The sequence below is a fragment of the Nicotiana tomentosiformis genome, chromosome 6 (assembly GCF_000390325.3).
Source record: "Nicotiana tomentosiformis chromosome 6, ASM39032v3, whole genome shotgun sequence".
Classification (NCBI taxonomy): Eukaryota; Viridiplantae; Streptophyta; class Magnoliopsida; order Solanales; family Solanaceae; genus Nicotiana; species Nicotiana tomentosiformis.
This window is the reverse complement of record NC_090817.1, coordinates 140,589,278-140,661,366: the sequence shown is the minus strand read 5'-3', so window position 1 is coordinate 140,661,366 and position 72,089 is coordinate 140,589,278. Positions and strand designations below refer to the sequence as shown.

The 72,089-nt window shown below is 40.1% G+C and overlaps 2 protein-coding genes across 5 annotated transcripts; both read right to left on the bottom strand.

Annotated features, from left to right (window-relative positions):
- Nucleotides 1-22,034: 22,034 nt before the first annotated feature.
- LOC117278562 (RNA-directed DNA methylation 4-like) lies at nucleotides 22,035-34,103 on the bottom strand. The gene is made up of 3 exons (XM_070177908.1): nucleotides 23,625-34,103; nucleotides 23,396-23,514; nucleotides 22,035-22,528 (listed from the first exon to the last, which is right to left on the bottom strand). Exons 1-3 carry the CDS (start codon nucleotides 23,693-23,695, stop codon nucleotides 22,275-22,277), a joined length of 444 nt encoding a protein of 147 aa, XP_070034009.1. The 5' UTR covers nucleotides 23,696-34,103; the 3' UTR covers nucleotides 22,035-22,274.
- A 931-nt stretch (nucleotides 34,104-35,034) lies between these two features.
- Nucleotides 35,035-67,727, bottom strand: LOC104091359 (uncharacterized). Of its 4 annotated transcripts, none has more exons than XM_070177909.1 (5): nucleotides 66,571-67,727; nucleotides 65,457-65,716; nucleotides 61,506-61,597; nucleotides 61,323-61,423; nucleotides 35,035-47,529 (listed from the first exon to the last, which is right to left on the bottom strand). In XM_070177909.1, the coding sequence occupies exon 5, from the start codon at nucleotides 39,145-39,147 to the stop codon at nucleotides 38,779-38,781; it is 369 nt and encodes a 122-aa protein (XP_070034010.1). In that variant the 5' UTR covers nucleotides 39,148-47,529; nucleotides 61,323-61,423; nucleotides 61,506-61,597; nucleotides 65,457-65,716; nucleotides 66,571-67,727; the 3' UTR covers nucleotides 35,035-38,778. The 4 variants fall into 4 exon arrangements, 1 of the variants encoding a protein (XP_070034010.1); XR_011408909.1 differs by lacking the exon at nucleotides 35,035-47,529 and adding an exon at nucleotides 48,447-49,086 and having other exon boundaries at nucleotides 66,648-67,727; XR_001968291.3 differs by lacking the exon at nucleotides 35,035-47,529 and adding an exon at nucleotides 48,447-49,086 and having other exon boundaries at nucleotides 66,571-67,726.
- Between the last annotated feature and the right edge of the window lie 4,362 nt (nucleotides 67,728-72,089).

Sequence of the window (72,089 nt, the reverse complement as noted above, 5' to 3'; positions counted from 1 at the left end):
ATATCCGCACCTATTTGAGACTCCGAGTATGATTCTAAACCCGTTCGAGGACGAACATTTGTTTAAGAGGGGGAGAATGTAACGACCCGGCCGGTTGTTTTGAATATTATAATCCCGTTCCCTCATTTACTTCTCAATTTATGCCTTACAATTGATTTATGAATTATCAGGTTAGTTGGTTCAGTTCCTGAAGGAATTCAGAGTGAAATGAAATACTTAGTCTCATAATTAAAAATTTTAAGTTAGAAAAGTTGATCGGATGTGGATTTATGTGTAAACGACCTCGGATTTGAATTTTGATAATTCTAATAGCTCCGTATGGTGATTTTGGATTTAGGAGCATGTTCAGAAAATTATTTGGAGGTCCGTAGTGGAATTTGTCTTGAAATGCCGTAAGTTGAATTTTTGGAAAGTTTGACCGGGGGTTGACTTTTTGATATCGGGGTCGGAATTTGATTCTAAAAATTGGAATACCTCCCTTATGTCATTTATGAATTGTGTGCAAAATATGAGGTCAATCAGACGTGATTTGATAGGTTACAACGTCGTTTGTAAAAATTGAGAGTTTCAAAGTTCATTAGGCTTGAATATTTGTGGGATTCATGTTTTTAGTGTTGTTGGATGTGATTTGAAGACTCGACTAAGTTCATATGATGTTTTAGGACTTGTTGGTATATTTAGTTGAGGTCCTGGGGACCTCGGGTGAGTTTTGGATGGTTAACGGATCAAATTCGGACTTAAAACCACTCCTAGAATTTTTGCTTCTGGCATTTTCGCACCTGCGGAGGTTTGATCGCAGGTGCGAAGCCGCACATGCGTACCAGCCATCGCAGAAGCGAGCTTTCCGCAAAAGCGGAGCTAGCCTCGCAAATGCGAGCCCGCAGAAGCGGCTCCAGTGGATGCTTGGCAAAACCGCAGAAGCGGTTGAATTCTCGCACCTGCGAGACTGCAGAAGCGGCTAAGTGAGCCGCAGGTGCGGAACCCCGGGACCGTATACATTTCGAAGGGTTTCCGAGTTTTACCATTTTTGGACCTTCAAGCACGGTTTTTGGGGCGATTTTGAGAGAGAATTCGAGGGAAACTTGAGGTAAGTCCCTTGGATCATTCTACTCCATAATATTGAATTATCGTCGAATAATATGACTAGATTACATGTTTTTGAGGTATAAATCGGGGGTTTGAACTTAGGGATTTGGAAATAAGATTCGATAATTTGGAAGTCGAGTTGATGTAGGATTTTGATAAAATTGGTATGGTTAGACTCGTGGTTGAATGGGATTCCGGATTTTATAACTTTTCTCGGGTTCCGAGACGTGGGCCCCACAGGCGATTTTTGAGTTAAATTTCGGATTTTGATGGAAAATTAATATTTTCTTATGGAATTAATTCCAATAAATTTTATTGACTGAATCGAATTATTTGTGGCTATATTCGAGGCGTTTGGAGGCTAATTCACGCGGAAAAGACATTGTAGAATAAAGAATTACACGGCTTGAGGTAAGTAACAGTTATAAATCTGGTCTTGAGGGTATGAAACCTCAAACTTTGTATCATGTGATTATTTTGGAGGTGACGCACATGCTTAATGATGGGTGTGTGGGCGTGCACAGAGGGAACTATGACTTGGTCTGTCCCGTGGAAACTGTAAAGTTGAATAACTTGTTGTTAGCTATGTGCTCTCTATGTGTTGTGAAAATTTGACTGTAAGTCATGTTAGAAACCATGTTTAGGCTATATGTTGGTATTGTTGGGACCCACAGAGGTCGTGTACATGTTGAACTATCTGCTTAATTGTTGTTTTGTACTCAGTCACAGTTTACTTGATTATTTTATGCCAAGCTCTATTGTTCATTATTGATGCATCATATCATTGTTGTTTGGTCTGATTTCATGATTGTTGAGAGCCCGAGAGTCTAGAGAGTTTTATGACTGAGCGAGGCCGAGGGCCTTATTGTGAGATATTATACTATAGCACGTGAGTTATCCGTGTAGCACGTGAGTTATCCGTGCGGATCCAGATATTATACTATAGCACGTGAGTTGTCCGTGTGGATCCAGATATTTATACTATAGCACGTGAGTTGTCTGTGCGGATTATAGCGTTTTGGCTGTAGGAGCCCATCCGGAGTTTGTACACCCCCAGTGAGCGCGGGTACCCATTGAGTGTGAGTGTTGAGGGCTGGAGCCTAGTGAGTGATTGTTGTCGTAAGAGGTTGTACTTGATTTTCATTTGTTGTTGTACTTAGTTGCTATCTGTCATTATTGTGAAATTTTCTGAAAGATTTTATATCCGGAATACATGAACTTGAACTGTATAGAATTGATTTGACTTAAAATGATGGATTTGAAAGCACGTCTATTCTTTGCTGGAATTACTGAAAATGAACTATAACTGTGTAGCTCGTCACTATCTTCAGTTCTTTATTTATTATTGTTACTTGCTGAGTTGGTTGTACTCATACTACACCCTGCACTTCGTGTGCAGATCCAGGTGTTCTCGGACATAGCGGGTGTTGATTCTTTCGCACAGTTAAGTTTTCGGAGATTTTGAGATAGTTGTCGTGTTTTGCAGACCTTGTCTCTCCTTCCCTGTCTCCTTGTTCATTGTATTTGGTCTCAGACTATCATAAACCGTATTTTCCAGACTTGTAATCATATTAGATGCTCATGTACTTAGTGACACCAGGTTTTGGGGAGTATTCGTATCAGTATTTATGGGATTTTGTATTGTATTTAAATATTATGTTTTTCTAACTTAAAGGAAATCGGGAGTTATTGATGTTATCGGCTTGCCTAATGTTGAGATAGGCGTCATCACGACAGGTCAGATTTTGGATCGTGATAAGTTGGTATCAGAGCCTAGGTTGCATAGGTCTCACGAGTCATGAGCAGGTTGAGTAGAGTCTTGTGGATCGGTATGAAGACGTCTGTACTTATCTTTGAGAGGCTGCATAACACTTAGGAAAACTTCACTTTTTTGTATTCTATCGTGCGGATTTGTTGGTTCCGAAAACTAAATTTCTGTTATTCTATTCTCTCACAGATGGTGAAGACACATACCACTAGTTAGGGCCGCGAGAGGTCGGGGTTGTGGTAGAGGCCGGGGATGAGGTAGAGGTCGAGGTATAGCTCGTGCAGCAGTTGGAGCAGCACCTGTAGTACCACCAGTTGCTCCAGCTCGGGAGCAGATTACGGATAGAATTGAGCCGGTGGGACCAGCTCAGGCACCAGCTACACCTATTGTGATTCCAGGTCTTCAGGAGGCTCTGGCCCATATATTGACAGTTTGTACTGGTCTTGCTCAGGTGGTTTCGGCTCAGGCTCATACCCTTGTTGCCCGTACTCCAGACCAGGTAGTACAGGGACTTCAGATACCGGGGGCACTACCAGCCCAGCCGGCTGCAACTGCTCAAGCCCCGGTAGTTCTTGTTATGGCAGATGATGAGCAGAGGAGACTTGAGAGATTTGAGAGGCTTCGACCTCCACCATTTAGCGGTACTGAGTCAGAGGATGCTTAGGGTTTTCTGGATAGGTGTCAATGGATGCTTCAGACAACGGGTATTCTGGAAACCAGTGGGGTCTCGTTCACTACTTTTCGGTTTTCTAGGGCTACCTTCAGATGGTGGGAGGCTTATGAGAGGAGCAGGCCAATTGGTGCAGTACCAGTTACATGGCAGGAGTTCTCCGTTCTCTTTTTGGAGAAATTTGTGTCGCAGAGAGGAACTGCACAGACAATTTGAGCAGTTACGTCAAGATGGTATGTCTGTGATGTAATACGAGATGAGATTTTCTGAGTTGGCTCATCACGCAGTCTGGTTGGTTCCCACTGATAGGGAGAGGATTAGGAGGTTTATTGATGGCCTCACATATCAGCTGCGGTTACTTATGACAACGGAGAGGGTATCTGGTGCTACTTTTGATGAGGTAGTTGACATTGCTCGGCAGATAGAGATGGTTCGTAGCCAGGAACGTGAAGAGAGGGAGACTAAGAGGCCTCGTGGTCTAGATGATTACAGCGGTGTTCCTTCAGGGGGTCAGTTTTACCACGGTAGGGGTCGTTCTTACAGACACGCTCAGACGGGCCGTCCAGCTTATCGTGGTGCATCAGCTAGCCACAGTTCTTACAGTGCTCACTCAGGCCAGTCTTCATTCAATGCACTACCAGCGCAGAGTTCTCATCATGCCTCATCTGCTCAGGCTTCTACAGGTAATTCCTCGGGTTATCAGGAGCGGCAGTTCCGTCAGAGGAGGGGTTGTTTCGAGTGCGGAGAATTTGGTCATTTCAAGAGAGATTGTCCTAGGCTGTTGAGTGGGGCTCCACAGTAGAGTCCTCGACTGACGGCACCAGCACCAGCACCAGCACCAGCAGTTCCACCACCCGCCCAGACATGTTTTTGAGGTATAAATCGGGGGTTTGAACTTAGGGATTTGGAAATAAGATTCGATAATTTGGAAGTCGAGTTGATGTAGGATTTTGATAAAATTGGTATGGTTAGACTCGTGGTTGAATGGGATTCCGGATTTTATAACTTTTGTCGGGTTCCGAGACGTGGGCCCCACAGGCGATTTTTGAGGTAAATTTCGGATTTTGATGGAAAATTAATATTTTCTTATGGAATTAATTCCAATAAATTTTATTGACTGAATCGAATTATTTGTGGCTATATTCGAGGCGTTTGGAGGCTAATTCACGCGGAAAAGACATTGTAGAATAAAGAATTACACGGCTTGAGGTAAGTAACAGTTATAAATCTGGTCTTGAGGGTATGAAACCTCAAACTTTGTATCATGTGATTATTTTGGAGGTGACGCACATGCTTAATGATGGGTGTGTGGGCGTGCACAGAGGGAACTATGACTTGGTCTGTCCCGTGGAAACTGTAAAGTTGAATAACTTGTTGTTAGCTATGTGCTCTCTATGTATTGTGGAAATTTGACTGTAAGTCATGTTAGAAACCATGTTTAGGCTATATGTTGGTATTGTTGGGACCCACAGAGGTCGTGTACATGTTGAACTATCTGCTTAATTGTTGTTTTGTACTCAGTCACAGTTTACTTGATTATTTTATGCCAAGCTCTATTGTTCATTATTGATGCATCATATCATTGTTGTTTGGTCTGATTTCATGATTGTTGAGAGCCCGAGAGTCTAGAGAGTTTTATGACTGAGCGAGGCCGAGGGCCTTATTGTGAGATATTATACTATAGCACGTGAGTTATCCGTGTAGCACGTGAGTTATCCGTGCGGATCCAGATATTATACTATAGCACGTGAGTTATCCGTGTGGATCCAGATATTTATACTATAGCACGTGAGTTATCTGTGCGGATTATAGCGTTTTGGCTGTAGGAGCCCATCCGGAGTCTGTACACCCCAGTGAGCGCGGGTACCCATTGAGTGTGAGTGTTGAGGGCTGGAGCCTAGTGATTGATTGTTGTCGTAAGAGGTTGTACTTGCTTTTCATTTGTTGTTGCACTTAGTTGCTATCTGTCATTATTGTGAAATTTTCTGAAAGATTTTATATCCGGAATACATGAACTTGAACTGTATAGAATTGATTTGACTTAAAATGATGGATTTGAAAGCACGTATATTCTTTGCTGGAATTACTGAAAATGAACTATAACTGTGTAGCTCGTCACTATCTTCATTCTTTATTTATTATTGTTACTTGCTGAGTTGGTTGTACTCATACTACACCCTGCACTTCGTGTGCAGATCCAGGTATTCTCGGACATAGCGGGTGTTGATTCTTTCGCACAGTTAATTTTTCGGAGATTTTGAGATAGTTGTCGTGTTTTGCAGACCTTGTCTCTCCTTCCCTGTCTCCTTGTTCATTGTATTTGGTCTCAGACTATCATAAACCGTATTTTCCAGACTTGTAATTATATTAGATGCTCATGTACTTAGTGACACCAGGTTTTGGGGAGTATTCGTATCAGTATTTATGGGATTTTGTATTGTATTTAAATATTATGTTTTTCTAACTTAAAGGAAATCGGGAGTTATTGATGTTATCGGCTTGCCTAATATTGAGATAGGCGTCATCACGATAGGTCAGATTTTGGATCGTGATAAGTTGGTATCAAAGCCTAGGTTGCATAGGTCTCACGAGTCATGAGCAGGTTGAGTAGAGTCTTGTGGATCGGTACGAAGACGTCTGTACTTATCTTCGAGAGGCTGCATAACACTTAGGAAAACTTCACTTTTTGTTATTCTATCGTGCGGATTTGTTGGTTCCGAAAACTAAATTTCTGTTATTCTATTCTCTCACAGATGGTGAGGACACATACCACTAGTTAGGTCCGCGAGAGGTCAGGGTTGTGGTAGAGGCCGGGGACGAGGTAGAGGACGAGGTATAGCTCGTGCAGCAGTTGGAGCAGCACCTGTAGTACCACCAGTTGCTCCAGCTCGGGAGCAGATTACGGATAGAGTTGAGCCGGTGGGACCAGCTCAGGCACCAGCTACACCTATTGTGATTCCAGGTCTTCAGGAGGCTCTGGCCCATATATCGACAGTTTGTACTGGTCTTGCTCAGGTGGTTTCGGCTCAGGTCGCACCTGCCACTTCTCAGGACGGGGGAGGTACTCATACCCTTGTTGCCCGTACTCCAGACCAGGTAGTACAAGGACTTCAGATACCGGGGGCACTACCAGCCCAGCCGGCTGCAACTGCTCAGGCCCCGGTAGTTCTTGTTATGGCAGATGATGAGCAGAGGAGACTTGAGAGATTTGAGAGGTTTCGACCTCCACCATTTAGCGGTACTGAGTCAGAGGATGCTTAGGGTTTTCTGGATAGGTGTCAACGGATGCTTCAGACAACGGGTATTCTGGAAACCAGTGGGGTCTCGTTCACTACTTTTCGGTTTTCTAGGGCTGCCTTCAGATGGTGGGAGGCTTATGAGAGGAGCAGGCCAATTGGTGCAGTACCAGTTACATGGCAGGAGTTCTCCGTTCTCTTTTTGGAGAAATTTGTGTAGCAGAGAGGAACTGCGCAGACAATTTGAGCAGTTACGTCAAGATGGTATATCTGTGATGCAATACGAGATGAGATTTTCTGAGTTGGCTCATCACGCAGTCTGGTTGGTTCCCACTGATAGGGAGAGGATTAGGAGGTTTATTGATGGCCTCACATATCAGCTGCGGTTACTTATGACAACGGAGAGGGTATCTGGTGCTACTTTTGATGAGGTAGTTGACATTGCTCGGCAGATAGAGATGGTTCGTAGCCAGGAACGTGAAGAGAGGGAGACTAAGAGGCCTCGTGGTCTAGGTGATTACAGCGGTGTTCCTTCAGGGGGTCAGTTTTACCACGGTAGGGGTCGTTCTTACATACACGCTCAGACGGGCTGTCCAGCTCATCGTGGTGCATCAGCTAGCCACAGTTCTTACAGTGCTCACTCAGGCCAGTCTTCATTCAATGCACTATCAGCGCAGAGTTCTCATCATGCCTCATCTGCTCAGGCTTCTACAGGTAATTCCTCGGGTTATCAGGAGCAGCAGTTCCGTCAGAGGAGGGGTTGTTTCGAGTGCGGAGAATTTGGTCATTTCAAGAGAGATTGTCCTAGGCTGTTGAGTGGGGCTCCACAGTAGAGTCCTCGACTGACGGCACCAGCACCAGCACCAGCACCAGCAGTTCCACCACCCGCCCAGACATGTTTTTGAGGTATAAATCGGGGGTTTGACCAAGAGGGGAGGCCGATCAGGTGGCGGTCAGGCCCGATTCTATGCTTTTCCTGCCAGGCCAGATGATGTTGCCTCAGATGCAGTGATTACATGTATTGTTTCAGTTTGCCATAGTGAGACTTCTATATTATTTGACCCTGGTTCCTCTTATTCATATGTATCATCATATTTTGCTCATTATCTGGATATGCCCTGTGAGTCCTTAGTTTCACCTGTTTGTATATCTATACCGGTGGGCGATATTATTACTGTAGACCGTATGTATCGGTCGTGTGTGGTAACTATTGGGGAACTGGAGACTAAAGTTGATCTCTTATTACTCGGTATGGTTGATTTTGATGCAATCCTAGGTATGGATTGGTTGTCTATATCTCATGCTATTCTGGAATGTCACGCAAAAATCGTGATGTTGACGATGTTGTGGTTGCCAAAGGTTGAATGCAAAAGTTCTCTAACTTTTGTTCCTAGCATGGTAATTTCCTATTTGAAGGCTCAACGTATGGTTGGAAAGGGATATTTGTCATATTTGGCCTTTGTGAGAGATGTTGATGCAGATACTCCTATTATTGATTCACTATCGGTCGTGCGAGACTTTCCGGATGTATTTTCTGTAGACCTGCCGGGTATGCCACTCGACAGGGATATTGATTTTGGTATTGACTTGGTGCAGGGCACTCAGCCCATTTCTATTACTCTGTATCGTATGGCACCAGCTGAGTTAAAATAATTAAAAGTGCAACTTCAGGAACTCCTTAAAAAGGGGTTTATTAGGCCTAGTGTGTCACCTTGGGGTGCACCGGTTCTGTTTGTGAAAAAGAAAGATGGTACTATGCGGATGTGCATCGATTATAGGCAGTTGAAAAAGTTACAATCAAGAATAAATTTTCCTTGTCGCGTATTGATGACTTATTTGACCAGCGGAGCGGGGGCGTCCTCCAAAATTTATTTGACATCTAGGTATCACCAGTTGAAAATTCAGGATTCGGATATTCTAAAGACGACATTCAGAATTCGTCATGGCCACTATGAATTTTTTGTGATGCCTTTTGGGCTAACCAATGCCCCGGCAGCATTTATGCATTTGATAAATAGTGTATTCCAGCCATATCTTGATTTATTTGTCGTAGTATTTATTGATGATATCCTGGTGTACTCACGTAGCCAGGAGGAGCATGCACAACACTTGGGTATTGTATTACAGAGGCTGAGAGAGGAGAGACTTTATGCCAAATTCTCTAAGTGTGAGTTCTGGCTTAATTCGATGGCATTCTTGGGATATATAGTGTCCAGTGAAGGAATTAAGGATTATGATATCACCATTCTCTATCATCCCGGAAAGGCCAATGTAGTGGCCGATGCCTTGAGTCGTAAGGCGGAGAGTTTGGGTAGCTTAGCATACTTACTGGTAACAGAAAGGCCTTTAGCCTTGGATGTTCAGGCCTTGGCCAACCAGTTTATTGGATTGGATGTTTCCGAGCCGAAGTGAGTTTTGGCTTGTGTGGTTTCTCAGTCTTCTTTATATGATCGCATCAGAGAGTGCCAGTATGATGATCCACATCTACTTATCCTTAAGGACACGGTTCAACACGATGATGCCAAGGAAGTCAATATTGGAGATGGTGGTGTATTACGGATGCAGGGCAGGCTATGTGTGCCTAATGTATATGGTTTGCATGAGTTGATTCTTCAGGAAGCTCACAATTTGCGGTACTCCATACATCCAGGTTCCACGAAAATGTATCAGGATTTGAGTCAATATTATTGGTGGAGGCAAATGAAGAAAGATATAGTTAGATTTGTAGCTCGTTGTTTAAATTGTCAACAAGTAAAGTACGAGCATTAGAGACCAGGAGGATTACTTCAGAGGCTTGAAATTCAGGAGTGGAAATGGGAGCGTATTACCATGGACTTCGTAGTTGGGCTTCCACAGACTTTGAGGAAGTTCAATGTTGTTTGGGTAATTGTAGATCAGTTGACTAAGTCCGCGTATTTTATTCCAGTTGGTACCAATTATTCTTCGGAGCGGTTGGTTGAGATTTATATCCGCAAGATTGTTCGCCTACACCATCATTTCAGATCGGGACACGCAGTTTACATCACAGTTTTGGAGAGCAGTGCAGCGAGAATTGGGCACACAGGTTTAGTTGAGTACAACATTTAACCCTCAAACGGATGGACAGTCCGAGTGCACTATTTAGATATTGGAAGATATGTTACGCGCTTGTATTATAGATTTTGGAGGTTCTTGGGATCAATTTCTGCCACTCGCGGAGTTTGCTTACAATAACAACTCCCAATCGATCATTCAGATGGCTTCGTATGAGGCTTTGTATGGTAGACGGTGTCGGTCTCTGGTGGGTTGGTTTGAGCCGGGTGAGGCTAGACTATTGGTTACTGACTTGGTTCAGGATGCTTTAGAGAAGGTCAAATTGATTCAGGAAGGGCTTCGCACGGCGCAGTCTAGACAGAAGAGTCATGCCGACAGGAAGGTTCGTGATGTTGTTTACATGGTTGGGGAGAAGGTTCTGCTCAATATTTCACCCATGAAGGATGTGTTGAGGTTCGGGAAGAAGGGTAAGTTGAGCCCTCGGTATATAGGGCTTTTTGAGATACTTAAGAAAATTGGAGAGGTGGCTTATGAACTTGCCTTGCCACCTAGTATATCAGGTGTTCATCCAGTGTTCCATGTATCAATGCTCCGAAAGTATGTCGGGGATTCGTCTCATATTCTGGATTTCAGTACAGTACAGCTGGATGGTAATTTGACTTATGATGTGGAGCCGGTGGCTATTTTAGACCGGAAAGTTCGAAAGTTGAGGTCAAAGAACATAGCATCAGTGAAGGTACAGTGGAGAGGCCAGCCAGTCGGGGAAGCTACTTGGGAGGTTGAGCAGGAGATGCAGAGCAAATATCCGCACCTATTTGAGACTCCGAGTATGATTCTAAACCCGTTCGAGGACGAATATTTGTTTAAGAGGGGGAGAATGTAACGACCCGGCCGGTTATTTTGAATATTATAATCCCGTTCCCCCATTTACTGCTCAATTTATGCCTTACAATTGATTTATGACTTATCAGGTTAGTTGGTTCGGTTCCTGAAGGAATTCAGAGTGAAATGAGACACTTAGTCTCATAATTAAAAATTTTAAGTTAGAAAAGTTGACCGGATGTGGATTTATGTGTAAACGACCTCGGATTTGAATTTTGATAATTCTAATAGCTCCGTATGGTGATTTTGGATTTAGGAGCATGTTCAGAAAATTATTTGGAGGTTCGTAGTGGAATTTGTCTTGAAATGCCGAAAGTTGAATTTTTGGAAAGTTTGACCGGGGGTTGACTTTTTGATATCGGGGTCGGAATTCGATTCTAAAAATTGGAATACCTCCCTTATGTCATTTATGAATTGTGTGCAAAATTTGAGGTCAATCAGACGTGATTTGATAGGTTACAACGTCGTTTGTAAAAATTGGGAGTTTCAAAGTTCATTAGGCTTGAATATATGTGGGATTCATGTTTTTAGTGTTGTTGGATGTGATTTGAAGACTCGACTAAGTTCGTATGATGTTTTAGGACTTGTTGGTATATTTTGTTGAGGTCCTGGGGGCCTCAGGTGAGTTTTGGATGGTTAACGGATCAAATTCGAACTTAAAACCACTGCTGGAAATTTTGCTTCTGCCATTTTCGCACCTGCGGAGGTTTGATCGCAGGTGCGAAGCCGCACGTGCGTACCAGCCATCGCAGAAGCGAGCTTTCCGCAAAAGCGGAGCTAGCCTCACAAATGCGAGCCCGCAGAAGCGGCTCCAGTGGATGCTTGGCGAAACCGCAGAAGCGGTTGAATTCTCGCACCAGCGAGACCGCAGAAGCGGCTAAGTGAGTCGCAGGTGCGGAACCCCTAGGGCGTATACATTTCGAAGGGGGTCCGAGTTTTGCCATATTTGGAACTTCAAGCACGGTTTTTGGGGCGATTTTGAGAGAGAATTTGAGGAAAACTTGAGGTAAGTTCCTTGGATCATTTCTACTCCATAATATTGAATTATCGTCGAATAATATGACTAGATTACATGTTTTTGAGGTATAAATCAGGGGTTTGAACTTAGGGATTTGGAAATAAGATTCGATAATTTGGAAGTCGAGTTGGTATCGGATTTTGATAAAATTGGTATGGTTAGACTCGTGGTTGAATGGGATTCTGGATTTTGTAACTTTTGTCGGGTTCCGAGACGTGGGCCCCACAGGCAATTTTTGAGGTAAATTTCGGATTTTGATGGAAAATTAATATTTTCTTATGGAATTAATTTCAATAAATTTTATTGACTGAATCGAATTATTTGTGGCTATATTCGAGGCGTTTGGAGGCTAATTCACGCGAAAAAGACATTGTAGAATAAAGAATTAAACGGCTTGAGGTAAGTAACAGTTATAAATCTGGTCTTGAGGGTATGAAACCTCAAACTTTGTATCATGTGATTATTTTGGAGGTGACGCACATGCTTAGTGATAGGTGTGTGGGCGTGCACAGAGGGAACTATGACTTGGTCCGTCCCGTGGAAACTGTAAAGTTGAATAACTTGTTGTTAGCTATGTGCTCTCTATGTGTTGTGAAAATTTAACTGTAAGTCATGTTAAAAATCATGTTTAGGCTATATGTTGGTATTGTTGGGACCCACAGAGGTCGTGTACATGTTGAACTATCTGCTTAATTGTTATTTTGTACTCAGTCACAGTTTACTTGATTATTTTATGCCAAGCTCTATTGTTCATTATTGATGCATCATATCATTGTTGCTTGGTCTGATTTCATGATTGTTGAGAGCCCGAGAGTCTGGAGAGATTTATGACTGAGCGAGGACGATGGCCTGATTGTGAGATATTATACTATAGCACGTGAGTTGTCCGTGCGGATCCAGATATTATACTATAGCACATGAGTTGTCCGTGTGGATCTAGATATTGATATTATAACACGTGAGTTGTCCGTGCGGATTATAGTGCTTGGGCTGTAGGAGCCCCTCTGGAGTCTGTACACCCCCAGTGAGCGCAGGTACTCATTGATTGTGAGTGATGAGGGCTGGGAGCCCAGTGTGTGATTGTTGTCTTAAGAGGCTGTACTTGCTTTTCATTTGTTGTTGCACTTAGTTGCTATCTGTCATTGTTGTGAAATTTTCTGAAAGATTTTATATTCGGAATACATGAACTTGAACTGTATAAAATTGATTTGACTTAAAATGCTGGATTTGAAAGCATGTCTATTCTTTGATGGAATTACTGAAAATGAACTATAATTGTGTAGCTCGTCACTATCTTCAATTCCTTATTTATTATTGTTAGTTGCTGAGTTGGTTGTACTCATACTATACCCTACACTTCGTGTGCAGATTCAGGTGTTCCCGGACATAGCGGGTGTTGATTCTTTCGCATAATTGATTTTTCGAAGATTTTGAGATAGTTGTCGTGTTTTGCAGACCTTGTCTCTCCTTCCCTATCTCCTTGTTCACTGTATTTGGTCTCAGACTATCATAGACCGTATTTTCGAGACTTGTAATCATATTAGATGCTCATGTACTCAGTGACACCAGGTTTTGAGGAGTGTTCGTATTAGTATTTGTAGGATTTTGTATTGTATTTAAATATTATATTTTTCAAACTTAAAGGAAATCGGGGGTTATTGATGTTATCGGCTTGCCTAGTATTGAGAGAGGCGCTATCACGACATGTCAGATTTTGGGTGGTGACAATATAATTACCTTTCAAATATTTTAACTGTGATAATATATTTTTTGCCGCCGGTGCATAAATTCAAACTCAAAAATCGCTATGGCATTTTTCTTCTTAGCTTGCTCGGGCTATAATGAAACCTTTCCCCATGTTCAAAGCAACACTACCTAGTAGTAGAGTTATTTTCTATTCAATATTTTGAGTTTTTTTTAAGTGTTTGTAAGTTGTCATGTGTGTACATTAGGAGGGTTTACAGACGCTGGAATGAATGCACATTTAATATGATCGAGACACGAAAGCCAAAAGGCGATGTGTCGGTATTTTTAGTCCAAATTTTATATTTATTTTATAAAATTCTTAAAATATGTATAAAAATTAAACTCAAAACCAACTAAAGTTAATTTTAGGTATCAAAAACTAGAGGTCCCAAAGTTAAACGGATTGGTTTCATTGTTAATTAAAAAAGGAATTAATCTAGAAAGGTTGGTTAAAAGTTAAAACTTAAAATGAAAATATAAAAAAAAATAAAAAATAAATTTAAGGTCTCTTATTAAGGCTTATTTAGACCAACTATTCTATTGAGCTGCAACAAATATGATCAGATTAACAATTAAAATATTCCGGAAACAAAACCTAAATTTCCTCTTTTTATTTTTTCCTACTCTTTTCATAATTATTTTGAGTAACAAGAAAGGGATAGATAAGGATGGCTTGAGAAAATAAGCAGAGGATGGGACAATATTGTCAAGGAAATTGCATACATATGCAATGTTTAGAACCTCACCTAGTGTATTGCAAAAATGTTCTAAAGTAGTCTAGTCCCTGGATTTTAGTTGTTTCTGTGAACAGCTAGCTGTGTTGGCTAAGCTATATAATTTTGTAAAGTTACTTTGGTGTAATTAATAAAAAGTCTTTAATTGCCAACCAAAAAGGAAATAAGAATAGTTTTGTGGGGACCTATTGTAGGATGCCGAATGCCATTAATTTGATCAGAAGTAGGGATAGCAAACGGGCGGGTCGGGTCGGGTCGGGTAGGATATGAGAAGAGTCGAAAATGGGTAATGAAAAAAACGGATAAATTATCCGACCCGATCCATATTTAATACGGATAAAAAACGGGTTAATCGGCAGATAATATGGGTAACCATATCATCCATGGCTTCTTGAATATGATCACTTTTGAGAGAATTCCTAGTCTCCCAAACTTGAGTTAGGGGCGGCTCAAGAACATGCGGGGCGGGCCTAAAGCCAAAGTTTAATATGAGACCTAAATTTTTAAAAGAAAATTATAAGATTGATTTTATTTGAATTCTATTCTTCTAACTTTTTGAGATACAAAATTGTTAATAATCTTTTTTATAATCGATGTTTTTTAATAATTCCTTTTCAATTGATAATATGGACAATTCATCATTTAATCTTTCTTGAGAAATTGTTGATTTTAGAGTAATAAAAGTATAGTACTATTGGAAGCTTAAAAATATTGTTGAACATTGGAACTAATGCAATCTTGGAGAAAGAAGGTAAGTAAGAATATCAAAGAGAAAGACAAAAAATATGTATTGTTTCTGAAATACGAAGAGATTGAAAATGAGAAAGATTAACTTGAACAAATTAAGGAAGAGGGTAACTGTTTTACATGTTATCTAATGAAGGAGTAAAAAGTAAAAAATTGAAATGTTAGAAAAACTATTCATCTACCCATTTTTAAGTAAATTAAGTTATTACTTTATTTATATATCTAAAAAGTTTTCTTTCTTTTTATATTAAAAACTCTACTTTTATATTAAAAGTACTAAATATTATTTTTTAAATACCTATAAATCTATTATTGTTAATATGTGTGTGTGGGGAGGGGGGGGGGGGGAGGGGGGAGGGGCTAAATTTTGGGGCCTAAGGCACAAGCCTTACTTTTCATAACATTGCAGACGGCCCTGACCGAGTAACCATCCAATTTGAGGTTTTACATATGTAAAAATTAAACTCATTAGTTATACATTTTCTAAATGAATAATTTAGTTCTTATCCATATTTGACCGATTTTTAAAAAGTTTATTATTCAACCTATTTTTTAGTGGATAATATGAGCGGTTAACTATTTTTTTTAACCATTTTGCCACCACTCTATAAATAAGGATTGTTTCAAAAGCCTCTTCCATCAAATTAGGCACTACCCAAAAGAGCAACACACTTAGAAAAAAGTAGTTTCTTATCTGAAGCACTTTTTTGAGATGCACTTTTGAAAAAATACATTTAGAAGAAATTTTTAAAAGCTTGACCAAACACACAAATTGCTGCTTAGAAGTATTTTTTAAATTAATTAGTCAAACACAAACTACTTTTCACCAAAAGTAAAATAACACTTTCTCAAAATAAGCTAATTTTTCCAGCCTAGTATAACAGGGGATGGGAAAGGCAAGGGAGATAACCATTGGAATCATCAGATTCGTAGTCTGAATTATTAGGACCATCATAGTAGTCATCATCATCGTCATCAACTTGTACCCTAAAACAACCGCATCAACTATTTTTTTTTTGAGAAGGTAACCGCGTCAACTATTTTAGTAAGTATTAAAAAGAAAAGATACCAGCTGAAGAAAAATTAGTTTGTTGTATCAATCCTTACAATGGAAGATGACTAGCAATATCTTCGTGGGTATTGGTATCATCCTTAATAACCTTCAATAACCTCACAGCAGACAGCAAACATGGAACATAGACAGTATGCTATATTGCCCATTTAGCCAAAAAATTAAAATCAATAAGCTAGAGCTTCTACAATCTTATTTACTTTCAGAATGTAAACAAGTTCAAGAAATTTCTCAAACTGATGAAACCTCATAGAGCAACCAACAGAGATTCCCTTCCCAGAGGAAGTAAATCACAAGATTGAATTTGAAAAGGAATTCCTGGAAAAGGACCAAAGAAATAAAGAACCTTGTTTGGCCTTATAATTATGAATCTCTGACTCAATTTCTTCAGCAGCACTAGGCATGACTTCTCGTAAGAGAGGTAAATATTGGGACATCATCTTGTGATCTTCTAACTCGGTAGTCCTGCATTGACATCGTAAAACCAGATTTTATCCATTTGAGAAGGAAAAGATAACACCGCGTGACAGTAACTATTGGAGTTTCAATCCTAGCATAATGACAATGAAACTTACTCCTCTTGCACTTCATGTTTTTTTTTCTTCAGTATCAACACGAATAGCATCATATAGTCGACACATCTCATTCAGCTCTTCGTCGCGCATTAGTTTTTTCTTTTCTTTTCTGCTTTTCCATATTTGCTCAAACCGGGCATTTTTTGACAGATCCTAAAAGAGGAAAGAGCATGATAAATTAAGTTGTAAAAAGCCTTGAAACACCTAATTAGGAGGAAATAAAAGTAACTCCAGTAAAACAAGAATTACTATTAAAGTATTCAAAACCCACTTGAAACCAAAAGATTAGTAGCATGAATCAATTTTGATAATACTGTAATACACAAAAGGCAAGCGTGATGCTTCAGGCACAAACCTCATTAACCAATACGAATCATTGAATTCAATTACAAACTTCTAGAATGCAATACCAACAGCAAAAAAGATATGGACTTTGCTTAACTAGCAATACACCTTCATAAGCTAGATTTAGCAAACAATCACCTGCAGGTGCAGAGTTAAAAAGTTTAAAAGATTCATTTGAAAGTAGGCATTCAAGTTTTGACCGCACTATAGTAAACTAAAAAAATGTTTAAATCATTTTCCATGGGTGATTAAGCGAGAAAGTATTTCTTCCTCAATTGTTCCACATACACAATATTTTCTGTTCTTCTTCCCTTAGTCAACCCAAATATATCAGATAGAAATGAATAATATTAGTTTCACTTGCTTATTTTGTTCAGGCATATATCCAGCAACTTTTTGTTTCCTTAATATTACCAGATCGGTTCAAGTACCTCTCAACATCTTGGGCAACTTATAATCATCTTTCCTTCCTTTTGTTTTCCAAATTCTCATTCTGGATATAATCAGATTGGTTCCTTTAACATTGTTTGATGTATTTGAATTATTGTTGGTTAGTTTCGAGTCGTTCGGAGGTCGGAACGCACGGGATGGCATCTTTGGAGCATCGCTTGGCTTGCTCGGCATTGGTATTGGCTCGTTTGAGGTAAGTTACTCTTTTAAACTTAGTGCTGGGGGTATGAAATCCCGAAATACGTGTTATGTGATTGGTATTGAGGTGACGCACATGCTAGGTGACGGGCGTGTGGGCGTGCACCCTGTAAATTGTGACTCCGTTGTTTCCATGGCACTGTATAGTGGCCCTATTTTGTTGATATCTGTGTTTTCACCATGTGATAAAGTAATTGAACTGTCAATCATGCTAAATATCATGTTTAGGCTTTATGCTGATATTGTTTAGACCCATAGTGGTCGTTTCTTGCTGTCATCTCACGGATTTCATTGATATTTCGTACTCAGTCATATTCATGTATTCATATCATATCTCAGTCTCAGTTATAGATTATTGATACATCATATCATTGTTATCGGGTTATTTTCATGACATTGTGAGCCCGTGAGTGAGACTGGAGAGATTGATGACTGAGTGAGGCTGAGAGCATGATTATGAGTGACATATATGGGATCGGGCTGCGCGCCGCAGCATGTTATATTGATTTATGCCTGGATCTGGTTTATGATAGCGCTTGGGCTGTAGGAGCCCCTCCGGAGTCTGTACACACCCCTAGTGAGTGCGGTTGATTATATTGAGAGATGAATCTTCCTTGGACATGGATCTTGTCCGAAGCATATATATACATGGAGATGGATCTTCTCCATGGGGCCGGATTGGCATTTTCCTCGGTACTGAGTGACTGATGGTCAGTGATATATATATTTTGGGATGGATCTTTCCTGGGCCGTATGAGCTATATACAGTACCGAGTGGTTGAGCATGATGAGTGGAAAGTGTGAGACAATGAGATTGAGTACTCTGAGAGTGTGAGTACATGATTCATCTCTGAGATACATGGCATTGGCATGCACACATAACATACAGGCATAGAGATGCATTTTTCCTCATGTTGTACGGTATCACGTCATTCATGACTCATTATACACATTTATTTGTGGGCATAGAGAGGTATTTAATACTTGTTATCCGGAGAGAAAATGAAACATGTTATTTGTCGTGGAAAGGATATTTGAAAAAATTACAGTTTTCAAACTTATTCATAATTTTTGGCATTTTCGATAAAAGATTTAGGTTTTTCATTGAGATACTTGAAAAGCATGACTATTTTTCTGAAACTGTGAACGAGCTGAGCATCTTACTTCTGAGACACCTCTTATATACTTGTATTATGGTATTTTGAACTGCTGCGTGATCTTGGCATTGGACCCGACCTTGCATTAGCTCGTCACTACTTTCAACCTAATATTAGGTTTGTTACTTACTGAGTACATGGGGTCGTTGTACTTATACTACACTTCTGCACCTTGCGTGAAGATGTTAACTGCTGATGTTGTTGCGTTCGATGGTAGCTGGATTGTAGATATACCTAATTTATAACAACAATTCCTTATTTATTATTGTTAGTTGCTTAGTTGGTTGTACTCATACTATACCCTACACTTCGTGTGCAGATTCGGGTATTTTCGGATATTGCGGGTGTTGATTCTTTCGCATAGTTGATTTTTCGGAGATTCTGAGGTAGTTGTCGTGTTTGTATTTGGTCTCAGACTATCATAGACATTTTTCAGACTTGTAATCATATTAGATGCTCATATACTCAGTGACACCAGGTTTTGGGGAGTGTTCGTATTAGTATTTGTGGGATTTTGTATTGTATTTAAATATTATATTTTTCAAACTTAAAGGAAATCGGGGGTTATTGATGTTATCGGCTTGCCTAGTATTGAGAGAGACGCTATCACGACATGTCAGATTTTGGGTCGTAACAATATAATTACCTTTCAAATAATTTAATTGTGAAAATATATTTTTTGCCGCCGGTGCATAAATTCAAACTCAAAAATCGCTATGGCATTTTTCTTCTTAGCTTGCTCGGGCTATAATGAAACCTTTCCCCATGTTCAAAGCAACACTACCTAGTAGTAGAGTTATTTTCTATTCAATATTTTGAGTTTTTTTATGTCTTTGTAAGTTGTCATGTGTGTACATTAGGAGGGTTTACAGACGCTGGAATTAAAAACGGATTAGGTATCAAAAACTAGAGGTCCCAAAGTTAAACGGATTGGTTTCATTGTTAATTAAAAAAGGAATTAATCTAGAAAGGTTGGTTAAAAGTTAAAACTTAAAATGAAAATATAAAAAAAAATAAAAAATAAATTTAAGGTCTCTTATTAAGGCTTATTTAGACCAACTATTCTATTGAGCTGCAACAAATATGATCAGATTAACAATTAAAATATTCCGGAAAACAAAACCTAAATTTCCTCTTTTATTTTTTCCTACTCTTTTCATAATTATTTTGAGTAACAAGAAAGGGATAGATAAGGATGGCTTGAGAAAATAAGCAGAGGATGGGACAATATTGTCAAGGATATTGCATACATATGCAATGTTTAGAACCTCACCTAGTGTATTGCAAAAATGTTCTAAAGTAGTCTAGCCCCTGGATTTTAGTTGTTTCTGTGAACAGCTAGCTGTGTTGGCTAAGCTATATAATTTTGTAAAGTTACTTTGGTGTAATTAATAAAAAGTCTTTAATTGCCAACCAAAAAGGAAATAAGAATAGTTTTGTGGGGACCTATTGTAGGATGCCGAATGCCATTAATTTGATCAGAAGTAGGGATAGCAAACGGGCGGGTCGGGTCGGGTAGGATATGAGAAGAGTCGAAAATGGGTAATGAAAAAAACGGATAAATTATCCGACCCGATCCATATTTAATACGGATAAAAAACGAGTTAACCGGCAGATAATATGGGTTGGCTTCTTGAATATGATCACTTTTGAGAGAATTCCTAGTCTCCCAAACTTGAGTTAGGGGCGGTTCAAGAACATGCGGGGCGGGCCTAAAGCCAAAGTTTAATACGAGACCTAAATTTTTAAAAGAAAATTATAAGATTGATTTTATTTGAATTCTATTCTTCTAACTTTTTGAGATACAAAATTGTTAATAATCTTTTTTATAATCGATATTTTTTAATAATTCCTTTTCAATTGATAATATGGCCAATTCATCATTTAATCTTTCTTGACAAATTGTTGATTTTAGAGTAATAAAAGTATAGTACTATTGGAAGCTTAAAAATATTATTGAACATAGGAACTAATGAAATCTTCGAGAAAGAAGGTAAATAAGAATATTAAAGAGAAAGACAAAATATGTATTGTTTCTGAAATACAAAGAGATTGAAAATGAGAAAGATTAACTTGAACAAATTAAGGAAGAGGGTAACTGTTTTACATGTTATCTAATGAAGGAGTAAAAAGTGAAAAATTGAAATGTTAGGAAAACTATTCATCAACCCATTTTTAAGTAAGTTAAGTTACTACTTTATTTATATATCTAAAAAGTTTTCTTTCTTTTTATATTAAAAACTCTACTTTTATATTAAAAGTACTAAATATTATTTTTTAAATACCTATAAACCTATTATTGTTAAAATATGTGGGGAGGGGGGGGGTAAATTTGGGGGCCTAACAAGCCTTACTTTCCATAACATTGGAGCCGGCCTTGACTGAGTAACCATCCAATTTGAGATTTTACATATGTAAAAGTTAAACTCATTAGTTATACATTTTCTAAATGAATAATTTGGTTCTTATCCATATTTGACCGATTTTAAAAAGTTTATTATTCAACCTATTTTTTAATGAATAATATGAGCGATTAACTATTTTCTTTTAAACATTTTGCCACGACTTTATAAATAACGATTGTTTCAAAACCCTCGTCCATCAAATTAGGCACTACCCAAAAGAGCAACACAAACTCCTCGATTGACTTGTCCGACTTTTCAACCAAATATGAGGGATATTCCTTTTCTGACTAAACATTAAAAATGGAACATAGAGATAAAATGAGAGAGAATATCTTACCATTAGCTCATTAATTTTCTTCCAAATGAGACGTGAACCATACTCCCCAAACAACAACATCAACCCGTATAATCTCACTAGTGAGGTCTGGGGAGGGTAGTGTGTACGCAAATAACAACAACAACCCAGTATAATCATACTAGTGAGGTCTGGGGAGGGTAGTGTGTACGCAAATAACAACAACAACCCAGTATAATCATACTAGTGAGGTCTGGGGAGGGTAGTGTGTACGCAGACTTACCCCTAACCTGGGGTAGAGAGGCTGTTTCCGATAGAAACTCGGCTCCCTCCCTCCAAGAACTCCTCACCTTACTCTTGGGGTGACTCGAACTCACAACCTCTTGGTTGGAAGTGAATGGTGCTTACAACTAGAATAACCCACGTGAACCATACTCCCCAAGAACATAAAATAGACTAACTCATTAGTCATTTCTATCTCTACCACTTAGCAATTCTGAATTTGAAACGAGTCCAAACCATTCAACCAGAAAACTGGACAACACTAACTTGAAACCAAACAACGATAATACATAATCATAAATTCTTTACACTAGATAACTACTGTTAGAAGTGTACTTAAGATTGGAAACCTGATTGAGATTGATAATACTGGCGAGATTTGTTTTAGAACGCTATGGGAGAATTTTCCAGACCAAATCTCACTAGATTTGATCAGCCTACAGCCTAGACAGCAGTAATAGCCGGTTAAAAGAACCACATGCCATTCACAAGGTTAACTATGATCTGGAAAAACATATACAGGTATGCACGAATAAGGTACTTGATGAGAAGTTAAACAGGGCACGTAATGATGGTCACCACATGTCGTCTTCGTCATCATCATCATCATAGTAAGCTTCACCACCGGACTCGCCATCGACTAATGGATCTGACCAGTCCTCGCGGCCCACATCCTCATTTTGAAAAGAAATTACACCAACAGTTTCAAATCCATATTGGTCCTGAGAAGTGCTGCTTACAACTTCTGATGACTGGGTTTCATCTTCATCCTCATCCTCATCTTCAGACTCCTCTTCATCTGGATAATCATTCCAGGGATTGTGTTCAGCTGAAAACCAAAAAGTTAGAATATAAAACCATGTTTAACCAAAAGCACTTTTTTTGCAAAGTTAGGAGTGTTTAGAAGGAAAAAAATACTTTTGAGTAGAAGCATAAACAGTTTTGGAGAAACAGAAAAAAGTAGTTTCTTACCTGAAGCACTTTTTTGAGATGCACTTTTGAAAAAATACACTTAGAAGCAATTTTTAAAAGCTTGACCAAACACATAAATTGTTGCTTAGAAGTGCTTTTTAAATTAATTAGCCAAACACAAACTACTTTTCACCAAAAGTAAAATAACACTTTCTCAAAATAAGCTAATTTTTCCAGCCTAGTATAACAGGGGATGGGAAAGGCAAGGGAGATAACCATTGGAATCATCAGATTCGTAGTCTGAATTATTAGGACCATCATAGTAGTCATCATCATCGTCATCAACTTGTACCCTAAAACAACCGCATCAACTATTTTTTTTTTGAGAAGGTAACCGCGTCAACTATTTTAGTAAGTATTAAAAAGAAAAGATACCAGCTGAAGAAAAATTAGTTTGTTGTATCAATCCTTACAATGGAAGATGACTAGCAATATCTTCGTGGGTATTGGTATCATCCTTAATAACCTTCAATAACCTCACAGCAGACAGCAAACATGGAACATAGACAGTATGCTATATTGCCCATTTAGCCAAAAAATTAAAATCAATAAGCTAGAGCTTCTACAATCTTATTTACTTTCAGAATGTAAACAAGTTCAAGAAATTTCTCAAACTGATGAAACCTCATAGAGCAACCAACAGAGATTCCCTTCCCAGAGGAAGTAAATCACAAGATTGAATTTGAAAAGGAATTCCTGGAAAAGGACCAAAGAAATAAAGAACCTTGTTTGGCCTTATAATTATGAATCTCTGACTCAATTTCTTCAGCAGCACTAGGCATGACTTCTCGTAAGAGAGGTAAATATTGGGACATCATCTTGTGATCTTCTAACTCGGTAGTCCTGCATTGACATCGTAAAACCAGATTTTATCCATTTGAGAAGGAAAAGATAACACCGCGTGACAGTAACTATTGGAGTTTCAATCCTAGCATAATGACAATGAAACTTACTCCTCTTGCACTTCATGTTTTTTTTTCTTCAGTATCAACACGAATAGCATCATATAGTCGACACATCTCATTCAGCTCTTCGTCGCGCATTAGTTTTTTCTTTTCTTTTCTGCTTTTCCATATTTGCTCAAACCGGGCATTTTTTGACAGATCCTAAAAGAGGAAAGAGCATGATAAATTAAGTTGTAAAAAGCCTTGAAACACCTAATTAGGAGGAAATAAAAGTAACTCTAGTAAAACAAGAATTACTATTAAAGTATTCAAAACCCACTTGAAACCAAAAGATTAGTAGCATGAATCAATTTTGATAATACTGTAATACACAAAAGGCAAGCGTGATGCTTCAGGCACAAACCTCATTAACCAATACGAATCATTGAATTCAATTACAAACTTCTAGAATGCAATACCAATAGCAAAAAAGATATGGACTTTGCTTAACTAGCAATACACCTTCATAAGCTAGATTTAGCAAACAATCACCTGCAGGTGCAGAGTTAAAAAGTTTAAAAGATTCATTTGAAAGTAGGCATTCAAGTTTTGACCGCACTATAATAAACTAAAAAAATGTTTAAATCATTTTCCATGGGTGATTAAGCGAGAAAGTATTTCTTCCTCAATTGTTCCACATACACAATATTTTCTGTTCTTCTTCCCTTAGTCAACCCAAATATATCAGATAGAAATGAATAATATTAGTTTCACTTGCTTATTTTGTTCAGGCATATATCCAGCAACTTTTTGTTTCCTTAAAATTACCAGATCGGTTCAAGTACCTCTCAACATCTTGGGCAACTTATAATCATCTTTCCTTCCTTTTGTTTTCCAAATTCTCATTCCGGATATAATCAGATTGGTTCCTTTAACATTGTTTGATGTATTTGAATTGTTGTTGGTTAGTTTCGAGTTGTTCGGAGGTCGGAACGCACGGGATGGCATCTTTGGAGCATCGCTTGGCTTGCTCGGCATTGGTATTGGCTCGTTCGAGGTAAGTTACTCTTTTAAACTTAGTGCTGGGGGTATGAAATTCCGAAATACGTGTTATGTGATTGGTATTGAAGTGATGCACATGCTAGGTGACGGGCGTGCACCCTGTAAATTGTGACTCCGTTGTTTCCATGGCACTGTATAGTAGCCCTATTTTGTTGATATCTGTGTTTTCACCATGTGATAAAGTAATTGAACTGTTAATCATGCTAAATATCATGTTTAGGCTTTATGCTGATATTGTTTAGACCCATAGTGGTCGTTTCTTGCTGTCATCTCACGGATTTCATTGATATTTCGTACTCAGTCATATTCATGTATTCATATCATATCTCAGTCTCGGTTATAGATTATTGATACATCATATCATTATTGTCGGGCTATTTTCATGACATTGTGAGCCCGTGAGTGAGACTGGAGAGATTGATGACTGAGTGAGGCTGAGAGCATGATTATGAGTGACATATATGGGATCGGGCTGCGCGCCGCAGCATGTTATATTGATTTATGCCTGGATCTGGCTTATGATAGCGCTTGGGCTGTAGGAGCACCTCCGGAGTCTGTACACACCCCTAGTGAGTGCGGTTGATTATATTGAGAGATGAATCTTCCTTGGACATGGATCTTGTCCGAAGCTTATATATACATGGAGATAGATCTTCTCCATGGGGCCGGATTGGCATTTTCCTCAGTACTGAGTGACTGATGGTCAGTGATATATATATTTTGGGATGGATCTTTCCTGGGCCGTATGGGCCATATACAGTATCGAGTGGTTGAGCATGATGAGTGAAAAGTGTAAGACAGTGAGATTGAGTACTCTGAGAGTGTGAGTACATGATTCATCTCTGAGATACATGGCATTGGCATGCACACATAACATACAGGCATAGAGATGCATTTTTCCTCATGTTGTACGGTATCACGTCATTCATGACTCATTATAAACATTTATTTGTGGGCATAGAGAGGTATTTAATACTTGTTATCCGGAGAGAAAATGAAATATGTTATTTTTCGTGGAAAGGATATTTGAAAAAATTACAGTTTTCATACTTATTCATAATTTTTGGCATTTTCGATAAAAGATTTGGGTTTTTCATTGAGATACTTGAAAAGCATGACTATTTTTCTGGAACTGTGAACGAGCTGAGTATCTTACTTCTGAGACACCTCTTATATACTTGTATTATGCTATTTTGAACTGCTGCGTGATCTTGGCATTGGACCCGACCTTGTATTAGCTCGTCACTACTTTCAACCTAATGTTAGGTTTATTACTTACTGAGTACATGGGGTCGTTGTACTCATACTACACTTCTACATACTACACTTCTGTACCTTGCGTGCAGATGTTAAGTGCTGATGTTGCTGCGTTCGATGGTAGCTGGATTGTAGATATACCTGCGTTCCGGTTGAAGTTACCCCTTGTTCGTGGTAGCTTTAGATCTATAAAACTTTATTTACGTACTTTTTAAACACACTATGTATTTATTTTATTTTCGCTTGTGAACTCTATTCTTAGAAGTTCATGATTTGTACTACTAGTCCTTGAGAAATATATAAAATTCAGTAAATTACTTTCCTTTGATTGTCTTGTTAATATTATTAGAATTGGATACTTATTAGTTGGCTTACCTAGCGGGTTGGGTTAGGTGCCATCACGACTAGAGGATTTGGGGTTGTGACAAGTTGGTATCAGAGCTCTAGGTTCATAGGTTCTATAAGTCATAAGCAAGTATCTAGTAGAATCTTGCGGATCGGTATGTTGACGTCCATACCTATCTTCGAGAAGCTACAGGACATTTAGGATATACTTCCCATCTTTCCTTCCTTATCGTGCGGCATTGATTCAGCGTGAAGCGTGACCCTTTGAATTCCTTCCACGCATTCGTGTGCACACATGAGTGCTCGGTATCAGCTGTGCATCGACGACTTGTGATTCCATGGTTGGGGTGCGAGATGTAATTTTGGCATGCTGCTGATGGGCCAGTATGGAGCACTTGAGGCCGGGTTTTGACGGTAGCCTGAGCACGGAGATTTCGATTGAGTGACCACGTGCTTTTGGGAGTTAGATGTCCGTTGGTGTCCCTATTAGTTGAATTTGTGATTGGATGACTATGTGGTGAGTATGATGTGACTGTGAGATATGTTCAGATTGTTTGAATGTGACATGAAGAGTTTAATCCAGATGTAGCAAGGACTATTGGGTGTTTGATTTCTGCCTTGATTTGGCGTATGGCCTCGAGTTATGGGTGTGTTAAAGGACCTCTCATGTTGTTTAGTTGTGGAGTGAAGTATATTTTCGTGTTTTGTTGTGAGTTCGAAATCAGGAAGATTAAGTAATTGTGAAGTCGTTGTGACTGTGGAAGGGTATAGAAAGATGTCAGTTTGAGGTTAAGCAGGTGGGTTATCTCCTGTGGGGTGTCCTGAGGTTGTGTGATCCCTATGTTATTTTGTAGCGAGTTCTCTTTTACCAGTAAATTATATGTGTTGCAATTTGAGTTCGGGTCGCTTATGAGAGTTGGCTTGACTGCTACAAGGATGAATGCGAGATTGCAGATGATTTGAGATATTAGATGGTTTGTGTTACATGAGCTTATGAAGGATTTAGTTGAATCTCACTGCGAGAATTGTGGTAGTAATAGAGTATGGGCATTGTGAGTTATTGTGTGTTTCGATCTATGGCTTTGAGCCAAGTGGGGGAGTCTGTTATTGATAAGTTGATTGCACGATTATGTGTGGTATTGGTTTCAGTTAGAGGTATACTGGTGAATCAGTTATAACTTGCAGAGGTAGAGTTTGAGAATGACTCAGGTAATGGAAATTCCTGGATACAGGTTGTATTATACTCTATGGGTATATGGGAATCATTGAATGATTGAGTTGTTATTCGTAAAGGATGTAGTGTGCATAGAGTAGGGATTTTCTCTGTTGCTTAGGAGTGTGGGTTACTCCCTTGGGTGTTGGTATGCTAATGGGGCACAGGTCGTTCGATCTATTTGGTCGGTTTAATTGAGATTTGAGAAGAGTGGATGACTCTTGAGGATGGTTCTAATGGACTCAAGATTTAAATGTAGCGATTTGGAATTGTCAAGATTTGTATATGGCTAGAAACTGAGGATTAGATTGGGCGGTGTCGAGACTTGTGGCATTTTTATATCATTGGGGATTATGCATTTGAGTATCAAGAAGGTGAAGGAAACAATTTTAGGTTCATAAGGTCTCTTTAGAGTGGGTGTCTCGGTTGTAGTGCTTCGGGGTGCTTAAGAGGGAAGTCAACGGCTTATGGGCCTTAGGGCGTTGTGGTGTTATACTAGGGTCTCTTGTGTGGTGATTTTTGGTTAAGGATCGTGGTGTTCTAGCAAAGAGAAGTATCAATTTGAAGGCAATTTGGAAAGGACTTGGGGAAATAGGACAGCTTTGTAGTAGGTTGTATCAGCACAGTAACAGATATAATCGATTCTTTGGGTACTTACAATGTGGCTAGTCTTTACAGGTGTTTTGTGGCAATGCTCTTGGGTTTTGGCGACATGTGTGGCTGGGTTGAGTTAGCGAGATTCAGTTCTGATGGTTCGGTTATGTGCAAATGGGTTTCGAAGAGTTCTCAATGGGTTTTACCACGGTTCGAGGGGTATATTTCCTACTAGTGTGAGGAGCATGTAGTGTATAGTGAATTTCTCCTAGATGAAATCAAATGGAAGATCATTGGCTAATTGAGTATGTAGTTGCTTGTGACTCGGAGTGGACTATGAAGTTCTCGTATTTCTCATATGATGGCATGGTAGATGCGGTGTGTTGTGTGGGATTGAGATTTGCATGTGCTAGGTCACAGTTTAGTTTTGGAGGGAAGGTCATAAATTCGTAGGCAACATGGACGGTCTCAGATGACTAAGTAAATGATGGTACTATTTGGTGTGGCTCGATGGGAGTATACATTTCAGAAGGGGCAATGTGTTTGATTTATGGATACTTCACTGGTACTGCGGCCCTCTCCTGGTTGATCGACTGCTGATATTCGAATTTTGCTATGTGGCACGGAAGAAATTTTAGAAGTATTCCTCGTGGGGTGATTGTGTATGAGAGATGTGTTAGACATTCTAGCAGTAGAGTTGGGATCAGATATGGTGATTCGTGTGTTCTATGGATTTTGAGACTGGGAGTTCTCAGGAGTGGATTGTTTCATGGTTGTGGACTGTGAGGTCATGGTCGAAGCTAGCCAAATGATAGTATGTGTTATGCTTCAACCATTGTGGGCTTTTGGAGGTTTATTTATCTATTGTGAGTGCCCAGAGTTGATTTGGGGGTCCATTGGTAGGCCCAAATTAGGATGTGTATTCTACACCGAGTCGGATTGGTTGGATCTATAATGCTATTGTTAAGGGATGTGCCAGTCAGTTGTTATTGAGCTTATCCGTGTTCTGAAATTTTCTAGGAGTTACTACGAGGAATTGTGACTCGTTGGTTTTAGCCACGCATGGTGTGGCTCTATTGTGGTCTTATAGCGGAATTTGAGCGAGATGAATAATTGGGTATTGCATGATTGAGGGCGTATTGGCTATGTTCTTTCAGGTTTTGTATGGCATGGTGTCATCGGATTCTCCGTGGTTATGGTAATGCACTTTGGATACTTGATGTCGAATTTCGCGTGGTTATTGATTTTTGAGCAGGGTGGCTCGAGGTATATGATGTGGACCAGCGTTTGGATGGAGTTGCGCATTATCGCGGAGTTATGTTGAGGTATGAACCTTTGTGTTAGAGTCGGGTGATGGTTCTACTGTGTGTGATGGGTTCTTAGCATTGCGTGGTGGTGGTACCTGTTGAGCTTGCGGGACGGTTCTCTTGATTGAGTCATTTTCGCTATTGAGTACATTTGGATTGTTGCTTATGGGTGCATGGATGGCAAGGTTTGTGACTCTGAGTAGTATTTGTGTTGTGTGTCAGTAGAGTAGTTGGTATTCGATAAGATGGAGTCGTCAGATCTAGGATGGGTGCTATTGGATTTGATTGCGGTATATTTAGAAGGATAATATCGGAAGTCAGCATAAGAATTGGCTATAGTCCTTGTTGAAGGACAGGGAGCTCCACGGCTTGTTGATTTGATGAATAGTTATGAGTTTCTTCTTGTTCTTTCATTATCGGCAGTGTACGAAGGTTTTAGAATGAGGTTTCGTTAGGTATGAGGTTTATTACCGGGATTGGGTTATTCTGAGCAGTTACTGTGGTCGGAGATTTTGCTCTAGGTGTTTGAGTCATGTGGTATATCCTGTGATTTTAGCTTGGGTTATGGTTACAGTTTGGTATCGCTTGTTCAGAATTATATGGTGTGTAGGTTGCGAGATTCAGAACTTATAAGAAATTTCGGATGTTGGAAAAATTGGATTCTAAGGATTATGGGCTAGGTTGAATTGAGAAATTTCAGTTATGTTGTGTTATCGGTCTTATATGGGATAGGGTGACATGCGATCACCCCCGAGTATGTGCATGGTAAGGTTATACGACAGATTGGTGGTTTTGGGAACAACTCTTGGCACGTTCGAGGACGAACGTATGTTTATGTGGGGGATGATGTAACGACCCGACCGGTCGTTTTGAGAATTCGCACTTCGTTTGGTAGTTTACGGGCATGAGTAGCTCCGTATGATGTATTATGACTTATGTGAACCGTCGGTTTTGGTTTTCAGGTTATTCAGAGTCGGTTTGGAAGAATGAATTTCATTGTTGAAGCTTTAAGTTGAAAGGGTTGACCAAGTTTAACTTTTTATGAATTTTACCCCGGAACGGAGTTTTGATAGTTCCGTTAGATCCGGATGGTTATTTTGGACTCGGGCGTATGCCCGAATTTGCATTTGGATGTTTCTAGAAGGTTTCGCCACAAGTTGGCAAAAATTGGAAATTTGAATGTTTGGAAAATTCATAAGTTTGACCGAAAGTTGACTTTGAGGATATCGGATTCAGATTGTGGTTCCAGGAATTTGAATAGCTTCGTCATGTCATTTGGGACTTGTGTGCAAATTTTGGGTTCATTCCGGGATGATTTGATATGTTTCGGCGCGAGTTTTGGAGATTGAAAGTTCAAAGTTCATAAATTTCGATTCGAGCTATGATTCATCGTTTCGATGTTGTTATGTGGGTTCTGAGGCCTCAAGTAGGTCTGTGTTATGTTATGGGACTTGTCGATATATTTCGGCGGGGCCCCGAGTGGCTCGGGTGAGTTTCGGACGAGGTTCAGATCATTTTTCATTCATGTTGCATTGTTGAAGGCTGTTGGTTATGGTGTTTCCGCATTTGCGGAAGAATAGGAGCAAATGTGTATCCGCAGATGCGGACACTTGGTCGCAGAAGCGAGAAAGGGATTTGGGCATGAGGATCGCAGGTGCAGGTGCTTGGACGCACCTGCGCAACCGCATATGCGGTTCATGAGCACAGAAGCGCGATCGCAGAAGCGGCTTAAGACCGCAGGTGCAGGGGTTGCTGAGCATGGCTATTTTCGCAGAAGCGAATCATTTACTGCAGAAGTGGTGGTCGCAGATGCGACTATTTGTCCACAAATGCGGAAAGTGCTGGGCAAAGGGTATATAAAAATATTCGAGGGTTTTGGTCTTTCTTCATATTTTGAGATATGGGAGTCGGATAGAGGCGATTTATGGAGTAAATTTCATCACAAGGATTGGGGTAAGTGTTCTCTACTCGGTTTTGGTTATATTTCACGAATCTATCTTCATTTTTGGCAATTGGTTGATGAATTTTAAAGAGAAATTGGGGGTTTTGGCCTAAAGTTTCATAATATGAACTTTTGAGTTTTGAACATCAATTTGGACTCGGAATTGAGTGAAATTAGTATGGTTGGACTCGTAATTGAATGGGTTGTCAGATTTTGTGAGTTTTGTCGGGTTGCAAGGTGCGGGCCCGGGTTGGACTTTTTGGCCGATTTCGGGCTTTGATTCAAGATTTGATCTTTTACGATCGGGATTGGTTCCTTTAGCACTGTTTGATGTATTTGAATTGTTGTTGTTTAATTTCGAGCCGTTCGGAGGTCAGAATGCGCGGGATGGCATCTTTGGAGCATCGCTTGGCTTGCTCGACATTGGTATTGGCTCGGTCGAGGTAAGTAACTCTTCTAAACTTAGTGCTGAGGGTATGAAACCCCGAAATACGTGTTATGTGATTGGTATTGAGGTGACGCACATGCTAGGTGACGGGCGTGTGGGCGTGCACCCTGTTAATTATGACTTTGTTATTTCCATGGCACTATATAGTGGCCCTATTTTGCTGATATCTGTGTTTTCACCATGTGATAAAGTAACTGAACTGTCAATCATGTTAAATATCATGTTTAGGCTTTATGTTGATATTATTTGGACCCATAGTGGTCGTTTCTTGCTGTCATCTCACAGATTTCATTGATATTTCGTACTCAGTCATATTCATGCATTCATATCATATCTCAGTCTCAGTTGTAGATTATTGATACATCATATCATTGTTATCGGGCTAGTTTCATGACATTGTGAGCCCGTGAGTGAGACTGGAAAGATTGATGACTAAGTGAGGCTGAGAGCCTGATTATGAGTGACATATATGGGATCGGGCTGCGCGCCGCAGCATGTTATATTGATTTATGCTTGGATATGGCTTATGATAGCGCTTGGGCTGCAGGAGCCCCTTAGGAGTCTGTATACACCCTCAATGAGCGCGGTTTATTATATTGAGGGATGGATCTTCCCTGGACATGGATCTTGTCCGAAGCAAATATATACCTGGAGATGGATCTTCTCCATGGGGCCAGATTAGCTTTTTCCTCGGTACTGAGTGACTAATGGTCAATGATATATATATTTCGGGATGGATCTTTCCTGGGCCGTATGGACCATATACAGTAGCGAGTGGTTGAGCATGATGAGTAGAAAGTATGAGACAATGAGATTGAGTACTCTGAGAGTGTGAGTACATGATTCATCTCTGAGATACATGGCATTGGCATGCACACATGACATACAGGCATATAGATGCATTTTTACTCAGGCTGTACGGTATCCCGTCATTCATGACTCATTATACACATTGATATGTGGGCATAGAGAGGTATTTAATACTTCTTATCCGGAGAGAAAATGAAACATGTTATTTGTCGTGGAAAGGATATTTGGAAAAATTATAATTTTCAAACTTACTCATAATTTCAAAAATATTAAAATGAGAATCAAATTAAGTATTTATTTTTGGCTTGCCTGACAGCGGTGTCCGGCGCCTCACGACCTTTAATGAATTTTGGGTCGTGACAACATGGTATCAGAGCACTAGGTTCACTTAGGTCTCACGAGTCATGAGCGAGTCTAGTAGAGTCTTGTAAATCGGTACAGAGACGTCTGTACTTATCGTCGAGAGGCTACAGGGCTGTTAGGAGCACTTCCCTTCTTGATTCCTCATAGGCAAAATTGGTCGCTAATGGAGTTTTCCCTACGCGTTCGCGAGTGGAGGACCGCGATCGTGTAGCCTTGAGAAGATGTGTAACGTGAATGTGTAAGCTAGGACGCGTTTGTGAAGAGGAAAAGGGGTAGGAGCTGAGGCCACGTGTTTTGTTCATCGTGATCGCGTATGTCAGAATGGCATTGCAACGCGTTCGCATGGAGGATTCCGCATTCACGTAGACAAATTTATAGGGGCGGGTTTTTTGTTCTTCGCGATCGCGTGACTTGGTCCGTGATCGCATAGAGGAAAGAACTGGGTAGTATAAAAAGATTCAAAAACGAGGGTTCAGGGATTGTTCACATTTCTAACATTTTTTAGCTCGGTTTTAGAGATTTTTGAGAGAGATTTCGAAGGGATTCTTGAAGTAAGTCACTTGTGGTTAAATTTCTTCAATAATTAAGTTTCCCCATTGATATCTCCACCTAGTTGATGTGTTTTTGAGGTGTAATTTGGGAGTTTGAGGCTAGGGAATTAGAGAGTTGATTTTGGGGATTTGAATGGCCATTTGATGTCGGATTTTGATAAATTTGGTATGGTTAGACTCGTAGTCGAATGGGATTTTGGGTTTTGTAACTTTTGTTGGATTTTGAGACGTGGGTCCGAGGGCGGGTTTGAGCCGATTTCAGATTTATGCGTTATGTGATTTTTTCGGAGGGGACGCACATGCTAGGTGACGGGAGTGTAGGCGTGCACCGTAGGAATTGTGACTTGGTCCATTCCGTGAGACTAAAAAGTTGAATAAACTTGTTGTTAGCTATATGCTCTCCATGTGTTATAGAAATTCGACTGTAAATCATGTTAGAAATCATATTTAGGTTATGTGTTGCTACTGTAGGGACACATAGAGGCCGTGATACCAGTTGAATTACTTGCTTGCTAATTGCTATTTGTACTCAGTCGTAGTCTTACATGCACATTTTACCTCGGTCTTTGTTATGCATTGTTGATACTTTATATCATTTCTGTTTTGGGCTGATTTCCATGATTACTGAGAGTCCGTGAGTCTGGAGAGTTAGATGACTGAGTGAGGCCGAGGGCCTGATGGTGAGATATTGATACCATAGCACGTGAGTTGTTCGTGCGGATCTAGATATTTATACTGTAGCACATGAGTTGCCCGTGCGAATCCTGATATGATACTATATCACGTGAGCTGTCCGTGCGGATCCTGATATGATATTATAGCACGTGAGTTGTTTGTGCAGCATGTGAGTTGTCCGTGCGGATTATAGCGCTTAGGCTGTAGGAGCCCCTCCGAAGTCTGCACGCCCCCAGTGAGAGCAGGTATCTATTGAGTGTGAGCGTTGAGGGGCTAAGAGCCGTGTGATGAGCTGTTGAGAAAGACTGAGTGACTGTTTCCCTAAGAGGTTGTATTTGCTTTCATTGTTGTTGCACATAGCTGCTATATGTCACTATTTTTGAAATTCTTGGAATATTTTATATCCGGTTTTTACCTGAACTTGGCCTGTATAAACTGAATTGACTTAAATTGCCGAATTTGAAAGCATGCCTACTTTCTTGTTGAGATTTCTGAAAATGAACTATAACTGTGTAGCTCGTCACTATCTTTCAGTTCCTTATTTATTATTGTTACTTACTGAGTTGGTTTTACTCACGCTACACCTTGCACTTCGTGTGCAGATCTAGGTGTTTCCGGATACGATGGCCATTGATATTGTGCACGCGTGATCTTCGAAGATTTACGAGGTAGTTGCCTGGCGTTCGCAGTCCTTGTTTCACCTTCCTTATCTTTTCTTTATATGTATTTTGATACAGACTCTCGTAGATATTTCTTTTCTAGACTGGTGTTGTCTAGATGCTCATGAGCTCAGTGACACCCCGATTTGGGAATTATTTCCGCAATTGTGTTTTGGGTTTTACCCCAATTTTTTTTATGGAAACTCTGGTTATTTAAAATTTCTCAATTCATTTCTATTAAATATTGTAAGTATTTTGGAAAGGTCGACTTGCCTAGTACCACGATAGGTGCCATCATGACAGGTTAGGATTTGGGTCGTGACAAGTTGGTATCAGAGCCTAGGTTGCATAGGTCCTACGAGTCATGAGCAGGTTTAGTAGTCTTGCGAATCGGTACGGAGATATCTACACATATCTTCGAGAGGCTGCCGAACCCTTAGGAAACTTCACTTTATTGAATTCTTGTCGTGCGAATCTGTTGATTCTGGCAACTAAACTTTTGTTATTCTATTCTCTCACAGATGGTGAGGACACGTACTACTAGACGGGATGGACAACAACCAGTACCACCAGTCAAGGCCACGAGAGGCCGAGGTCGCGGTAGAGGCCATGGTAGGGGCTGAGGTGCAGCTCATACATCAGCTAGGGCAGCACCTGCAGATCCACCAGTTGTCCCAGTTGAGGAGCAGGTCCCAGTTGTGGATGATCCAGTGGGACCAGCTCAGGCACCAGCTATGCCCATCGTGATTCCAGGCCTTCAGGAGGCCTTAGCTCAGATTATGACCGTGTGCACCAGTCTTGCTCAGGCGGTCACAGTTCCAACCGCAGCTGCCACTTCTCAGGCCGGGGGAGGTACTCAAACTCCCGCTGCCCGCACACCAGAGCAGGTCATGCAGGGACTCCAGACACTGGGGGCACTACTAGCCCAGTCAGTTGTAGCTACTCTGGCCCATGTGGTTCATGTTATGTCTGATGATGAGCAGCAGAGATTGGAGAGGTTTGGGAGACTCCAACCTCCATCTTTCAGTGGTACGGAGGCGGAGGATGCCCAGGGTTTCTGATGTCGCCCAAATTCAAACCACTGATTGGGATTGTGAAGCGGTCAATGCAATTATAATTACCCAACTTAAGTCGGGGTCGATTCCTCAGAGAGCTTATATTGGATTAGATATATATGTAGACTAAGCGTATGACGTGCCTAAAATGCACTTCCACATTAGTTGTTTCTTTATATTTCTAATTTTTACTATTGTTTGTAAATGTAAATCTAGGGAACAATATTTTTGGTGTTGTTGTTTTTCAAGTTTATAAAAGATCTAGGGTTGTGACTTCCACATAGTTGGTTGCCTAAGGGATTGTGGGCTTTAAGGCAGGTTTGGTTGGTCGGGGTATAATATTGCAATCACACACGATTACCCACTCAATACCTCTCGGTAGTTAGAATGGTTTTGCCCAATTTGGCTTTCTCAAGTCCAAATGTGTAATTCACAAAACAAGTGATAGATGCTCAAGTAGGGTCTTACTATCTCTAGATTTAACCCTTTAATTGGGGCTATCAATTTCTTGAGTTCACCTCAATTTCTTATTAGCCTGGTTTTCCGAGACTTAGTTTTTTTTTTCTCAAGTAGAGACTAGGTCAATTAAGCTTGAATCAATGTTTTCAACCATTGATTCTAAAATTGAAGCAAGAATTAGGCTAAATATCACACACTCAATCACAAACAAGCCCTAAATTAAACACTTATTAGGCACCCACACTAGGGTTAGGTCACAACCCTAGCTAAGGATTTAGCTACTCATAGATAAAATTGAAGAAACTAAAGAAGAAAATAAGATTAAAATCATAATAGATGATAAAGGGATAAGAATCCAATGTTAAAATAATAAACTAATACAAAGTTTCCCAAAGCAGTAAGTAAAAAACGGCTATCTCATTTCTGAAGTTCAAACTTAACCTAATTTTGACAGAAAAGACTATTTTTACACAGCTGAAATTATCGGACCAAAATTTCCCTTACGGAGGTTCTGCGGCTGCACAATTTTGTGTGCGGTACGCACTTAAAAGCTAGACTTGAAAAGATGGACTTCTGCAACCGCACAATTTTGAGTTGCGGCCGCACTTCTTCAAATTCTGCGGACTGCACATATCTGAGTGCGGCAACACTCTTGAATTTGAGCTTGACAGGAGAGACTTCTGCGGACCGCACATTTTTGAGTGCGGCCGCATAATAATAGTGTTGTCCTCACTTCTTCATGGACCCAGACTTTCATCTCTCTGAAACACATCTTCTACGGCTGCACAATAATTGGGCGGTCGCACTTTGCAAAGGAATTCTATTGATTGTTAAAGCACAAATAGCTCTAATGTGACACTTGAGCATCAAGAGTTGACTTTACTCATCAAGAAAGTTCGCACTTTGATGTAGATCATTGGGGATTCCAAACTCCTCCTCTTATGCTCTCCGTTAGCTCATCTCACTTAAGAATGTAGCACTCAATTTAATGACTTGTGAAAGTACCATATGTTTGCCCTTCATGTAGATCACCACTAATATAAGCTTACTTGGATTGAAATCACGTAGGGCTTTTTCGGTATGTAGTGAAGGCTTTTGGACTAAGGTGGAAAATGTTGGAATAGAACGAGTTCATCTTTCCTTAAGCACTCTATTTTCTCTTTTTGGCTCATACTTTGTCGATTCTTTAAGTCATTTTATTTTTCCTTAGGAGAATTAGAGAGACTTGACATCACTCTTTCTTGGTCATGCTATTTATTTTCTCCTTCTTTATTTTCTCCATGCTTTGTACTTTTGCTTTCTTTTGGATCCCTTCAACCCTTCACATTATTCACTTTCTTTTTGCGTTTTTCTTTTGTTCTTTCTTTCTTTTTCTTTGCCTTTCCTTTTCTTCATTTCTTTTCTCGTTTTGTGTCTTGATACCACTTTCAAACTCCTCGTCTCTCCCCCAAACTTATGTTTTCACTATTTGTTTCTCATGAGTGCTAAAGAAAGCTCGGGTGCCAAGAGAGGGTCACTATAAAGCGGGTAAAAGCTTGTAACATGGATATCGAATGAAAATGGCTTTAGCTCAAATGGGTTGACTAGGGATAATATCATTTGTGGTCCATAAAAAGTTTCAAAATGGGTCAAGGAGAGCCTACAATCACTTCTCAAGCCAAGCAAAGCTTAGAATTTCGCCTAAAAACACATTAGGGACAAGTTCTAGACCATTCGTACGGGTACTTGGACTTGTAACAAAATATCTCACCTCTCACACAACCGGATTGTTAAAGAAAATATAATCGAGGGCCCACAACAACCGCATTCAAGATTGAAAATCGCTAATGGTTCAACTAAACCACACGATGATTGCCTAAGTCAACACAAGGGTCACAAGTTCACTAACTAGAGCAATTTCATTCCAAAAACTTATTTTTAACCATAAGCGTGTAGTTAAGTGTGTTGGTACCAAGTGAAGCATGCTTGACCCTCATTTATTCATTAATACTACTGTTTTTACCTAAAACATCAAAAACGGACTCAATCCCTTAAGAAGGTTGTCACGCCATCCATCGTTGGGAAGAGCCACCCGGTTCACACAAACCCACCTTTGGAAAGAACTGTGGCATTAAGAAAACCAAATGCTTATTGCTCACTTAAACATAAAAAGAAGCTACCAAATCAAAAAGAATCTATTAAAGTAAATAAGAAGCTAGACTATTAAGAAAACAAATAAAGAAGCTATGAAATAAACTACTGAAAGTAAGGCAAATGAATTTACAAACCGAGGGAAATAGAATATATACATCAAAAGAGAGAGAAATATATACATAATGAAAGAGAAAATAAAGATAAAAGAAAAAGAGTATTAAAGTTATTACAGGCCAATGTCATCAAATCAAACCAACTAAAATAGACCACCCTCCTGAATAAAAATAAGCATTGTCCTCAATAGTTAACAACAATTAGAATAAGGAAGGGTAGAGAGTAAAGAAAACTCCCTATATGGTCTCAGGGTGCATGGCAGCATCACCACCCTCGGGCTCCTCCAACTGGATCTCATCATCCTCTGCTTGGGGAACAACGGTGTTGGTGAATATCTGAAGCACCTCATCGACAATATGGGCAGCAAGGTCTGGCTCATCAGACTTGTCAGCTAGTGCCTCTGCTGATGGTGCTGTTGGGTCTGCTGGTACTGATGGATCTGTCTCCATCAGTAGGTCAAATGGTACATCACCAGCTGCTGCAATCTTTGTCACAACCTTTCTCAATCTCTCCACTGATTTCTTCGAAGCCTGGGATTTCCTCATCTTCTTCACCTGTTTGCCTAACTCCTCAATAGCTCCTCCATGTGCCACCAGTGTATCCATAATGGTCTTCTGGTTGTCCAGGATTTTCTTCAATGTTTCCTCCACTGACGGAGGAACCTGTGGTACTGCTGGGCTAGAAGATTGTGCTGCAACAATACTGGATATGTCAGACAGCTTGAAGTAGCTGTCTGCATCCACTTGTTGAGACTCGCCAATGTCTGGGAGACTCGTAGTGCAGTGAGTGGATATGTGGATGAGGCATGCGATGGTACTGATGCTGATGGTCTAGAAGATAAAGGTGGTGGCATGTCAGCTATCTCGGTGGAAGGACCGGCTATTGTGGAAGGCATGGGAGTTGTAGATGGCTTAGCAGTAAAATTTGTAACCACCACCGATGGCGCATCAGACTGGCCAACGGTGACTTTGGGTTTCCTGGACCTTGCAAGGAGTACCATGAGAAGGGCTTCTTGGCCCACACTTTTGTATCAAAACTCCTCAGCTCCACCTTTGCATCCGTGAGATATTCTGTGAGGGTGTTAGGATATGGGTAGGAGCTTTCACCTTTTCGGACAACCACTGACATGTTGGCCGACATGATGGCACCCACATTGATTGGGTACCCGGCCATGATAGATGCCACCAAAACTGCTCGGGGGATAGGAAGATTGTTCTCATTCTGGCTCGGGTCAATACGGCTGCACACAAAAGTTTGCTACCCCTTTGCTTCAAAGTTGAGAGTGGCCCGTGCAATGGGAACCCCCGCTGTGATCCATGGTGGTGGTGGTCCTGGAGCAGCCAACATCACTGCTAACCAAGGGCAAGTTGCATCACCCATAGCAAGCTTCTCCATGTACTGGATTACCTATACCTCCTCAAATCCCAGGTATGTGTTCAGACTGTTTTGGTCAAATCTCACTTTTAAATTTTTCACCTTGGTCACTTTAGTACCTTTCTTGATGTGTGCCACATTGGCATAGAATTCTCGGACCAAGTGCTCTTTAGCATCCGTAACAGTATGGGTGAACCACATCTACCCCTTGCGCTCCCTGAATTTCTTAAGGACATTTGGATTGTACTTATCCAAATCCTTCAATAAGAACCGTCGCTCAAGTGTGAGCGATCTCTGGGGACACCACTCTCTGAACTTTGTGAAGGCCGTCAAACTCACAAATCGATCCTCCCATATTTCCTTCTTCTTTGACCTCTCTAGGCCACCCACTCTCGAGTCATCTCATCTACCATCATCTACAATAATTGGTGCAGGGGGAGTGTGTGTAAAGGAGGGCTTTGAACCCTGGCTACCGGCATCTGAACCCTCAAAAGAACTTGTTGTGATGGAGGGTTCATTGCGGAGTTGGTAACGCCCCAAAAATTGTGATGGTTGGGACTAGGCCTCAGGCTGTACCTCCACTGAGTGACCTTCGGAGGCTTCCCTAGACGGGACATACGAGCTTGATTCTGAGGGCTCTGTGGCCCTACCTCTCCCAGTGGTCGGCTTTTTGGGTATTGTTTTTGATTGCACTCTCAAAGGTTGAGTGCCCTTGCCTCGGCCTCATGAAGGTTCACCCCTCCCTTTAGATGTGTCACATCCGCCTCTTGATCGAACCATTGTCTGCCATACAAATCACACAAGTCAGTTAAAGTTTAGAAGCATGTTTACCGTTACAGTAAAACAGTCTACAGAAGAGACAGTGCGGACCGCACAATATTGAGTGCAGCCGCAGACTGCCTTGTGACGACCTCACAATTTCAAAGTTCGGTCGCACATGCTAAAGTGCGGACCGCACAATTTTGAGTGCGGCCGCACAAAACCAGGTTCAGACTACTGGTTCTTCGAAGTTCCAAAGTGCGATCTCACACATTTTTCTGCGGACCGCACAATTTTGAGTGCAGTCGCAGATTTCATGCTATACATTTTTGCCCTAATTGAGAATCCGCGGACCGCACAATTTGAAATCAAATGGCACTGACTTTAGGTTTTTCATATTTTTGCATAATTTAGACGTGGCATTTGCAAATTAAACATGATGAATGATCTACCCAGTCTCCAATGAGCACACATGACATTACCCATACAATTTTAAGCACACATGAAGAACATTTGACATTTTACTAAAAATAACTATACTACTTAAGAACAAAAACTAAAAAAATTGAAAAATCCAAACATAAATTGAACATACCAGTGATGAAGGATGCAGGGGTGAATCTAAATTGATGAAATGGGTGTGGAGTGTTAAACAATTTGTGTGCACTGTGCTTGCTTAGGTCTCAAAAGTTCAGAGTGTATAAAGTTGTGAATAGTGTAATGAGGTCTTATTTATAGGTTGACCAAAGTCGGTCAAAATTGAAGCTGAGTGCGGCTACACAATTTTGAGTGCAGTCCGCACTCTTTACCTGAACCTTGCTAAAGTTCTGCGGTCCGCACAAAAGTGAGTGCGGTCAAGGAAATTTGTGTGGTCCGCACAAAAGTGAGTGCGGCCGCAGACTGGCCATTTCTCTGCAATTCCAAACTTCAGAGAATTGGATTTTTGGGTTTCCAGTTGTGCGGCCGCAGGAAGAATTGTGCGGCCACATATTCTTCTCTGTTGTGGCAAATACAATTGTGCGGTCCGCACTTTTTCCACACTTGGCCAATTTGTCGAACACAGTACCTGTAATGCACACTCATTCCTGCAATTCACTTCAAAACCAATTAGCTCAATACAAAATCTATCTAAAAAAATAAGAAAATGAAAAATAAAAAGAAATAAGGGTTGCCTCCCAAGAAGCGCCTGATTTAACGTTGTGGCACGACGCAGATTACCATCAATCACTTGAAATGAATTAACGCTACGATGTGGCCATCATCAACTTTGCCAAGATAATGCTTCACCCGGTGAAAATTGACTCTAAACACTTCATCACTTTTGTTCTTCAAGTGTAATGCACCAAAGGGTGTCACATGCACAACCTCAAAGGGACCACTCCACTTAGACTTCAACTTTCCTAGGAATATTCGTAACCGAGAAAAGAATAATAATACAAGATCACCTTCTTTGAAATCCTTGTTCCGGATGTACTTGTCATGGAGGTACTTCATCGTGTCCTTATATAAGGACGAACTTGTATATGCATGGTACCGGAATTCATCAAACTCATTCAATTGTGCCACCCTTATGTTGGCGGCGACATCCCATTCACGATTAAGCTTTTTCAATGCCCACATAGCCTTGTGCTCAAGTTCCACGGAAGGTGACAAGCTTTTCCGAACACTAACCAGTACAGAGACATACCAATCGGTATTTTGTAAGCCGTCCTATAATCTCCAAAAGCATCATCAAGATTCTTTGACCAATCCGTTCGGTTGGCATTCACTATCTTTGACAAAAAAACTCTTGATCTCCTGGTTGGAGACTTCCACTTGCCCGCTTGCTTGAGAGTGATAGGGGGTCGAGACTTTGTGAGTGACACCATACTTGGTGAGTAAGGTATCAAAAGCTTTGTTGCAAAAGTGCTATGCCCCATCACTAATAATGGCCCTTGGAGTACCAAATCTTATGAAGATATTCGTTTTCAAAAATGCCACCACTCTTCGAGCTTCATTGTTGGTAAAACCACAGCTTCAACCGATTTTGACACATAATCTATAGCTACCAAAATGTAAGTGTTCCCACAAGAGCTCACGAACAGAACATGAAATCAATGCCCAACACATCAAAAATGTCAATCTCCAAGATGGTGGTGAGGGGAATCTCATTTTTTTTAGAAATCCCACCGGCCCTTTGACATTCATCACAACGCTTGACGGGATCGCTAGCGTCCTTGTAAAGAGTAGGCCAATAGAATCCACAACTCAACACTTTTGTTACCGTTCTAGCTCCACCATGGTGACCACAATATGGTGAAGAATGGCAAGCCTCAATAATTTTCACTTGTTCTTCCTCCGATACACATCGTCGAATCACACCATCGGTACAAATCCGGAATAGATACATCTCATCCCAATAATAGTCAAGGCAATCCCGTTTGAGCTTCTTCCTTTGGTTTGAAGAGAACTCATTCAGTACAATACCACTCATAAAATAATTTGCTAAATCGGCAAACCATGGCATCCCGGTCATTGAAATAGCTAGAAGTTGTTCGTCGGGGAAGGAATCATTTATCTCAAGGCCGTCATGTGTCCACCCCTCCTCCTCCAAATGAGACAAGTGGTCCGCCATTTGGTTTTAACTACCCTTGTTGTCTTGAATCTCTAGATCAAACTCTTGCAATGGAAGCACCCACCGCATTAACCTTGCCTTTGAATCTTTCTTGCTCATCAAATACCGAAGCGCCGCATGATCGGTGTGGACAATCACCTTTGTACCCATCAAGTACGGGCGGAACTTCTCCATAGCAAAGAAAATAGCAAGTAGCTCTTTTTTGGTCAATGTGTAGTTGACTTGGGCATCATTCATAGTCTTACTAGCATAGTAGAGCGGATGGAAGATTTTATTGATACGCTACCCCAAAACTGCTCCAACCGCCACATCACTTGCATCACACATGATCTCGAAAGGCAAACTCCAATCCGGTGCGGTGATAATAGGAGTAGTCAATTTGAACTTGAGCAATTCGAATGCCTTCATACAATCCTCGTTGATATGGAACTTGGAATCCTTCTGCAAAAATTTACACAAGGGGTTCACCACCTTGGAAAAGTCATTGATGAATCGACGATAGAACCCTGCATGACCCAAGAAGCTTCTCACTCCCTTCACGGATGTAGGGGTGGGAGTTTTGAGATCACCTATATTTTGGCCTTGTCGACCTCAATACCATGCTTTGAAATTTTGTGGTCGAGGACAATCCCTTCCTCGACCATGAAGTGACATTTCTCCCAATTCAAAACCAAGTTTGTCTCCTCACATCTTGCCAATACCTTATCCAAGTTGTTCAAGCAATCATCAAAAGAGTTTCCGACCACGGAAAAGTTATCCATGAAGACCTCAAGAAAATTCTCCACCATGTCAGTGAAGATGGCCATCATACACCGTTGAAAAGTCGTCAGTGCATTGCATAACCCAAATGGCATCCTCGAGAATGCGAAAGTACTCTAGGGACAAGTGAAAGTAGTCTTCTCTTGGTCCTCCAGAGCAATAAGAATTTGATTGTAGCCGGAATATCCATCAAGGAAATAATAGAAAGCACGGTCGGCCAACCTATCAAGCATTTGATCAAGTAATGGAAGTGGGAAATGATCTTTCCTTGTGACTTTGTTGATCTTCCAATAGTCCATACACGCTCTCCACCCGGTGACCGTTCTTGTGGGGAACAACTCGTTCTTGTCATTTATTACTACAGTCATGTCCCCTTTCTTTGGGACACATTGCACCGGAGAGGTCCACGAGCTATCAGAATTGGGGTAAACAACCCCGTCATCCAACCATTTTACGATCTCCTTCTTCACCACCTCTTGCATTGCTTCATTTAATCTCCTTTAATGTTCAACGGAGGGTTTGGCATCCTCCTCCAAAATAATCTTGTGCATGCAAAAGGCGGGGTTTATACCCCGAATGTCCGCCAATGTCCATCTAATAGCTTTCTTCCTCTTTTGTAGTACCGCCAAAGTAGAGTCTACATGCACGTTAGACAAGCAAGAGGAAAGAATAACCGGTAAAGTAGAACATGGGCCAAGGAATTCATACCTGAGATGTAGAGGCAATGGCTTTCACTTTAAAGTGGGTGGCTCCTCGATTGCGGGCTTTGTTGGAGGAGTCTTTCGGTTCTCAAGATCTAAGGACAATATTCGGGGTTCATAAGTGTACAACCCCATTCATTGCAATGCATTTACACATTCCACATAGCATTCCTTCTCATCATCATCATGATTAAGCAATACGGCCTCCAAAGTATCATCAACATTCATCATGGCACTCATATCATCAACAATCACCTCGGTCACTAAGTCCACAAACGAACAAACTTTATTGCTATTCGGTTGCCTCATAGATTTACATACATGGAAAACCACATTTTCATCGCCCACCCTGAAGGTGAGCTCACCGACTTCCACATCAACAAGAGACTTCCCAGTAGCAAGGAAAGGTCTACCCAAGATAATAGGCACCTCATAGTTCACTTCGTAATCAAGAATCACAAAGTTCGCCGGGAGGATGAACTTATCAACACGAACCAACACATCATCAATAATACCCAATGGTCTCATCATAGTACGATCCGCCATTTATAATCTCATAGATGTGGGTCTTGGTTGCCCAATTCCCAAAGTTTTGAACACCGAGTAGGGCATCAAGTTGATACTCGCCCTTAGATCACATAGAGCTTTGGCAAAGTCAGTGCTCACAATAGTGCAAGGGATTGTGAAAGCGCCGGGATCTTCCAATTTCGGAGCCATTGAGTGCACAATAGCACTCACTTGATGTGTCATCTTGATGGTCTCACAATTCATTGATCTTTTCTTTGTCACCATATCCTTCATGAACTTTGCATATCCGGAAATTTGTTCTAACGCCTCAACCAATGCCAAGGCATATCCGGGCATTTGTTCCAATGCCTCAACCAATTTCTTGGCGAGCATTTGAGGGTATGGAGGGGGAGAACATGGCATTGGTGCCTTAGCCTTTGGCACTACCGGTTCTGGTATGTCAATCACGTGTTCCCTAGACGAGTTCACTTCTTCTCGAGTCTCCTCCACATTTTCATCAATATCAATTCTCACTTCTTCATTAGCTTGAACCACATTTCTTGGAATTTCATCTTCTTGAATCACTACATCATCATCCACAATTCTTCTTTGGTTTGAGGTTGTTGCCTCCCCAACTTTTCCACTCCTTGTGGTTACGTCCATGGCATATCCCATGTTGTTCCCACCCTTCGGGTTCACCACCGTGTCACTAGGTAGTGCCCCCTTAGGACGATGTTTAAAGCTTGTGAGATTTGCCCCATTGAACCTCCAAATTGCGGATTGAAGTATTGTGAGAGGCTAATTGAGCATCGGAGTCGGCATTTTTCTCCATCATTTTCTTGAACATATTTTCAATCTGTTCCATCTCATTATTGGAAGAGTTAGAACCATGTGACGGATAATGAGGCGAGTTTCTTGGTTGTTGATATATCGGGGGCCTTTGAAAGCAAGACCCCCGATTCCTTTCATTATTATTCCAACCCCATTGGTTGTTGCCTCGCCAATATCCTTGGCTTGATTATTCTAATTACCTTGATTATTATTATTGTTTCAACTACCTTGATTGTTGTTACCACCACTCCAATTGCCTTGGTGGTTTTGATTGTTCAAATTTCCTTGATTTCCTTAAGATCGCCATTGTTTTTTATTCGGGCCTTGAGAGTTGTTTCTTTGCCCTTGGTAATTGTTCACATATTTCACTTCTTTCTCTTGCTCATTGTATGATTCATCTTGGTCAAATCCACTATCATCTTGCACAAATTGTTCCACACGGTTTTGCACTTGTTGACCCTTTTGTCTTCGCTTGTTCACTATCATATTGACACCTTCCATTGCATTTACTTGCTTAGGACCTTGAACTTGTTGAAGTTGAGCTTTGACTAATTGATTCATTGGTGTGGTCAACTTGGCAATTGCTTTCCCATGATCATGCAATTCTTTGTGTAGGTGAATCACATTTGGATCACCTTGAGAAACATTAGCTCTACTTTACCATGGCGATGAAGTATCCGCCATTTCATCTAAAATCTCACAAGCTTCGGCATATGGCATTGTCATGAAATGCCCACTAGCAAGTTGGTTGACCACGCGTTGATTGGTAGTGTTGATCCCCCTGTAGAAGGTTTGTTGAATCATAGCCTTAGTCATGTCATTATTCTGTCACTCTTTCACCATAGTATGGTACCTCTCCCAAATCTCGTGCAAAAGCTCATTGGGTTCTTTCTTGAATGCTAGAATCTCATCCCGAAGAGTAGCCATATGCCCGAGAGAAAAGAACTTGTCAATGAATTTCTCCGCCAATTCATCCCATGTACATATAGAATGGTTTGACAATCATTCTAACCAATCCAAGGCTTTCTCCCATAGAAAAAAGGGAAATAGCCTCAATCTTAGAGCATCCTAGGAGACGTTGGTCTATTTACTCCCCCAGCAAGTGTCCACAAACCCTTTCAAGTGCTTGTATGCATTTTGACTCGGAGCCCCGGTGAAGAATCCATGTTGCTCTAGCAATGTGAGCATAACATTGGTGATTTAGAAGTTACTCACCCTAATGCGACGGCGGACTATAGCACTTGCATATCCCTTGTTTGGCAACACCCGGTGTGGAGCCGCTCTTGGTGGAAGCGGGGGTGGGACGGGAATATTGTCATGAGGTGGTCGGCCTCACCTATTTGCTTGAGGTTCAAGAGGAACCTCATCACCTTGGTAATCGTCCACTTCCTCCCCCAAAGGCAAGTTACCGAGAGGATCATTGTTGAGAGCCATATTTGTACCTACAATCGATTCACAAAAAAGGTTAGTAATCCGGAAGAAAAAGAAGACAAGTCACATACAAAACCAAATATATAGCTAAATCCATTTTTAGCTCCCCAGCAACGGCGCCAAAAATTAATGTCGCCCAAATTCACACCACTGAATGGGATTGTGAAGCGGTCGATGCAATTATAATTACCCAACTTGAGTCGGGGTTGATTCCTCATAGAGCTTATATTGGATTAGGTATATATGTAGACTAAGCGTATGACGTGCCTAAAATGCACTTCCACATACTTGGTTGTTTCTTTCTATTTCTAATTTTAACTATTGTTTGTAAATGTAAAGCTAGGGAACGTTATTTTTGGTGTTGTTGTTTTTCAAGTTTATAAAAGATCTAGGGTTGTGACTTCCACCTAGTTGGTTACCTAACGGATTGTGGGCTTCATGGCAAGTTTGGTTGGTCTAGGTGTAATATAGCAATCACACGCGATTACCCACTCGATACCTATCGGTAGTTAGAGTGATTTTGCCCAATTTGGCTTTCTCAAGTCCAAATGGGTAATTCGCAAAACAAGTGATAGATGTTCAAGTCGGGTCTTACTATCTCTAGATTCAACCCTTTAATTGGGGCTATCAATGTCTTGAGTTCACCCCAATTTCTTGTTAGCCTAGTTTTACTAGACTTAGTCTCTCTTTCTCAAGTAGAGACTAGGTCAATTAGGCTTGAATCAATATTTGCAACCATTGATTCTAAAATTAAAGCAAGAACTAGGCTAAATATCACACACCCAATCACAAACAAGCCCTAAATTAAACACCCATTAGGCACCAACACTAGGGTTGGGTCACAACCCTAGCTAAGAATTTAGCTACTCATAGATAAAATTGAAGAAACTAAAGAAGAAAATAAGATTAAACTCATAATAGATGATAAAGGGATGAAAATACAATGTTAAAATGATAAACTAATACAAAGTTTCCCAAAGCAGTAAGTAAAAAACGGCTATCTACTTTTTGAAGTTCAAACTTAACCTAATTTTGACAAAAAGACTATTTATACACAGCTAAAATTATCGCACAAAATTGCCCCTGCTGAGGTTCTGTGGCCGCACAATTCTGTGTGCGGTCCACACTTTAAATTTGGACTTGACATAATGGACTTCTGCGGCCGCACAATTCTGAGTTGCGGCCGCACTTTCTTCAGATTTTGCGGACTGTACATTTCTGAGTGCAACCGCACTATTGAATTTCAGCTTGACATAAGAGACTTCTGCGGACCGCACATTTTTTAGTGCAGCCGCACTCTTGAATTCTATGGCCGCATAATAATAGTGTGGTCCGCATTTCTTCATAGACCCAGACTTCCATCTCTCTAAACCTCATCTTCTGCGGCCGCACAATAATTGTGTGGTCCGCACTTTGCAAATGAATTCTGTCAGAGGTCTTTCATAGTCTACGGCCGCACTCAATATTGTGTGATCCGCACTTTGCTCTTTTTGCTTTGTTTTAGTCCTTGTCCAAAAATACTCCTTCTTGAGTTGATTTTCATCTCTTTGACTCATAATCCAATACTCCTGCAAGAAAGCACATTTCATCAGTTGTCGGAAATACCTTTAAGCATTTTTTTAGCTAAAACGAAAGTAAAAGAGTGCAAATAAGTAATAAAAATCCCTACTTATCAGTTTCTTAGACAAGTGTCAGAGGATTATTCGTAAAACAGGTATTATGGAGACTAGTGGGGTCTCGTTCACTACTTTTCAGTTCTCTGGGGTTGCCTTCAGTTGGTGGGAGGCTTATGAGAGGTGCTGACCAGCCGTTGCAGCACCACTCACATGGAAGGATTTCTCCGTTCTCTTCTTGGAGAAGTTCGTGCCACAGTCTCGTAGAGAGGAGCTGCATAGATAGTTTGTGCAGTTACGTCAGGATGACATGTCTGTGATGTAGTACGAGTGGTTTTTTGAGTTGGCTCGTCATGCAGTTTAGTTGGTTCCCACTGATAGGGAGGGGATCAGGAGGTTCATTGATGGCCTCACATATCATCTGCGGATGCTTATGACTCGAGAGAGGGTATCTGGTGCTACTTTTGATGAGGTGGTTGACATTGCTCGACATATAAAGATGGTCTGCAGCCAGGAGCAGGTTAAGAGGGAGGCCAAGAGGTCTCGTGGATTGGGTGGTTTTAGTGGTGTTCCTTCCGGGGGTCAGTTCCACCACAGCAGGGGTCGTCCTTACAGGCATGCTCAAATGACTCGACCAGCTCATCGTGGTGCATCAGTTAGCCACGGTTCTTACATTGCTCGCTCAGGCCAGTCTTCATTCAGTGCACTACCAGCGCAGAGTTCTCGACATGCCTCGTCCGCTCAGGTTTCTACAGTAATTCCTCGGGGTATCAGGAGCAGCAATTCCTTCAGAGGAGGGGTTGTTTCGAGTGCGGGGAACTTGGTCATATCAAGAGAGACTACCCTAGGTTGTTAAGTGGTACTCCATAGTAGAGTTCTCGGCCGATGGCAACAGCGCCAGCAGCTACATCACCAGCTCAGCCAGTTTGGGGTAGAGCTCAGTCAGCTAGAGGTCGTCCTAGAGGGGGAGGCCAATCAGGTGGCAGTCAGGCCCGATTCTATGCTCTTACTGTTGGTTCCCCAAGTACACGCAAGTATATGTGATTGTCAAGTAATAAAGTGACTCGAAAGTCGGATGTCGAACCCACAGAGACTTATATTGATCGTTAACTAAGCAAACTAAAATTAATTAATTGTCCAAAATAATTAAGAGATATTTTTCTATTAATCTACTATTACGGAAATTAAACAAGTAACAACTAAATTATCAAGAATGCAAATGTGTATGATGAGATTTTACTTCAAATGAGATGCAAATTCCAGGGTTGTGGTCGGTTTATCAATCCTAATAAATTTAATAATCACACTCGTTAATCCAGATTATCTATGGTTACTAATTAACCGGATTGTTTATAGGAATAGCATGTTCCCACAATACTACTGGCTTGCCCACAATATATCAATCATATATTCTTATGGTATTGAGTCTATCATGAACGAATATAATATGGTGTTCAATTAAGCAAGACTGTTAGGTATATTCTTATCCTAACCGCAAAATCTTTCCCCAAGTCACAGGTTCAGAAACAAGCTCTCTCTAATTCTACTCTAATCTAAACACGGTTTTCCCAAGCATAACATAAATAGTAAATAGAATTCAACTGCTGGCCAAACAATTAAGCAATTATACACAGAATTAGAGAAACAACCACAAGATGATAATTCGAATTAACGAAGATGTAATTAATAAACGTTAATAATCATGTCAACCACAACCCTAGAACTAGAGTGCTTAGCCACTCATGTTCGTAGTAACAATTTTTCAAGTATTTTGCATAAACAAATTACAAAGAAAAGATAAGGGAATGAAGAACTCTATGATTTTCTCCTCCAAAAGTTGTTCCACGTGATGTTCTTACCTCCGGTTGCCAAAAAACTCCCTTAAAAATGATGTTTAATGACTATTTATATGTGTAGGGAAACGACCTAGACGAACTAACCTAGTCCAAAACAAAATAGGAGACAAAATAGGCTTTTAAAATCCGGAACCCCCTCGCTACAGGCCTCGCAGCGCGAGGCAAAATGCACGCCCCCATCTCGCTGCGGACCTGACGTTGCAAGCTTCACAACGCGCCTCCTCTCGCTGCAGACCTCGCCTCGTGAGGTAAAACGCAAGACATGAGTCTCGCGTCGCCTACTGCTTCTTTGCTGCTTCGTTTCTCATTTAGCTTAGGAGACAAAATAGGATATGGAATGTGATGCATATATTAGGGATATTCCGAGGCAAGTAGAAGAGCAACAGGATGAACTCAAAAAAGATATGAAAAGAATGAGGGCAGCAATCACAAAAATGAAGGCCAATATAGAAGAATTAAATGAAGAGAGGAGTACCAACAAGAGAAAAGTTTTGAAAATGAGGAAATTTTGAGTCAAACTTGGCTGGTGGAACAAGCTGAAAGATTGGAAATATATGAGACTCAACGTGAGAAAATTACAGATGGTATAAAAGACTTAATAGAAGGAAGAGCTGGACTGGGATAAGAGATCAAAAAATTTGGCATTGCTATTCACGACTTGGGAGCTCAATTGATTGCAAAGGTTGATGCGTCTAACGCCCAACAAAATAGTAAAGAGTTGTGTGAAGTTGAAATAGGAGCTTATACGCCAAATTGAGGAGCTAAAAGTGGAGAGTCAATCATTCGAGCATATGTTTGTTGATGATGCCCATGTTGAGAAAAGTACACTAGAGCCATGTGAGGAAGTAAATAATACTATATTTGAAGACTCTAATGTGTGTACATATGAGGATGAAGATATTGACGCAATTCTAGAGTTAGGGCGCATTGGTCCTCATTCCATCAATTTTTCAACATTGTGTTTGGATGATTATATGGGAATTGAGTCATTCGAGCCTTTGGAGGAGCCAACGAACGAGGAACAAGGTGCTTACATTCTGGAATTTATCGTGCCACAGAGACATAATTACATACCTCATCTAAAGACCAATAAGTGTAGAGTGAAAAACTTATTGCTTGGCCTGGTTTTCTTTGTAGCCCCACCGAAGGAGCATAGCCACAAACTGGATGCCCTATTGGGGGCTCAATTCATAAGTTCTAGGTGGAGGCAATAAGTGGTTCAAGTCGTGCCGCGACGTTAAATCGGGCACTTGTTGGGAGGCAACCCAGCTTTACTGCATTTTTATTTTATATTATTTTTGAAGTGTTATTTTTGTTTTGTAGGATTATGAGCATAGAAAGAAAAGTCATTGGAAGAGTGCAAAAGCGAGCTAGATAGTGAAAACTAAGTGTAGGGTGCCCACACAAAGGACCATGCTTGGAGAAAGTTTGAGTACCCGTAAGCCATTATTGCTTCGGCCTTTGGCCTTTCAGGGAGTTTTTTGCCCACCCTCATTATTGTTTTGCTTTATTTGTGCATTGGGGACACTGCACTCTTTTAAGTGTGGGGTTGGAGAATTCTCTAGATAATTAGTAGTAGGATGTAGAAAAATATTAACTTCTTATTTTTGTTTTTGGAGTTGTGTAGTATTTTAGGAGCTACGAAAAATTTGAAAAACAAATCAAAAAAAAAAGTAGAAAAATTAGACTTTTCCCGACAATGGATCAGCTAGAAGGTTTTCTTGAGGGACTTAAGTCTAAAGAAAAAGGACAAAAAGGTTTTCTTTGTAGGTAGTGTAGTAATTCCCCCTTGGTTTTTCTTTGGGCCGCGGTTCTTTTCCAAGGATTTTGTTTGAACCGGGTGTAGTTAGTTTTAGTTTTTTAGGAGTAGGAGCCATTGTGAGATGAATTGAATTGAAGCAATATCTCTTGACTTTGTTAGGCCTTGAGAATAGTGAGTACTTTTGTTCTGACATTTAGGCTCAGTTTTTGACTCTTGTATAAGTACCTTAAATCGTATGATCTTAACTTTGCTTAACTATTTTGACTAAAGTGTCTTGATGAATCCAATCCTGAGTGAATTATGTGTCATGTGTGTGTGAGGTTTGGGTGTTATTATGTGCATTGCATTTGATGTCTAGAATTTGCCCCGTGTGTTTGCAAAGCGAAATAGTAGTTTTGTTCAGTCTTAGAAGTGATATAGACATTTCTTTATTGAGCCAGATATATGCTTTTACCCACCTAATTGTTATGTATCGTAGTTAACCCTTTGAGCCTGTAATCATGTTCTTTGGCAACCACATTACAAGCATTACCCATTTGGTTGAATTAACTATTTATTTGAACCTTTTCCCCTCTCATGAGCACTTGAATTGTTATGAACTTTGTAAAAGTTAAAGTGTGGGGTTTGGTTTGGTTTTTGAGTGGAACTAATGACATAAGAAGAAAGGTGCACTGTCTTGAAAAAAATAAGAGTCACTTGAATTGAAAAAAAGAAAGAAAAAAAAATAAAAATAGTTGTATTGTTGTGAAAAATATTCCTTGATAGTGATGACTCTTGATGTAATTGTGCTTAAAGAAGTATAGAGTTAATATACATTAATGTGAAGGTGGAGTTATGGTTTGACATAAGTATGAGTTTGAATGTTAAAGTGTATGTATTAAAGTGCTTAGGGAGGTGTAGTCACTCTTATATCCAAATGTATCCTACCCGACCCGCAGTCTACATTACAACCAATTAAAGTCCTACTTGATCCTAGACTGAATGAGCTCGATTAGTAGAGTAGTACATTATGGGCAAACCTATGGTGCATCTTTTGTAACATATGAATATTATTTCTGAGAGTGAGTGAATTCTTCCTATCTTGAGTTCCTAATTGTTCTTAAATTTTATTACGTGCGGAACTACTCTCTTCTGTTGTGTGAGGGCACTTGATTCATGAAGGAAAAGTAATGTCCTGACCTCTATGTTAGAATAAGTAAGTAAGTTGTGAATAATGCATGATACTTGCGAGTCAAATCTTGAGGTGAAGATGTTACACCCTTGTGCTTATTCTATTTTAAAGATTCTTGGTGTGATGAGTTAAGAGAATTGTTTAAAAAGGTCGTGTCTATATAAAGCGTAGTTTGATTGCTCGAGGACGAGCAACGTTTAAGTATGGGGTAGTGATGTTTGGCTATAATTACATATTTTTAGTGCATTACTTACTTTACATTTTGGGACTCTAATGCTAAACTATACTATATTTCTGCTTAATTGAGTTTATTTTATGTGTAGGTACGTTAAAGATGAAATTGGGATCAAAATGAAGATTTTATATGTATTTTATACACTACAAGAATGGTTCATGAGTATTTAATTCTTGGACAATGATTGAAGGTTATTATTATAAAAGAATACAAAAGAAAGAAATAATTGCAAAGGAAAAAGAAAGAAAACAAGAACGAGAGAGTTAAGCTAAATGAGAAACAAAGCAGCAAAGAAGCAGTAGGCGACGCGAGACTCATGTCTTGCATTTTACCTCGCGAGGCAAGGTCTGCAGCGAGAGGAGGCATGTTGTGAAGCTTGCAACGTCAGGTCCGCAGCGAGATGTGGGCGTTTTGCCTCGCGCCGCGAGGCCTGTAGCGAGGGGGTTCTGGATTTTAAAAGCCTATTTTGTCTCCTAGCAATCAAACTACACTTTATATAGACACGACCTTTTTAAATAATTCTCCTAACTCATCACACCAAGAAGCTTTAAAATAGACTAAGAACAAGGGTGTAACATCTTCACCATGGCGTTGGCGATGCCGGATTTGTCACGGGTTGAGTGGCGAGATTTTCTAGACTATGTTTCTAGTAGAGTGATTTCTTACTTGAAGGCCCAGCGAATGGTTGGGAAGGGTTGTTTATCTTATCTCGCATTTGTGAGGGATGTTAGTGATGAGACCCCTATTATTGATTTTGTTCCGGTGGTGCGAGATTTCCCGGATGTGTTTCCTGCAGACCTGTCGGGCATGCCGCCTGACAGGGATATTGACTTTCGTATTGACTTGGTGTCGGGCACTCAGCCCATTTCGATTCCTCCATACCGTATGGCACCGGCTGAGTTGAAGGAGTTGAAGTAACAGGTTCAGGAACTCCTTGATAAGGGGTTTATTAGGCCTAGTGTTTTACCTTGGAGTGCACCTGTTCTATTTGTGAAGAAGAATGATGGTACTATGAGAATGTGCATTGACTATTAGGAGTTGAACAAGGTCACAATCAAGAACAAGTATCATTTGTCGCATATTGATGATCTATTTGACAAGCTTCAGGGAGCGAGGGTGTTCTCCAAGAATGATGTGAGGTATGGGTATCACCAGTTGAAGATTCGGGACTCGGATATTCTAAAGACACCTTTCAGGAACCGCTATGGTCATTATGAGTTCCTCGTGATGTCTTTTGGGCTGATAAACGCCCCAGCATAGTTCGTGCATCTGATGAATAGTGTGTTCGACCTTATCTGGATGCGTTTGTTATAGTGTTCATTGATGATATCCTGGTGCTCTCATAGTCAGGAGGAGCATGCCCAGCATTTGAGGATTGTGTTGCAGCAGTTGAGGGAGGCGAAGCTTTATGCCAAGTTCTCCAAGTGTGAGTTTTGGCTCAGTTTAGTGGCGTTCTTGGGGCACGTGGTGTCCAGTGAGGGTATTCAAGTGGATTTGAAAAAGGTAGAGGCGGTTCAGATTTGTCCCAGACCGTGCTCAGCTACGAAGATTCAGAGCTTTCTTGGTTTGGCTGGTTATTATCGTCGCTTCGTGCAGGGCCTCTCATCTATTGCATCGCCCTTGACCAAATTGACCCAAAAGGGTACTCCTTTCAAGTGTGAGGAGAGCTTTCAGAAGCTCAAGACTCCCTTGACCACAGCTTCAGTTCTAGTTCTACCATCAGCTTCTGGTTCTTATACAGTGTATTGTGATGCTTTTTGGATTAGTATTGGGTGTGTTTTGATGCAGGAGGGTAGAGTGATTTTTTATGCTTCGCACCATTTGAAGACTCATGAGAAGAACTACCTTGTTCATGATTTGGAGGTTGTTGCCATTGTTCATGCGTTGAAGATTTGGAGGCACTATCTCTATGGTGTGTCTTGTGAGGTATTTATTGATCATTGTAGCCTTCAGCACTTGTTCAAACTAAAGGATCTAAATTTGATGCAGCGGAGATGGTTGGAGCTGCTAAAGTACTATGATATTACTATTCTGTATCATCCGGGAAAAACCAATGTGGTGGTCGATGCCTTGAGTAGAAAGGCAGTGAGTATGGGTAGTCTTGCATTCATTCCTGTTGGTGAGAGACCTCTTGTAGTTGATGTTCAGTCCTTGGCCAACCAGTTCGTGAGATTAGATATTTCGGAGCCTAGTCGGGCTCTAGCCTATGTGGTATCTCGGTCTTCCTTATTTGATCGCATCAGAGAGCGCCAGTATGATGATCCTCATTTGCTTGTCCTCCAGGACAAGGTTTAGCACGGTGATGCCAGAGATGTGACTATTGGAGATGATGGGTGTTGATGATGCAGGGCCGGATATGTGTGCCCAATGTAGATGGGCTATGGGAGTTGATTCTTGAGGAGACCCACAGCTCGCGGTATTCCATCCATCCGGATGCCGCGAAGATGTACCAGGACCTGAGGTAGCACTATTGGTGGAAGAGAATGAAGAAGGATATAGTTAGGTTTAGAGCTTGGTGTCTTAACTGTCAGCAGGTAAAATATGAGCATCAGAGACCAGGTGGCTTGCTTTAGAGAATAGAGATTCCAGAGTGGAAGTGGGAGCGAATCACCATGGATTTCGTAGTTGGGCTCCCACGGACTTCGAGGAAGTTCGATGCTATTTGGGTGATTGTGGATCGACTGACCAAGTTCACGCACTTCATTCCAGTGGGTACTACTTATTTTTCAGATCGGTAGGCTGAGATTTACATCAGAGAGATTGTTTGCCTTCACAGTGTGCCAGTTTCCATCATTTCAGATAAAGGCACGCTGTTTACATTGCAGTTTTGGAGAGCCGTGCAGCGAGAGTTGGGCACTCAGGTGGAGTTGAGTACAACATTTCAACTTCAGACGGACGGACAGCCCGAGCACACTATTCAGATATTGAAAGATATGCTATGTGCTTGTGTCATTGATTTCGGGGGTTCATGGCACCATTTTCTGCCACTCGCGGAGTTTGCTTACAACAACAGCTATCAGTCAAGCATTCAGATGGCTCTGTATGAGGATTTGTATGGGAGGTGGTATAGATATCCGGTAGGTTAGTCTGAGGTGTGTGAGGCTAGGCTATTGGGTACTGACTTGGTTTAGGATGCTTCGCACAGCGCAATCTAGGCAGAAGAGCTATGCCGACAGGAAGGTCCGCGATGTGTCTTACATGGTTGGGGAGAAGGTTCTGCTGAAGGTTTCACCCATGAAGGGTGTTATGAGATTCGGAAAGAAAGGCAAGTTGAGCCCTCGGTTCATTGGGCCTTTTGAGGTACTTCATAGGATTGGGGAGGTGGCTTACAAGCTTGCCTTGCCACCTAGCTTGTCGAGTGTGCATCCAGATTTCATGTTTCTATGCTTCGGAAGTATATCGGCGATCCATCTCATGTTTTGGATTTCAGCACGGTTCAGTTGGATGGTGAGTTGGCTTATGATGTGGAGCCGGTGGCCATTTTGGATCGGCAGGTTCGAAAGTAGAGGTCAAAGGATATAGCTTCAGTGAAGGTGCAGTGGAGAGGTCAGCCTGTTGAGGAGGCTACTTAGGAGACCGAGCGGGAGATGCGGAGCAGATACCCACACCTATTTATGACTCCAGGTAAGTTTCTAGATCCGTTCGAGGACGAATATTTGTTTAAGAAGGGGAGGATGTAACGACCCGGCCAGTCGTTTCGAGAGTTATAGCCCCGTTCCCCCATTTTCTGCTCCTTTTGTGCTCTACAGTTGTTATATGACTTACCGGGTTGGTTGGTTTGGGTCCGGAGAGATTTCAGAGTGAATTGAGACACTTAGTCTCTTAATTGAAAGTTGACTAGATGTTGACTTATGTGTAAACGACCTCGATTTGAATTTTGATGGTTTTCTTAGCTCCCTTAGGTGATTTTGGACTTAGAAGCGTGTCTGGATTGTGATTTAGAGGTCCGTAGTAGAGTTAGGCTTAAAATGGCGAAAGTTGGAATTTTGGTAAGTTTGACCGGGAGTTGACTTTTTAATATCGGGGTCGGATTGGATTTTCGGAAGTTGGATAGGTTCGTGTTGTCATTTGTGAGTTGTGTGCAAAATTTGAGGTCAATCGGACGTGATTTGATAGGTTTCAACGTCGTTTGTAGAATATGGAAATTTCAAAGTTCATTAGGCTTGAATCCATGTGCAATTCATGTTTTTGATGTTGTTTGAAGTGATTTGAGGGTTCGACTAAGTTCGTATGATGTTTTGGGACTTGATGGTATGTTTGGTTAAGGTCACAGGAGTCTCGGGTGGTTAACGAATCATTTTTGGACTTAGTTTGTAAGCTGAAGTTTTCTGGTTTTTCCTGATCTGATATCCGCGATCGCATAGTCTAAGTTGGTCGCTAATGGAGCTTGCCCTATGCGTTCATGAGTGAAAGACCGCGGTTGTGTAGCCTTGAGAAGTTGTGTAATGCGAACGCGTGGGCTAGGCCGTGTTCGCGAAGAGGAAAAGGGGTAGGAGATGAGGCCACATGTTTTGTTCATCGCGAACACGTAAGGTCGTTCGCGATCGCGTAAGTCAGAGGGGCGGTGCAACACGTTCGCATGGAGGATTCCGTGTTCGCGTAGGCCAATTTATGGGGGCAGGTTATTTGTTCTTCGCGATCGAGTGACTTGGTCCGCGATCGCATAGAGGAAAGAACTGGGCAGTATAAAAAGATTCAAAAACGAGGGTTCCGGGAAAGTTCACATTTCTAACATTTTTTAGAGAGGTTTCGAAGGGATTCTTCAGGTAAGTCACTTGTGGTTAAATTTCTTCAATAATTATGTTTTCACATTGATTTTTCCACCTAGTTGGTGTATTTTTGAGGTGTAATTTGGGGGATTGACGCTAGGGAATTGGAGAGTTGATTTTGGGGATTTGAATGGCCATTTGATGTCTGATTTTGATAAATTTGATATGGTTAGAATTGTGGTTGAATGGGCTTTCAGGTTTGTGACTTTTGTTGAATTTCGAGACATGGGCCCGGGGGCCGAGTTTGAGCCGATTTCGGATTTTGAGCTATAATTTCATAATTTCTTGTAGAATTGATTCCTTTAGCCCGTATTGATTGCATTGTACTGCTTGTGGCTAGATTCGGGATATTTGGAGGCCGATTCATGAGGCAAAGGCATATTGGAGTAGAGTTTTGCTCGAATTGAGGTAAGTAACAGTTTTAAATCTGGTCCAGAGGGTATGAAACCCCGGATTTATGCGTTATGTGATGGTTTCGAAGGTAACGCACATGCTAGGTGACGGGCGTGTAGGCGTGCACCGTGGGAATTATGACTTGGTCCATTCTGTGAGATTGAAAGGTTGAATAAACTTGTTGTTAGCTTTATGTTCTCCATGTGTTATAGAAATTCGACTATAAATCATGTTAGAAATCATATTTAGGTTATGTGATGGTACTGTAGGGACCCACAGAGGCCATGATACCAGTTGAATTACTTGCTAATTGCTATTTGTACTCAGTCGTAGTCTTACATGCATATTTTACCTCAGTCTTTGTTATTCCTTGTTGATACGTTATATCATTTTTGTTTTGGGCTGATTTCCATGATTACTGAGAGCCGATAAGACTAGAGAGATTGATCACTGAATGAGGTTGAGGGTCTAATAATGAGATATTGATACCATAGCATATGAGTTGTCCGTGCGGATCCAGATATTTGTATTATAGCACATGAGTTGCCCGTGCGGATCCTGATATGATACTATAGCACGTGAGTTGTCCGTGCGGATTATAGCGCTTGGGCTATAGAAGCTCCTCCGGAGTTTAAACACCCCCAGTGAGCGCAGATACCTATTGAGTGTGAGCAGATGAGGGCTAAGAGTCGAGTGATGAGCTATTGACAAAGACTAAGTGATCGTTGCCCTGAGAGGTTGTATTTGATTTCATTGTTGTTGTACATAGCTGCTATATGTCAATGTTTTTGAAATTTCTGGAAGATTTTATATCTGGTTTTTACTTGAACTTGGCCTGTATAAACTGAATTGACATAAATTGCCGGATTTGAAAGTATGCCTACTTTCTTGTTGAGATTTCCGAAAATGAACTATAACTGTGTAGCTCGTCACTATCTTTCAGTTCCTTATTTATTGTTACTTACTGAGTTGGTTGTACTCACGCTACACCCTACACTTCGTGTGCAGATCCAGATATTTCCGGACATGATGGGCGTTGATATCGTGCACGGTTGATCTTCTGAGATTTATGAGGTAGCTGCCCAGCGTTCGCAGTCCTTGTTTCTCCTTGCTTATCTTTTCTTTATTTGTAATTTGATACAGACTCTCGTAGATATTTCTTTTCAAGACCGGTGTTGTATAGATGCTCATGAGCTTAATGACACCCCGATTGGGGAATTGTTTCGGGAATTGTGATTTAGGTTTTACCCCTTTTTTTATGAAAACTCTAGTTATTTAAAATTTCTCAATTCATTTCTGTTAAATGTTGGAAGTATTTTGGAAAGTTCGGCTTGCCTAGTACCACGATAAGAGTCATCATGACAGGTTAGGATTTTGGTCGTGACAAATATACATCGCCTTCCCAAGCAACACTATGAGGAGGTTGCCCAATAGATCTCTCACTATTGCCCACCCTTTCATTTGTCATTTCCTGGCCATAGAATAAATAATAAATCTACTTTGGAATGCATGAACAGGAAAAAATGCACATTGACAGAGTCATCGAACCACAAAAGAGGGAAATTATAGTACAGAAATAGACATTATATACATCTTTGAAAGATCGAGGAGAAGTTCAACTTATTGAAAGTTTGAAAGTCTGGAACACAAAATATTTTTTCTTAGGGACAATCATAGCAACATGGGAGTTGGGAGTTTATGCCTAATATCTTTTAATCAAACTTTCAGGTATTGTAAAAATGTATTATAGAAGACCAGTTTATGTAAACATTCAATTGCTCCAAAAACTCAACAGAATTTATATATGGAACCAAAAGATGATAAATTCAAGTCACCAAAATAAATAAATAAATAAAAAGTAATATATTTTAAAAAGACATTTCTTTAAGTGTCAATTAATCAACAACGAATTGAAATATATAAAGAAACATGAATAAAAGCCACAATTATTTTCATGTTCCAACTGTTTCCCAGTTTAGAAAATGAAAGAAAGAAGAAATCTTACGATTGTCTTGGCAGAATCATCATCCATTGGTCAACCATCCTTACGTTTTTATGAGTTAATATGAAAATTCCTGCTTGTGTAGGCTCTTTCCCATTTACAACCTAATATGATTAAAACAATGTCAGATATGCGTGGCAAATTTATTTTTAAAATATTATTGTTTGTAAATTTTCACAAGTTTACCTGCTCATTCATCAAGGTAGCAATACTTTTGGATCCTCTTGCGCGAGGTCTCGTTTGCTTGGCCCTGTTATTTCTATTTGTTGTGTACGTCTCTGTCATTGAAACATAAAATGATATCTTATAATTACAAATAAAAATTGTGCATAACTAAAATCAAAACGCTATAAAAATAAGCCAGACTAGGAGTGTTTTCAAGCTTGATTCCTTAGCTTTATTAGAAAGCCAATAAGAGACAAGACCACTCCATTGATCCCTCGGTATGCGACTTGGTCTATTTTTTAGCAAAGCGTCTTTAGTCTTATATTTTTGCGCATACTCATGGAACGACCTGATCGGTCGTTTTAAGAGTTATAGCCCCGATCCCATATTTACTGCTTCCCTCGTATTTTTTCTGCTTATGTGACTTGTCGGGAGGTTTTGTTCGTAGTTTCGGAGTGTTTTGGGACACTAAGTCCCTAAAACGGAAGCTTAAGTTCTAGGATTTTGACCGTAGTTAGAAATGTGTGAAGACGACTCCAGAATGGAGTGTTGTCGGTTTCGTTAGCTCCGTGGGGTGATTTTGGACTTAGGAATGTATCTGGATTGTGTTTTGGAGGTCTGTAGCTAAATTAAGCTTGAAATGGTGAAAGTTGAATTTTTGAAAAGTTTGTCCGGAAGTTAACCTTTGATTATCGGGGTCGGATTCCGATTCCGAAAGTTGGAGTAGGTCCATAATGTCGAATATGACTTGTGTGCAAAATTTAAGGTCAATCGGACATGGTTTGATAGGTTTTGGCATCGGTTGTGAAAGTTTAAAGTTTCAAGTTCATTAAGTTTGGATCAGACGGTGATTCGTGCTTTTGTTGTTGTTTATGTGATTTGAGGGCTCGACTAAGTTCGTATGATGTTTTAGGACTCGTTGGTATGTTGGGTTGAGATCCTGGGGGCCTCGGATGGTCAACGGATTTGGAATTGATTTTGGAAGATGGCTGAAGTTCTGTGATCTCGTGCATCTGGTTTGCTTATACGCGATCGCAAGAGGTAGTCCGCGATCGTGTAGGCTAAGGTGGGCAGAGGAAGGACTTGTTCTTTACGTTCGCGACAGGAGTATGCGAATGCGTATTGGTGTGAAGTGGTGCTTTGCGAACGCATGGCAAAGGTCGCGTTTGCGTAGTGTTAAGGAGGCTAAAGTTGGACCACGTGCTTTGCTCATCACGAACGCGTGGGGTCGTTCGCGATCGCGTAAGTATGAGAGCTTGTGCATCGCATTCGCGTGGAGTTTTCCGCGTTCGCGTAGGGTTAAATTCTGGGACAGCGAAGTTGTGCTTCGCGGTCGCGAGGCTATTTCCGCGATCGCGATTGAGGAATCACTGGGCAGTTATAAACATTTCAAAACGAGGGTTTAGCCATTTTTATCATAACTTGAGATAGAGCTCAAATTTGGACAAAATTTTGAGTGATTTTCAAAGGCATCAATTGGGTAATGATTCTTCACTTGTTTTTGGTTATATCCCACTAATCTATCATTAATTTCATCCTTTAGTTTCGGATTTAGGTTGAGAAAATTGGGGAAAATGGAAAAAGTTCTTCAAGCAAATTTTTGGGTTTTGATTGAGATTTTGACATCGGATTTGAGTAATTTTGGAACGAGTGAACTTGTGAGTGAATGGGTATTCATATTTTGTGACTTTTACCCGATTCCAAGACGTGGGTCCGGGGAAGTTTTAGAGTTATTTTCGAATTTGTTGTTAAAGTCTTGATTTCATTAATTAGCTTAGTCTATTGTAGTTGTATTTATGATATGTAATTGTGTTTGGTTAGATTTGGGTCATTCGGAGTCGAATAATCGAGGAAAATACATTCTTACGGATTGATATGAGCTTGGTTCGAGGTAAGTGGCTTGCCTAACCTTGTGTGGGGAAAATTCCCTTAGGATTTGGTACTGTTTTAATATGTTAGCACCGTGTACGTGAGGTGACGAGTGCGTACACGAGCTATTTGTCGTAAAACCCAATTTTTTACTGAGTAGTAACCTGGTTTCATCTTAATTGAGTTATACCAACATGTGTAGTTATCCTATTTAGTCTAATATCATATGTTTACGTGCTTTAACTGCTTATTTGAACTATGTGCAGCATGCCTAGTTGATTTCCTGCTTTTCCTTGATCTTTATCAGTCTTAACTATAGAATTCTTGTTATTAACTGTTGTATTTATCGGTTTGAGTTATGTGTTTACTTTTGAGACTACGAGGCGGTACCTTAGGAGATCTCTTTGCATATTTACTTTGGGACTACGAGATGGTATCTCGGGAGATCCCCCGTTGTTTATCCATGTGTGTTGTACTACTATTTTGCTGTGTTTTTCTTTTAGTTAAATTCTAGTCTCTTATTATACTGCTTCATTCTCCTGCTTTATTTATTATACACCAGTGGGCCCTGACCTAACCAAGTCACTACTCGACCGAGGTTAGGCTTGGCACTTATTGAATACCGTTGTGGTGTACTCATGCTACTCTTCTGCACATGTTTTGTGTGCAGATCCAGGTGCTCACTATCAGCCACGTCATCAGTGAGCAGTGACAGATTGGAGATTTCAAGGTATATCTGCCGCATCCGCAGACCTCGGAGTCCCCCTCTATTCTCCCCTATGTCAATTACCTTATGTACTTCTTTTATTAGACTCTGGTGTATAGAGATACTAGTTTTCTTCTGTAACTTGTGACTTATGATGTTCCAGATTTTGGGAAGACATTGTATTTCTAGAGTATTAGTTATTGTACATGCCGAGCGGCATTGTTACCAGTTGTTCAGTTATCTATTGCAGTTAGTTGTTAAGTTTTACTTTTATTTTTGTTATTTTCGCAATCTTTTAGGCTTACCTAGTCGTAGAGATTGGGTGTCGTCACGACATTTTATGAAGGAAGTTTTAGGTCGTGACCACTCAGCATTTAAATCACACTTGTAATCTTTCCAATTCTTTCCTAGTGACTTTAAGATCCATGCTTCTCCACGTTTTGGGATAGAGAACTTCCGGAAAAAATAAAAACCAACATTTAGAAGATCACATCATGCATAAAAGATTGAGCTTTTTCATATGTTAAGATCAACTGTAAGTTTTGTTCGACTTGATTAGATTTTGTTTCTTAATTCTCTTTGTGGCATCAAACTGTTTTATATCCTCGTCCGAGAGGCTACAAAGACCTGAAGTATAATTCACATCTCCTTGTTACAACCTTTTAGCTACCAGCATTGGAATTTAATATTCTCTATGATGAGCAGCATGTGGGGCACTTAAAAATATTAACTTTCACTTTCGTCGGGTCTCTCTACTCCAAAGAAGAAGAGTCTACTAATAAGCCACACCAGAAACAATCAATTTCACAATGATTGTTGTTACATTGATCTCTGGTAGAGTTGATACTGTTATGTGGTTACCATAATCCTAGCAACTTTTTAAATTTCAGCTTTAAGTAACAGCATATGCAATGAAATAATATTGTGCCTAATAGTTATTCATATTCACTTTACTACCTTCCGAAAGTTATGGGTTCTTTCATTAGTATGTGCTTCTAATTTATCATGGTGCTCTGTATAGGAAATACTGCATATAAGGGCAAGCAGTGGAACAAAGCCGTGAGCTACTACACAGAAGTAATAAAATTGAATGATAAGGCCACGTACTATTGCATCAGATAGCTGCTTACTTATAATTGGGATAGTTTGATAAAAAATCATGTAGAACTACTTCTTCAGTGCTTGACGGTCTAATGTTTTTACTGAGTAATTTCACTTGCATCTTTCGACAACCTGAAGAGAACTGTACTGAAGCAATTTCACTTGATAAAAAGATATCAGGAGAAATTTAATTTTTGGAAATGTGCAATCGATATGATATTAAGTGAACTTTTTTTTTGAGTTGTAATGTAATCTATACTACAAAAGCAACAGATTGCAATACTAAAAAGTATTACCTGAATCGTCATTATGTTGAATCTAAATGCCACCAGCAGAACTATTCGACTCATTAGATTGACCATCATGTGCTTGGGCTTTAGAGTAATTCTGATCATCCATCAACTGCTCAACATATGGTTGGGCTCTAAAGTAGTTTTGACCATCCATCAATTGCTCAATATAAGATCGCACATCTTCATCATTATTTTGTTCAATTACCAGTCGATTGCGACCTCTAGTTTGCATAGTTCCTTTCCAAAATGAAGAAATTATCTAGCTGCATTAAGTTATACTAGTACCAGATTAACTCCAACAGATCAGTAGGTCACATGCAAAACAGGAGGAAGCATCACCCTCATCTCAAGCTGTGAAACACAAACAAGTAGCGATTCGTACGTACAAACAATGCCTTGCGATATAGATAGTTCTAGAGATAAGAGGTATTGATACACCAGAAAAAATAATTGTCCGATGATAATAACACCTTACCATATTGTAATGCAAGGCTACAACCAACAAATATAAGTAAAAAAATCACAAAGCATTCACTCAAACATCCAGTGATCAACCAATACAAACATAGAAAATACATAGATGACTAACATGCATCTTCTATAAAATGACTTAAATTGAAAGAAAAAGATTTATTTATTAAAAGTTCTGAACTATTGATCCAGAATATAGGGGAAATAAAGTTAAATAACTATAAGAATAATTCCATTTAAAAAACGTATGCTATAAAAGTTAATAATTTATTTAATTCAAACAATGCCATAGATTCGTCAATACTAAATTAGAAAAGATATAAAGATTTTACTCATTCAGTGAATTGAACTTTGACAAATCGAACCCATAGACCCAAGTAGTAAGCAATTTTCATCAACCCAACACCCACACAATCAAACACTACAGATTAGAGAGAGAAACTTATTGACGGGTTGCGATTTTGGTTGCCGGTACGATTTGTATACTATGAGTTTTTTCAATTAAGTTTATTCCTAACCTTTTTGTAGTCTTTAGGTAATTCCTAGACCCAATAATTAGCAATTTTTAACCCAACACCCATACAATAAAATCAAAGATAGAGAAAGACCCATACAATAAAACATCAAAGATAGAGAAAGAACTTACTTTTTTTGGTTGAGAATGTGGTCGGCAATTTTTCTCTTAAATGGCTTACGGATGAGAGTGTATAATATGAGGGTTACTTTTTTGGTTGAGAAAATGGCCGGCGATTTTTCTCTTGAATGGCTTGCGAAGAGATTGAGTAAGGGGTTTTCAGTTAAAGTAATGCATGTCCTTTGTTTTTTGGGTAGTCTTTAGGCTAAATTGATAGATTTAGGCGGGAGATGATTTAGCGGAAAATAAAAATTGAAGGCAATATTAAGAGTAAAAATAATAGCTTTACTGTTTATTCTCTTGAATGGCCATTAAAAGTATACTAATTACCGGTTAATATTTATTGACCGCTAATATTTGTCTTCCGTGAATAAATTAGCGGTAATAAGTTTATTGCTGCTAAATAATTGTCGCTAAATTCCCTTTTTGTTGTAGTGTCTATGAAACTCCAGCGTGGTTAATGTGAACAACTCTGTTAGAAGGAACCAAGAAATTCATGCTAACATTGAGATACGCTCTATAAATACCACTTGGTTGTTTTCTTCCATATATGCTAGCACAAAACTAGGTAATAGAAATACCTTATGAAATAATATTGAAAAATACATGAAAGTTCTTGTCGAAGGAGAGGGAGCTCCATGACTTGTTGATTTGATGAGTGGTTATGAGTTTCTGCGTGTTTCTTTCATCATCGGCAGTGTATGAAGGTTTTAGAACGAGGTTTTGTTTGATATGAGGTTTATTACCAGTACCGGGTTTATTTTTAAACAGCTACGGTGATTAGTAATTATTGTTATGAGCATTTGAGTTATGTGGTATATCATGTGATTATGTCTTGGGTTATGGTTATGGCTTGATGCAGCTTGTTCAGACTTATACAGTGCGTAGATGCGAGATTCGGGTTTGTAATAAATTTCGGATGTTGGAAATTGGATTATGTGGTTTACAGACTAAGGTTAAAGTAATGATCTTCAGTTATGTTGTGTTGTCGGTCCTATATACAATAGGTTGACGTGGGATCACCCCCTGGCTATGTGCATGGTAAGGTTACACGGCGGTTTGACGACTTAGGAATAACTCTTGGCACGTTCGAGGACGAACGTATGTTTAAGTGCGGGAGAATGTAACGACTCGACCGGTCATTTTGAGCATTTGCACTTCGCCCCGATAGTTTGGGGGCATGAGTAACTCCGTATGATATACAAGAACTTGTGTGCAAAATTTGAGTTCATTCCGAGTTGATTTTGATATGTTTCGGCGCGAGTGTTTGGATGTCGAAAGTTCATTAAGTTTGATTTGAGGTGCGTTTTGTCATTTCGATATTGTTATGCGTGATTTGAGGCCTCGAGTAGGTCTGTATTATATTGGTATGTTCGTACGGGATTGCGAGGGGCTCGGGTGAGTTTCAGATAGGTTTGATCTGTGTTGCGCTCGTTTTTCTTATGTTTCGACGTCGTTTCTTCAAGCATAAATGGTACCACATTAAACAAATAAGCTCCGATTTTTGTTTTGATTGAATCATTAGATCTGTATCGTAATTACGCAGCCATAGAAAAAAGAATCGTCGAATTTGGGCATCGTATGAGAATTTTATTGTCATTTTACTAAGAATTGGGTTGCCAGAATTTTCAGATTAATTACGAAATTGTCAGTGACTTCGTATTTAAAAATTTGCACTATTTTTAAATATTTAAACCACCATATCTCTTTCATTATAAGGTCAAATGGAGTGATTCAAAATCCTAACCTGACTGAAGTTTCACAAGGAATCCATTAGAGGCATCAAAAGCGAGTTTTGGTGTTGAGATGACGCACATGCTAGGTGGCAGGCGTGTGGGCGTGCACCGTGTGAATTGTGACTCCGTTATTTCTGTGGTACTGTGTAGTTACCTGATCTTACCTGTAATTATGAAATTTTTACGTACTTGAGCTATTGAGTTGTGATCCTTGTTATAAACCATGTCTAGAATACATGCTTATCTTGTTGGGGCCCACTGCAGTCATTTCTGCTAATGCGTTATCTGCTTTCATTGTTGTATATACTCAGTCATACGCATTCATGTACATATCATATCTCAGTCTCTGTTACCATTTATTAGCATATCGTATCATCATTTTGGGCTAGTTTCATGGCATTGTGAGCCTGGGAGACTGAAGAGATTGATGACTGAGTGAGCCCGAGGGCCTGAGTGTGAGTGATATTATGGGATCGGGTTGCACGCCGCAACATGTTATATTGATTACATATATGGAATCGGGATGCACGCCGCAGTGGTTATACTGATTTATGATAGCGCTTGGGCCGAAGGAGCCCCTCCAGATTCTGCACACACACTCAGTGAGCGCGGTTGATTATATTGAGGGATGGATCTTCTCTGGACATGGATCTTGTCCGAAGCATTTATATACCTGGGGATGGATCTTCTCCACGGGCTGGATTTGGCCTTACTCAGTACTGAGTGAGTGATGTTCAGTTAATGTATATATTTCGGGATGGATCTTCCCTGGGCCGGACTGGCAATATACAGTACTGAGTGATTAAGCATGAAGAGTGGAAAGTGTGAGACTGAGTACTCTGAGAGTGTGAGTACTTAAGTTCATCTCTGAGATACATTGCATTGATATGCATACATCACATACAAGCATAGAGATGCATTTTTCTCATGTTGTATGATATCACGTCATTCATGACTTCTGACGCATATTGACATATGGGCAAAGAGAGGTATTTTACACTTGCTATTTGGAAAGAAAATGAAACATCTTATTTATTGTTGAAAGGATTTTTGAAAAAAATTTACAGTTTTCAAATTTACTCGTATTTTCTACTATTTCAGAAAAGGACTGGGTTTTTATTGATATACTTGAAAAGCGGAACTATTTTTTTCGGGAAACTATGAAAAAGTTGAGCATTTTATCTCTGAGTTACTTCTTTATTACTTACTTTACGTTGTTAAGAAATGTTGTTGGCTATTAGTGTTGGACACGATCTTTGTTCCAACTCGTCACTACTTTCAACCTAAGGTTATGTTTGTTACTTATTGAGTACATTGGGTCGGTTGTACTCATACTACACTTCTGCACCTTGCGTGCAGATGTTGGCTGTTGAATGTGGCTGTGATCGACAGGAGCTGGAAATTAAAGACGTCCCTTCGTTCCGGTTGTAGCTGCCTCTTGTTCATGGTAGACTTAGAATATAAAATTTTGTTTATATACTTTTCGAACAAATGATGTATTTAATTCATACCAGCTTTGTAAATTCTAATTTTAGAAGCTCGTGATTTGTATACCAGTCCTTGAAAAATATATGGGATTTAGATTTTTGTTTTTTACTGAATTGTCTTATTGAATTTCATTGGAATTGGATAGTTGTTAATTGACTTACCTACTGGGTTGGTTAGGTATCATCACGACTAGTTGAATTTTGGGTCGTGACAGTAAACATCCTGATTTCATCAATATTGTTCGCGACAGCTGGATGATGAATGACCTAAATAGAGCCCATAATATTCTTAAGGAAAAACTCATTAGTTGGAAGAATAATACTTTTGGCGACATTTTTAAAAAGAAGAAAAGACTTCTTGCTCGACTACATGGCATACAGGCCTCTCCCAACAATCAAAACAACTCCTTCTTAACGAATCTTGAAATGTATCTCCAACAAGAGTACAATGTTATTCTCAAAATGGAAGAAGACTTCTGGAAACTTCGTTTACGTATTAATTGGTGTACTGAAGGGGACGTCAATACTAAATTCTACCACATTATGGCCTCCAATAGAAAACGTCGCAACTCTATAATGTACTTCAAAAATGATAATGGCAACTGGATCACTGATGTCAAATCAATTCTTTAACATACTTTTAATTACTTTGAACAAGCCTTCACTACTTCTAAGAGTGTTACAAAGAGGGTTGTCTTTAAGAACCATACCTCTAATTTATTAATGGTCGATTTAGGAATCCTTGATAGACCTCTTGCAACTACAGAAATCACAAATGCTATCTTTTCTTTTAAACCCTTTAAGGCACCAGGGCTAGATGGGATTCACCCTTTCTTTTATCAAAAATATTGGAATATAGTTGGTAACTCCGTGAAAAATGTTTGTCATAAGGTCTTTGAAACCCAGTCCCTTCCAATTGGTACAAACGATACCTATTTATGTCTCATTCCCAAAATTAACAATGCTAATCACCTAAAAAATTTTAGACATATTGGCCTTTGTAACACCGCTTACAAAATCATTACTTAAATAATAGCCAACAGACTTAAGCCTTTGCTTCCAAACTTAATTGGCCCTACCCAAACCAGCTTTATAAAAAACGGAGAGCTAGTGATAATGCTATTATTATACAAGAACTCCTTAACAATATGCGCACCTCCAATAGCTCTAAATTCGATATGCTTTTAAAAATATATCTTGAAAAGGCTTTTGACAAATTGGAATGTGATTTTATTCATAAAACCCTCAACTTCTTTAACTTCCCTCCAAAAATATCCAAACTCATTATACATTGCATAAGTACTAGCAATATTGGTGTCCTTGTTAACAGTACTAAGACAAAATACTTTAGTCCTAGTAGAGGGATTCGTCAAAGAGATCCTATGTCTCCATATATATTTATCATATGCATGGAACTTCTCTCAAGGCTTATTGACAATCAGGTGTCACGACCCAAAACCTAACATGTCGTGACGGCGCCTATCGATGGTACTAGGCAAGGCTGACTTTCCCAAAATACTTCAGTAGTTAAATATAAAAGTAATTTAAAACTTTTTCCATATCAGGAATTTTCATTAAAACCAAAGTTGAACTCAGAATAGAATCAGAGTGCGAAAAAACTAGCCCCAAACATCGAGGTGTCACCAAGTCATGAGCGTCTAGGTACTAAAACTAATACAACCAGTGTCTAAGTATCAATACAAGGTAGAAATAAATATAGAAGGAGTGACAAGGTCTTGCGGACGCTGGCAGCTATCTCGTAGTCTCCGAAACTCGATCACGCCTGAACTCAACGGTCTCCGTGCTCAAACATACCTGGATCTACACATGAAGTGCATGATGTAGTATGAGTACAATCAACTCAGTAAGTAACAGAAATAAATAAGGAACTGAGAAGCAGTGACGAGCCATATAGGACAGTTCAATTTAATAACTTTCAAAATCTAAGAATAGACAGGAGTCAATACCTGTAACATGAGTCAAATCTGTTGCATATTTACCAAGTTCAAGTAAACCAAATATCAGCTAAATGCAACAACAAAGGGAACAGATGCAACCTCACAGGGTACTGTCACTCAAGCTCTCAATAGCTCAACACTAGACTCTCAGCCCTCAATACACACGCTCAATAGGTACTTACGCTCATTGGGGGTGTACAGACTCCGGAGGGGCTCCTACAACCCAAGTGTTATAATCTGCACGGACAACTCACGTGCCATACGGATAACTCACGTGCTACCATATCATATCAGAATCCTCACGGACAACTCACGTGTTGCACGGATAACTCACGTGCTAAGGTACAATA

Coding starts and splice junctions, on each gene's coding strand:
- LOC104091359 (XM_070177909.1), bottom strand. CDS start 39,147: ATGGATACACTGGTGGCACATGGAGGAGCTATTGAGGAGTTAGGCAAA.
- LOC117278562 (XM_070177908.1), bottom strand. CDS start 23,695: ATGAGATGTGTCGACTATATGATGCTATTCGTGTTGATACTGAAGAAA. Junction 23,515..23,624: donor AAACATGAAGTGCAAGAGGA/GTAAGTTTCATT, acceptor ATGTCAATGCAG/GACTACCGAGTTAGAAGATC. Junction 22,529..23,395: donor TAATTATAAGGCCAAACAAG/GTTCTTTATTTC, acceptor TTTGGTTTTCAG/CTGAACACAATCCCTGGAAT.